This window comes from Salmo salar, chromosome 05 (assembly GCF_965601325.2).
Source record: "Salmo salar chromosome 05, fSalSal1, whole genome shotgun sequence".
Lineage (NCBI taxonomy): Eukaryota > Metazoa > Chordata > Actinopteri > Salmoniformes > Salmonidae > Salmo > Salmo salar.
In genome coordinates, this window is record NC_138295.1 from 69,218,152 (window position 1) to 69,279,099 (window position 60,948).

Genomic DNA, 60,948 nt, shown 5'->3' on the forward strand with positions numbered 1-60,948 from the left:
CCAGAAGCTTCCCACAATAAGTTGGGTGAATTTTGGCCCATTCCTCCTGACAGAGCTGGTGTAACTGAGTCAGGTTTGTAGGCCTCCTTGCTCGCACACACTTTATCAGTTTTGTCCACAATTTTTCTATAGGATTGAGTTCAGGGCTTTGTGATGGCCACTCCAATACCTTGACTTTGTTGTCCTTAAACCATTTTGCCACAACTTTGGAAGTATGCTTGGGGTTATTGTCCATTTGGAAGATCCATTTGCAACCAAGCTTTACCTTCCTGACTGATGTCTTGAGATGTTGCTTCAATACATCCACATAATCTTCCTGCCTCATGATGCCATCTATTTTGTGAAGTGCAACAGTCCCTCTGTTGCACTATGGAGTGGTTGAAAAACACGTTTTAATGACTCCAACCTAAGTGTATGTAAACGTCCGACTTCAACTGTATATATATATTTCCTGAGTTTTCTCATATCTCCTAGATATAGAACAGACACTTCAAAACCTTGTTTCTTATGATAACTTTTTTGACTGTCTTTTTTGCCATTTATAAATGTGTACTCAATGCATTTCTCTGGGCTTTTATATATGTTGTTTTTATACCTAAAGGAGTCCTAAAATTCTAAATCAAATAGCTAAATCATCCAAGGTATGACCAACTTAAAACAATTCCATATGTCAGCTTAGAACCCCTCCCGAACGGCTTAGACTTTCATGGGTTTTAATGAGAAAATATGGTATTTTTTTCCCATTTCCTGCACGGTTTTCATCAGACAGCAGCAATATGACATTTAGTAGACACTTTCAGCCAAAGCGACTTACAGTCATGCGTGCATACATTTCAAGTATGGCTGGTCATAGGAATCTAAGTCACAACCCTGGCAGTGCAAGCGTCATGCTCTACCAACTGAGCTACAGAGGACCACATGTGGCCTACCTTCAGCTATGTTAATTAAAGACATAATACTACACATTCTGGTGCACAGACTCAGTCACTTCTGTATTTTACTTAATGAAAAGAGTGAGTTATTTTGTAATCTCAGATAAGATAAAGTCCTTCCATTTGAGGTTAATCATTTGATAAATACACATTTCAACATCAAGGTAACACAACAATTTTGTTGGAAGAACAATATAAAATATCCCCTCTGACCTCTGCAGTATTTCCCTTTTCATCTCCTATGAGCCATACACAGTAGTAGTACATAGTTCATATCTCAATAATTGATCATAAATCAGTACTGACATCCACATGATAAAGCATCAAACGATATACACTGCTCAAAAAAATAAAGGGAACACTTAAACAACACAATGTAACTCCAAGTCAATCACACTTCTGTGAAATCAAACTGTCCACTTAGGAAGCAACACTGATTGACAATACATTTCACATGCTGTTGTGCAAATGGAATAGACAACAGGTGGAAATTATAGGCAATTAGCAAGACACCCCCAATAAAGGAGTGGTTCTGCAGGTGGGGAACACAGACCACTTCTCAGTTCCTATGCTTCCTGGCTGATGTTTTGGTCACTTTTGAATGCTGGCGGTGCTTTCACTCTAGTGGTAGCATGAGACGGAGTCTACAACCCACACAAGTGGCTCAGGTAGTGCAGCTCATCCAGGATGGCACATCAATGTGAGCTGTGGCAAGAAGGTTTGCTGTGTCTGTCAGCGTAGTGTCCAGAGCATTGAGGCGCTACCAGGAGACAGGCCAGTACATCAGGAGATGTGGAGGAGGTCGTAGGAGGGCAACAACCCAGCAGCAGGACCGCTAACTCCGCCTTTGTGCAAGGAGGAGTAGGAGGAGCACTGCCAGAGCCCTGCAAAATGACCTCCAGCAGGCCACAAATGTGCATGTGTCTGCTCAAACGGTCAGAAACAGACTCCATGAGGGTGGTATGAGGGCCCGATGTCCACAGGTGGGGATTGTGCTTACAGCCCAACACCGTGCAGGACGTTTCGCATTTGCCAGAGAACACCAAGATTGGCCACACACACTACTGAGCCTCATTTTGACTTGTTTTAAGGACATTACATCAAAGTTGGATCAGCCTGTAGTGTGGTTTTCCACTTTAATTTTGAGTGTGACTCCAAATCCAGACCTCCATGGGTTGATAAATTGGATTTCCATTGATTATTTTTGTGTGATTTTGTTGTCAGCACATTCAACTATGTAAAGAAAAAAGTATTTAATAAGATTATTTCTTTCATTCAGATCTAGGATGTGTTGTTTAAGTGTTCCCTTTATTTTTTTGAGCAGTATATTATATCTACTCGCCTGGCAACGTGAGAGTAATCACCAGCATCACACTGGTTGTTTTCAACAGCCACATCACATCAAACTGCAACACCTCGATACAAAATACCACAGGCTTCTTTTGAGAACTTAATTATTTAACTTAACAGCAAAGTCAATCATCAAACACGGTCTAACTGTGTTACTGTTTGCACTCAAAGCAAGTGCAACAGTCTCTGTCTCTAAAGAGTTGTCTCACAACTTGGATAGAGCTCTACATCATCCCACGGGGGACCAGTACGGAAAAAAACAAAATAAAAATGTATGAAATGTATGCATTCACTACTGTAAGTCGCTCTGGATAAGAGCGTCTGCTAAATTACTAAATTGTAAATGTAAATGTAAGTAATTGTATTTAAATCCTCACTAAAAGGATGCATTGAACATCACTATGCTTCCACGTCTTGATAAAAATGATGATCTGAATTAACATTGCATCAATTAAAGGAAACATATGCAACTCAAGAGAGAAAAAGCACCACTCACCCTTCTACAGAGCACATCCAGAGAGAATAAGACTGATCAGCAAGGCCATGCAAGTAAATACCATGAACAGTTGTGATAATAACCGTGTCTAAAGCAGAAAATGTAGAAGTTGGGTAGGACTTTCTTTTTCCTTCCTGTTATCACACAATTTTGATATAATAATGTATTTAAGGGGGTTAAAGATATTAACATAGCAAGGGAAGTTAACCTCTGTATCAGAGCGTATTAAATGTGTGATTTAGAGTCATACAGTTGAATATGGCCCTCAACTGCCAAAATGTTTTTAAATAAAAAGGTGCTAACAATGCAAAGAAACATTCTTTCAAAGTCAACAGCATCCCAACAGAACACATTAGTGAGTAACACATGATCGGCATCTCTATCTTAGTTTCAGCACTAGTGGCAGAAACTTTGGGGTCTTTGGTCACCATCTCGAAGGACTGACCGACACTGAGGTGTTCTTGGGAGTCTAAAAGTGAAGGAAAAAAAGTGCAAATGCTGTGCCATGTTTTTTAGGTATGTCTACTATGTCTAGCAGGTAATACAAAACAAATAAACCTAAAACATGAACATAATAGTGGGTAAGTACTTTAATCTTCTGTGGATTTACGGACAGAATCATTTTAGGGCCAACAATGGTCTACAGGAGTAAACCAATCTCAGAAGAAGGGTGTAATTATTCAGTGCATAATGTCTAGATAGACATGATACTCAAAGCAGTATTTCTCATTGACCTAATGCCACACAGAACACCCACCACTAATCTGGTTGTCTGTTTCAAATCAAATCAAATGTAATATGTCACATACACGTGTTTAGCAGATGTTATTGCGGGTGTAGCGAAATGCTTATGTTTCTAGCTCCAACAGTGCAGTAATATCTAACAAGTAATATCTAACAATACACACAATCTAAAGTAAAGGAATGGAATTAAGAATATATAAATATTTGGACGAGCAATGTACAGTAGAATTGGACAGAATACAGTATATACATATGAGATGAGTAATGCAAAATATGTAAACATTATTACAGTGACTAGTGTTCCAAGTATTAAAGTGGCCAGTGGTTTCAAGTCTATGCATATAGGGCAGCAGCCTCTAATGTGCTAGTAATGGCTATTTAACAGTCTGATGGCCTTGAGATAGCTGTTTTTCAGTCTCTCGGTCCCAGCTTTGATGCACCTGTACTGACCTCGCCTTCTGGATGATAGCCGGGTGAACAGGCAGTGGCTTGGGTGGTTGTTGTCCTTGATGATCATTTTGGCCTTCCTGTGACATTGGGTGCTGTTGGTGCCCTGGAGGGCAGGTAGTTTGCCCCCGATGATGCATTGGGCAGACCGCATAACCCTCTGGAGAGCCCTGCGGTTGTGGGAGGTGCAGTTGCCGTACCAGGCGGTGATACAGCCCGACAGGATGCTCTCAATTGTGCATCTGTAAATGTTTGTGAGTGTTTTAGGTGACAAGCCAAAATTCTTCAGCCTCCTGAGGTTGAAGAGGCACTGTTAAAAGACTTCATCACCACACTGTCTGTGTGGGTGGACCATTTCAGTTTGTCAGTGATGTGTACACCGAGGAACTTGAAGCTTTCCACCTTCTCCACTGCGGTCCTGTCGATGTGGATAGGGGAGTGCTCCCTCTGCTGTTTCCTCAAGTCCGACGATCACCTCCTTTGTTTGGTTGACGATGAGTGAGAGGTTATTTTCCTGGCACCGCACTCCTAAGGCCCTCACCTCCTCCCTGTAGGCTGTATCGTTATTGTTGGTAATCAGGCCCACTACTGTTGTGTCATCTGCAAACTTGATGATAGAGTTGGAGGCTGGCGTGGCCACACAGTCATGGGTGAACAGGGAGTACAGGAGGGGGTTGAGCACTTATCCATGTGGGGCTTCAGTGTTGAGGATCAGCAAAGTGGAGGTGTTGTTTCCTACCTTCATCACCTGGCTGAAGGTGTTATTCACCTACCTTCCTTCACAAAACACAATCCTGAAATGTCATCCCCAATGTTAGTGGTGCAAGTAGATATAGTGCTGTCAGAGCATTCCATTAATTTTTACATGTTTCAATGTGCATTTCCCTCTCATTATACTGTACCAATTATCTCTGTTTCATTCTAAAATGGTGCTGAAATTCCCATAAGAAACCAACATGCAAAACACATTGTCAAGCTACAGTAGGTCTGTAGGCACTGTATGTGATGCATACATATGTGTTATAATGCACACAGTGCACTTACATTCACACAAAACTGACAACAACCTATTGCACAAAAAGCTATCAACTTTCAAAATTAATGACCCACCTTTTATTTTACTTTGTGTGCAATATAATACAATTAAATATGTTCTACTCAAACTGCAGAATTAACCATGCAACAGGAAATTGTGAATTTCTGACTACTGTACTTCTGACTTCAATCTGGATAGGTATTCAAATGACACATTTTTTGTATTTAACAATTATTTTTCCTCCAAAACTAAACTTTACTTGGGGTTGAATATTTTATTTAGAGTCATACAGTTGAATTTGAATGATGTGTATGTGGTATAGCGAATAAATTAATTGTTAACATATGGAATTGTTTTAAGATGGTCATACCATGGATCATTTAGCTATTTGATTTTGAATTGAAGGACCCCTTTAGGTATCCCCAAAAATGATTTGATAAAACATTTACTTTGGCCTTTACAACTATAGCCCATAGAAACACATTGAATAACACACCGAATAACACATTCATAAATGGCAAAAAAATAAGGAAAATGGTTTTGAAGTGTCTGTCCAATATCTGGGAGATATAAGAAGTTTTTTGGACACATATTTAACCCTTTATTTTTGCTGGCACAAAACTAACTCCATACTTCCACTAGTATTTATGGGTTGCCTTCAGACGAGACCTATGACACTTGTGGGGGTCATAGAGCAAAACGGAAAACGTGTTCGTGAGCGTAATAGTTTGTTGGCCAAATAGTTTGGATGCTACAGACGTTTTCGTGAGAAGAACAATTTCGGGATGTTTCATGTTCTGACAAACACCGCTGTAGCTCAGCCTGATATCTGTAGTTTAAATTGACGGATTTCGATTTTTTCATTATGCTACTTAGATTGACTCACGGATGCGTCAATAGACTCTTAAAGATTTTAAAGTAGTCAACATTTTAGTACTTGGTCCAATATTACTAGCACGCAATGATTACATCAAGCTTGTGACTCTACACATTTGTTGGATGCATTTGCTGTTTGTTTTGGTTGTGTTTCAGATTATTTTGTGCCGCAATAGATAGTAATGGTAAATAATGTATTGTGTCATTTTGGAGTCACTTTTATTGTAAATAAGAATAAAATATCTTTCTAAACAATTCAACATTAATGTGGATGCTACCATGATTATGGATAGTCCTGAATGAATTGTGAATAATGATGAGTGAGAAAGTTACAGATGCACAAATATCATACCCCCAAGTCATGCAAACCTCAGCATTTTTAGGGGGGTATGATATTTGTGCGTAAGTAACTTTCTCACTCTGTCACGGTTGTTGTAGGAATGAGCGGACCAAATTGCAGCACGTGTGTCGTTCCACATTTTATTTATACTGTGAAACTATGCAATACATAAATAAAATTGAATGACAAAAAGAACTGACGCAGAGGTGAACCATGCACTACTCAAAACTAATCTCCCACAAACCCAGGTGGAAAAAAACCCCCTACTTAAGTATGATCTCTAATTAGAGACAACGAGGACCAGCTGCCTCTAATTGGAGATCATCCCAAACAAAACCAACATAGAAATACAAAACTAGAACATGAACATAGAAAAACAAAACATAGAAAAACACCCCCTGTCACGCCCTGACCTACTCTACCATAGAAAATAACATCTTACTATGGTCAGGACGTGACACACTCATCATTAATCATGATTCATTCAGAACTATCTGTAATCATGGTATGTCATTTTATATATATATAATTTGAATGTAATTTGAAATATAGTATGTGACACAAAAATGAATGAAAAGTATTAGATTGGATACTAAAAGATTTACATAAAAAAGTTTGATTAATTATGTTTTTTTAAATACGTATTAAATGTCTTTATTTTATTTTATTTAAAACATACAATACGATGTTATACAAAACAAGAAAGTAAAATGCCTCCCTCAGCCCAATTATGGGTGGAAGTGTGGATGTTATTGCTATGTTTTGGTAAATGTTAGGTTATGACTATTGAAAGTCCATTTGAAAGGTTGGTTTTTGACCAAACAATTGTCTGTTCATAGAAATGCTAGTCCTATTCCTCCACCCTAGCCTCCTGTGTTGCTGAGGAAGAAATGGTCTGCCAGTTGACATACACTGTGTCAGAAGGTGGGTATAGCTGGTGCATGAAGTCAGGCGCAGGAGAGCAGAATGAGTGAGCAACATACTTTACTCAAAATAAAGGCACAATGTAACAATACACTTGACCAACAATAAACGGTAATCAATTACGCACGGGTGAAAACAGCACCCGTCGAAAACCAGCCATAACGTACCAAATGGATTCTGTGCAAGAAATAAGGCTACTGGCTACCTGACAGGCTCGCTTTCCCGCTGAACTCTTCCTCTTTCTTCTCGAACCCGCAGGATATAAAACAATATAGAGGTAAGATAGATATCAATTTTGAGACATGACATATAGTATCTTCATATTTCAGTGTACACTTTTCATATTAATTCAAAATTCCTTTTCCTTTTAGAATATTTCTCACAAAAACAATCGTATCTTTTTGAAATGTCAACGATGCACAGTGTATACCAAGCTTTTATTTTCAAATTACATTTAATTTAACTCCTGTCATGGTAATTTGGCTTTTTGCAACCAGCGGAAACAACTTTGAATACGGCGACAACAAAATGTAAAATCCTCAAAAGTCGTGAGGAGAAATCTGCACCACAATGACAACAGAGCTTGGTGCTTATTATCAGATGTATTAGGTTATGAAATCTGACTTTTATAATGTTAATGATATGTTATAGAAAAACCTCACTGAATGATTTACAACAACAATAATCATATTTGTCTTGGTAAAATGAATTTTATAACATAAGGAAGTGAAATTTCATCACCAAAGTGCATTGTCACCCACTCTTGGGGAGGATGGCTCATAATAATGGCAGCAATAGAGTCAATGGAATGGTATCAAACACCAAACATGACAGTATGAGTGTATAGAATTATATCAGTGCCCAGGCCAAATACACTACAAAAAAGAAAAAAAAAGAGCTATTCTTAAAGTAAGTCAATGCTGCCAATACTCACACTGAACATGAGGTTAGTTACTGTATATATACACACACTTTCTCAGCGGCCAGTCTATTAGGTACACCCATCTAGTACCGGATCGGATCCACATTTGCATCCAGAACAGCCTGAATTCTTCTGGGAATGGAAATGTTGCTCAATTGGTATCAAGGGACCTAACGTGTGCCAGGAAAACATTTCCCACACCATTAAACCACCGCTCCCGGCCTGTACCGTTGACACCAGGCAGGATGGAGCCATGGACTAATGCTGCTTGCACCAAATCCTGACTTTGCCATCAGCATGACCCATCCGTGGAAAGGACAATCGATTTAGGAGTTATGAGGTGCGGTTCTGCACACCACTGTTGTACTGCGCCGTTATTTGCCTGTTTGTGGCCCGCCCGTTAGATTGCACAATTGCCATTCTCCTTCAACCTCTCTCATCAATGAGGTGTTTTCACCCACAGGACTGCCACTGACTGGATGTGTTTTGTTTGTCGCAACATTTTCGGTAAACCCTAGACACTGTCGTGTGTGAAAAACCCAGGAGGCCGCTTGTTTCTGAGATACTGGAACCGGCGCGCTTGACAGTGACGATCACCTCAAAGTCACTTATGCCACTCGTTTTGCCCATTATAATGTTCAGTAACTTAATGCCTCGATGCCTGTCTGTCTGCTTTATATAGCAAGCCACGGCCACATGACTCACTATCTGTAGGAGCGAATCATTTTCATGAACAGGGTGGTGTACCTAATGAACTGACCTCTGAGTTTATCTTAAATAGGACAAATCTGAGGGGGCACGTGCCTCTGTGCCCCCAATGGGCATGACGCCTCTACCTGTTATCTGTCTGGTATGTCTTAATGCTTACAAATCTATTGTCTACTTTCAGATAATTCCAGTGAAGTAGCAGTGTCCCTCAGTCCTTCTGGTGATGTAGATGGCAGCTCAGGGATGTTATCCTGCTGTAGTACTGCCCACCCTCCAGCGGAGAGCTACACCTGGTACCATACTGGAGGATACACGGCTGGTGATAAGGGACAGATGATGACCATCACCAAAATCAGCTCAACAGACAGTGGAAACTACTACTGTGAAGCCCTGACCACCAATAGACCACTCCACTCCTCAGCGTTGTCTATTAATGTCCAGTGTAAGTACTTTAAAATCACAATCACAGACACAATGAATGAATCAGTAACACTGTTTGTCATGAGTTTTTTTGGGATCCTCTCTGACAGGTTAGTAAGTACCATTTCTCATTGTTACCCAAATATAGGAAACCATAGTGTAGCTTTTTTTGTACCTTTCTCTGCCTTCAGATGCTCTAAAGAACATATCAGTGTTAGTCAATCCTTTTGGGGAGGTAGTGATGAGCAGCTCTGTGACTCTGTCCTGCCGCAGTGATGCCAACCCTGCAGTAGAGCAGAGGACACACCTTCACTGAGAGGGACAGGGCAGAGTTACAGCACCACTAACATGAGGACAGTGGGCAATACTGCTGTGTAGCGGTGAACAAGCATGGACCACAGAGCTCTACTGTTACCATGACCGTGGGGAAAGGTAGGTGCAAGGGGATGCATTGAAAATATACAGTATTTTTCCTGTTCTTTTCCTGTTCTGAAACAAATGACAGTATGTACACCAGTGTGTAGCTATCCCTGGCCTATAGAGCTCACAGTAGTTTCTTCTCTGCAGTAAATGGCCAGTCCTCCATACTGTGGAGGTTGGTGCTGACAGTGGGGACCCCATTCTGTCACGTCCTGACCAGTAAAAGGGGTTATTTGTCATTGTAGTTTGGTCAGGGCGTGGCAGGGGGTGTTTGTTTTGTGTGGTTCGGTGTTTTTGGTTTATGTTCTATATTTTCTATTTCTATGTGTATATCTAGTTTTCTATTTCTATGTTGGGTTTTTGGCAATGACCTCCAATTAGAGGCAGCTGGTTGTCGTTGTCTCTAATTGGAGGCCATATTTAGTTGGGTTTGTTTTCACTTGTGTTTTGGTGGGTGGTTATTTTCCTGTATAGCCTGTGTTGCCTTACGGAACTGTTTTCGTCATTTGTTTATTTTGTTTAAGTGTTTTCTTTAAAATAAATTAAGAAGATGAGCACTTTACCCGCTGTGCCTTGGTCCAATCCTTACGACGCCTATGACACATTCACTCTGATCATCATTATAACAGTGGCTTGTATTAGGAGGTGAGTGAAAAAGTTACAATACGTTTAAGCGTTAAAATTAAAGTGATGTAATCTGTAATCTCTTTTTTGTTTTCAAGTGGCGCAGCGGTCTAAAGCACTGCATTGCAGTGCTAGAGATGTCACTACAGACACCCTGGTTCGAATCCAGGCTGTATCACAACTGGCTGTGTTTGGGAGTCCCATAGGACGGCTCACAATTGGCCCAGTGTCGTACGGGTTTGGCCCGATGTAGGCCGTCATTGTAAATAAGAATTTGTTCATAACTGACTTGCCTAGTTAAATAAAGGTTAAATGTAAAATATGTATTGATTTGTGCTCTATATAATTCTACAACTCCTGAGTTTACTTTTCATTTGATATCTACAGTCTAACTTTATATTGTCTAAACTGTATTGTAGTCTTCCATCTGATACGTTTAGTGGAGTAATAGCAGAAATCGTGATCAACCAAACAGAATCTGCAGTAGAAAATAAAGTCAATATACCTAGTTTATTAAACGATAAGATCTGGCACATAACTCCCCTATAGGAAAACTCTCCCCGCATCAATTCAACAAGGTTAGTCTTACAGAGACCACAATCCAGCAGTCATTACCATAATAACACATCAAGGAAGACCGTAACAAATAGATTACACTTACATTAGCATGAACTGAGAAGGAACTCATTTAACTCTGCTGGGAGATATTGTGCCCAGTTTACTGCCACAAAGTGGCACTGTTGTGTAGCTGTATCCAGCCCTAAATCGAATTTCTTTTACAAACATGTACAGTAATATCTGTAGCATGTACTCTGAAGCTTTGCCCATTACATATTATACACAGGTTCTTCAAGTTGGGGTTGAGTGGCAAAATAAAGTCAAAAGGTTGCAAGTTATTTCCTTTTTCTCATCTCCTCCATTAGTGAATACAAACTGAATTACTGAGACTCAGCCAAGTCAAAAAGGAGGTCATAAAAGTACATATTTAATAAAACAAACTAACTAAACAACCAAAAATACAAGTTCTGGTGCAGTCGAGGGAAGATCTAACAAAACTTAAATTCAAGATAAATCAACAATATTTTCTCAAACTTTGTCAGACAGTTACAAACTAAACCAGCTACATGGCCACTTCCCTCTTACCAGCACCTTGCCCTGGGCGGTCACAACTCAAACAAAAAAGGAAACAGTCAGCCAATGAAATTTCAGGATTGATCATTCAATTAGCAAGATAGAAGCATGCACAAGCGATGGAAGCTCACCGTCACACCCGAGACACATACATTACAAGTACAGTACAAGACATATAGACTTATTACCATAACTACCTATTAATTGCATACTTTACATATCTTAACATGTGTTCCAATGCTGCTTCGTTTATTCAACATCATGAAATTATATGTTCAGGCTTCAGGTTTGGCAATAGTGGAGTAGATAACAGAATGGTCCACCTCTAACCTTTCTTCTGATCTGCACATGCAAATAGAGTTGTTACATGAGTATATTCAAATATTTCAAATAAACAGACTTTCAGAAATAGGTTACATTGAAAAGGACTAAATGGATAGTGAGTTCACTCTTACCTGGCAGAAGGACTGGGGAGTGGGAACTGGATGCTGGCATACTGTAGGTTGTCTGTCATGTTGACCTGTCTGGGTTTCATTGTGGAGTATACAACATCATCCTCATGGAGTCCTGAGAGTTGGGCCTTGTCGATGGAGCTGTGGAACTGCTGGAAGTCAAAAGTAGCGTAATGAGGGTCAGGAGGGTTCTGCAGAGCTGGTGGCTTGACCACAGAGTACAGAGAACTGTCTTGGTGGTGGGTGTGAGAGGGAGGCAGTTGAACGTTGGCATAGAGGGCATTTTCCTGTTCCTATGTTCTAGTTTACTGTGTGGCTGGATCGTTACTGGTTCTTCTACTGGATAAGACTGGGTTTTGATCGTCCAGAAAGATGGAATCAGTCAAAAACAAAAGAAAATGTTTGATATATTGACTTCTCACTGTAGCTTCATCCATTGGTTAAACTAAGTAACATGTTACCGGGGAAGAATGGAAGCTTGCGCTTGAACGTTGTTCAAATACCCTGAACCTCCAGATAACATTGTTGCACTGATATGCTATTGGTATGGTGAATTAGAGTGTATGTGTTCCACTGACCTTTTTGTCCACAGCAGTCTTTTGACATAATTTGATTGGGCTTTTCCTGTTAAGGAAAACAAACTTCTTTGGGGGCACAAATAGGTACCACAAGGCCATCATACTCTGCATTATGATATTGAACTGAGTACACAATGTTTCTAGACTTACCACATCCATAAGAACACAAAAAGTATGATCACCATGAAAACTGTGGCCGCGGAACTGATGTAAACTGGCATTTGGACAGTATTTGTATCTGAAAATGACACAGGATACATGAACGCAAAACATTAAAGTCAAGGGAATTCCCACTTGAAATATATCGGTTCAGGACAACAGGAGATTTCACTAGACAGGAGAACATAACATTTGCTTCCATACTGACCCTGCAGGATCAGAGACAGAACAGTACAGTTATGATCCCCTTCTCTGTTCCTGGCCTCACAGAAGTACTGTTCACTGTCAGAGGAGGTTAGAGAGGTCAATCTCAAAACCTTTCCTGACCCTGTCTGTGGGGTGTCTGCTCCATCCTTCTTAAACCAAGTGTAGTTCTCCACTGCTGGGTTGGCATGACTGCTGCAAGTCAGGTTCACAGAGCTTCCCTCTACCACTGGACCAGAGGGACTTATTGACACCAAGGTGTTCCTTGGTGCATTTCAAGCAAGGAGAAATATTCAAAAGTTGATATCTGCTTTTGTTTGTTTTGTCACCTTAACACTCTATCAGAAATTAGGCAGGAGGGGAATCTCCCTCTTGCTCTTCAGTACAGGTAAAGGAATGTCCCTTTGTCTACAGAAGACTTTTGCCGCCAAAACTATAACGTCCAATATTGGAACAATATTTCTACGTTAGGAATGTTAAGAATGGTCAGTGGGGATCTAAAGAATAATCATGTCACATTGTTTATTACTTTGTGATGTCATTAAGAATGGTATGAAGAAAATACTGTAACTCGGAAAGTGTTGTCATGTCTCTGACTATGATTAAATTATATGAAATGCTATTTTATCAAATCAATTACCTAACGTTTAATCGATTACGTGAATGAATTAAACCATGCCACAATTAAACCATTAATAACCTGGGGCACCACGGAAGCATTAATTTACAGTGGGGCAAAAAAGTATATAGTCAGCCACCAATTGTGCAAGTTCTCCCACTTAAAAAGATGAGAGAGGCCTGTAATTTTCATCATAGGTACACTTCAACTATGACAGACAAAATGAGAAAAAAAATCCAGAAAATGACATTGTAGGATTTTTAATGAATTTATTTGCAAATTATTTTGGAAAATAAGTATTTGGTCAATAACAAAAGTTTATCTCAATACTTTGTTATATACCCTTTGTTGGCAATGACACAGGTCAAACGTTTTCTGTAAGTCTTCACAAGGTTTTCAAACACTGTTGCTGGTATTTTGGCCCATTCCTCCATGCAGATCTCCTCTAGAGCAGTGATGTTTTCGGGCTGTTGCTGGGCAACACTTTCAACTCCCTCCAAAGATTTTCTATGGGGTTGAGATCTGGAGACTGGCTAGGCCACTCCAGGACCTTGAAATGCTTCTTATGAAGCCACTCCTTCGTTGCCCGGGCGGTGTGTTTGGGATCATTGTCATGCTGAAAGACCCAGCCACGTTTCATCTTCAATGCCCTTGCTGATGGAAGGAGGTTTTCACTCAAAATCTCACGATACATGGCCCCATTCATTCTTTCCTTTACACGGATCAGTCGTCCTGGTCCCTTTGCAGAAAAACAGCCCCAAAGCATGATGTTTCCACCCCCATGCTTCACAGTAGGTATGGTGTTCTTTGGATGCAACTCAGCATTCTTTGTCTTCCAAACACGACGAGTTGAGTTTTTACCAAAAAGTTATACACTGCTCAAAAAAATAAAGGGAACACTAAAATAACACATCCTAGATCTGAATGAATGAAATAATCGTATTAAATTATTTTTTCTTTACATAGTTGAATGTGCTGACAACAAAATCACACAAAAATAATCAATGGAAATCCAATTTATCAACCCATGGAGGTCTGGATTTGGAGTCACACTCAAAATTAAAGTGGAAAACCACACTACAGGCTGATCCAACTTTAATGTAATGTCCTTAAAACAAGTCAAAATGAGACTCAGAAGTGTGTGTGGCCTCCACGTGCCTGTATGACCTCCCTACAATGCCTGGGCATGCTCCTGATAAGGTGGCGGATGGTCTCCTGAGGGATCTCCTCCCAGACCTGGACTAAAGCATCCGCCAACTCCTGGACAGTCTGTGGTGCAACGTGGCGTTGGTGGATGGAGTGAGACATGATGTCCCAGATGTGCTCAATTGGATTCAGGTCTGGGGAACGGGCGGGCCAGTCCATAGCATCAATGCCTTCCTCTTGCAGGAACTGCTGACACACTCCAGCCACACGAGGTCTAGCATTGTCTTGCATTAGGAGGAACCCAGGGCCAACCGCACCAGCATATGGTCTCACAAGGGGTCTGAGGATCTCATCTCGGTACCTAATGGCAGTCAGGCTACCTCTGGCGAGCACATGGAGGGCTGTGCGTCCCCCCAAAGAAATGCCACCCCACACCATGACTGACCCACCACCAAACCGGTCATGCTGGAGGATGTTGCAGGCAGCAGAACGTTCTCCACGGCGTCTCCAGACTCTGTCACGTCTGTCACATGTGCTCAGTGTGAACCTGCTTTCATCTGTGAAGAGCACAGGGCGCCAGTGGCGAATTTGCCAATCTTGGTGTTCTCTGGCAAATGCCAAACGTCCTGCACGGTGTTGGGCTGTAAGCACAACCCCCACCTGTGGACGTCAGGCCCTCATACCACCCTCATGGAGTCTGTTTCTAACCGTTTGAGCAGACACATGCACATTTGTGGCCTGCTGGAGGTCATTTTGCAGGGCTCTGGCAGTGCTCTTCCTTGCACAAAGGCGGAGGTAGCGGTCCTGCTGCCGGGTTGTTGCCCTCCTACGGCCTCCTCCACGTCTCCTGATGTACTGGCCTGTCTCCTGGTAGCGCCTCCATGCTCTGGACACTACGCTGACAGACACAGCAAACCTTCTTGCCACAGCTCGCATTGATGTGCCATCCTGGATGAGCTGCACTCCCTGAGCCACTTGTGTGGGTTGTAGACTCCGTCTCATGCTACCACTAGAGTGAAAGCACCGCCAGCATTCAAAAGTGACCAAAACATCAGCCAGGAAGCATAGGAACTGAGAAGTGGTCTGTGGTTACCACCTGCAGAACCACTCCTTTATTGGGGGTGTCTTGCTAATTGCCTATAATTTCCACCTGTTGTCTATTCCATTTGCACAACAGCATGTGAAATTTATTGTCAATCAGTGTTGCTTCCTAAGTGGACAGTTTGATTTCACAGAAGTGTGATTGACTTGGAGTTACATTGTGTTGTTTAAGTGTTCCCTTTATTTTTTTGAGCAGTATATTTTGGTTTCTTCTGACTATATGACATTCTCCCAATCCTCTTCTGGATCATCCAAATGCTCTCTAGCAAACTTCAGACGGGCCTGGACATGTACTGGCTTAAGCAGGGGGACACGTCTGGCACTGCAGGATTTGAGTCCCTGGCGGCGTAGTGTGTTACTGATGGTAGGCTTTGTTACTTTGGTCCCAGCTCTCTGCAGGTCATTCACTAGGTCCCCCCGTGTGGTTCTGGGATTTTTGCTCACCGTTCTTGTGATCATTTTGACCCCACGGGGTGAGATCTTGCGTGGAGCCCCAGATCGAGGGAGATTATCAGTGGTCTTGTATGTCTTCCATTTCCTAATAATTGCTTCCACAGTTGATTTCTTCAAACCAAGCTGCTTACCTATTGCAGATTCAGTCTTCCCAGCCTGGTGCAGGTCTACAATTTTGTTTCTGGTGTCCTTTGACAGCTCTTTGGTCTTGGCCATAGTGGAGTTTGGAGTGTGACTGTTTGAGGTTGTGGACAGGTGTCTTTTATACTGATAACAAGTTCCAACAGGTGCCATTAATACAGGTAACGAGTGTAGGACAGAGGAGCCTCTTAAAGAAGAAGTTACAGGTCTGTGAGAGCCAGAAATCTTGCTTGTTTGTAGGTGACCAAATACTTATTTTCCACCATAATTTGCTAATAAATTCATTAAAAATCCTACAATGTGATTTTCTGGATTTTTTTTCTTCTCATTTTGTCTGTCATAGTTGACGTGTACCTAGGATGAAAATTACAGGCCTCTCTCATCTTTTTATGTGGGAGAACTTGCACAATTGGTGGCTGACTAAATACTTTTTTGCCCCACTGTATATAGAGTAGTTATCTCCCGAATCCACTCTCTTAAAGATCTGAAGTGTCATGCCCTGGCCATAGAGAGGGTTTTGTTCTCTATTTTGGTTAGGCCAGGGTGTGACTAGAGTGGGCATTCTATGTGCTTTTTTCTATGTTTTGTGTATTTCTTTGTTGTTGCCGGGTATGGTTCTCAATCAGGGACAGCTGTCTATCGTTGTCTCTGATTGGGAACCATTCTTAGGTAGCCTTTTCCCACAGGGTTTTTGTGGGTAGTTAATTTCTGTTTAGTGTTTTGCACCTTACGGAACTGTTTTGGTTCTTCTCTTTGTTATTTTTCTTTTAGTGTTCAGTGTATTAAATAAAGCATGAACACTTACCATGCTGCGTTTTGGTCCGATGATTCCTCCTCTTCAGACGACGAAGATTGTTACATGAAGATCTTTTACATCAATAGCAGTCAATTATTAATCGTCACCTCGATCGGTCTCATTCTTATTGTCGTAAGTACTTGGTTATTTTCACGAACCCTAGCTAATAAGTTCAATCAGCAATACACAAATTGGCTTAATTATTTATTTACTAAATACCTAAATAATCACACAGAATTACATATATATATACACAGGATAGATCACACATCGATTACTAATCATGTCATGAAAAGCCCTAGTGGACTAACCCGATATGACGGCTGGTTACACAAAGGAAGGGGGTTGGGTTTGAATGAAAGAGCGGGAAGACTGAGGGACAAAGGAACTGGGTCTCTATCGGACCTTGAGAAGCTATGCTACCGTAAATAAGAATCTTATGCATTCTAATAACCGCCCATTCGGAAAAGGAAAATGCAAGATATATATTTACTCTGAGCTGCACTTCAATAGATGGGTCGAAGACCGAAGACCGGTTTGCCCAGCAGAGACTGCCATTGTCATTTGAAGAATCTTTCTGGTCGTAGTATTGTAGAGCGGATACGTTAAAGTACCCTGTCGTTCTTAGGAGATTGTCTGTCCTTTCCTAGGCCACGTACGGTTACAGCTGCAGCTGTAGGATGCATCCTTCTTCTTTAGTGAATAATAGTTCAAAGTCCATACCAAGTTACCATAATCAGCTCGTGCTGTATTCTGGCTGGTCTAGTCGAAATTCACCATTCCATCGTGACCTCCACATTGAAATTCGCCTTTGTAAATGTTAGGAGAGCAGTCCTAACATTTCTGGAACTAATTGTTAATTTAGTTAGGTTGTAGTTGAAATTAGCCCTTTTAAATGTACGGACACCGGTCCTCACGTCATGGATATGAGGTTGACTTCCGTCAACGGGCTTTTGTACTGGGGGAGAGAAGGGCGTGTTTCATAGTTCTCAACCAATGTCTGTTCATTTGGGTGTGGCCACTGATTGGGCCTACATTTTACTATGAAACAATTCTCTTTTTTTAGGAGGATAAAATTACATGTAATCTTTTCACAAATAGCTTCATATTTAAACATTTAAATGCACAACAACTCCATATGAATCTTATAACTAGATTGTGTAGACTTTCCAAGACACAATTTATGTTGTCCTATCAGCAGATATATTGTCCCAGACACCAACTGATCTGACATCCTATTCTTAAAGTAACAACGGACACTTTCAACTGGTTGAGAAAGGGAAATATTTTTCCATTCCCCAACTTTTTGATTTTACCATACCTATGTTAACAAAGGGCTTTCCAAGAGTCCATTCTGTAGAGTGGAGAAAAAAAGGGAGAAAGGTATTTATGGGGGGGTCATACACCTCAACCAACAGGGCAACATCATGACAGTGTAGACATTCTATCTGTCAAGTTTACATCCATATGTTGTATAAAATATATGATTAAGAATGATAGTATTTTTGTTAAGATATGAATGTCACGCCCTGAGTGAGGTCAGAGGATCGTGCCATCAGAGTGCATAAAAAGCCTTGGTAACGAAACCTTCCTTCATACCAGAAGACGTGAGACAGTGGTCCACATGTTGCAATGGTTGGAAACTCTCAACACTAGATGAGAAGATGACCTCAGCTACCAGATCAAAACATTGCCGGGTTGCTACTGGCGTGTAAAGTGGTCGGGAGCTGAACACCGAATAATTCCTTTAGACCAGAAAATTTGTAGCTGTGGCTACACGGCTGAAAATGGTTAGAGCTTTAAATCTCCACACGAGGTGGAGAAGATAAACACTAGAAGTCGCTCTGGATAAGAGCGTCTGCTAAATGACTAAAATGTAAAAATGTAAAAATGTAAAAATGTAGACCTTAACATTGCCAGTCTGCAGCTGGGCATGTAAAAGTGGTCCTATAACTTTGACTAAAGACATAAGGTGGGAAGGAGAAAATCCCATCTCAGACAATCACCAAGTATCTGTTATATTGGAACCCTCGACTACAAGACCAAGACAACTAAGAAGAAGGACATTGTGACCTCTGGTGGACAATCAGGGCCTTACACGGAAGCAGGACACTACAAATTCCCCATTGAAGGATTTATTGGTTTCAACAGAGAGACGACGAACAAAGCCATCTACGTGCAAATACATTCATGATCTCTTACCCAAATGGGTGGTGGTTCTTGTGCAGAGTAAATTATTACTTTGAGGGTAGTTTCCAAATTATTCAACGATAAGTTTGACTCTCTTTTTCTCTTCCTCTCCCTATCTACCCCTCCCTCTTGTGGTAACCAATCAATCATGCTGTTGTTAGTCCGCTAGGGACTTTTTCTCATGTGTTAAGTGTTTATGTTATTCTGTGTAATTATTTAGTTAACTAGTAAATAAATAATTTAACACATTTTTTGTAGTGCTGAGTTATAAGTAAACCTGGGGTTCTTACGGATCCAAGGAGTATGCGATGTTCAGAATAAGACTGATATGAGGTGATGATTAAGTGACTGTTATCGATAAATAACTTATATCTTTTAGAGTTTAAATCGGGAGATGGTAACTCTATAAACAACTTATTACGTGGTGCCCTAAATTCATAATGAGTTAATTGTTACATTATTAATTGAATCGGGTAACAATTAAACATAGTAAGGTTGATTCTATAAATAATAGTCATCACATTAACCCATAATTTTATACAGTTCGTTAAAAAGGGGTGGTTCTGTCAGGCTGACATACTTTCTGACCTTACTCAAGGGGGCGGTTAACTTAAGGATCCGACCCTATTTTAACATTTTCGCCTAAAATGACATAACCAAATCTAACAAGATTTGCAAGGATATGCATATTCTTGGTATCATATGAAATGAAACACTTTGAAGTCTCTTGAAATGTGAAAGGAATGTAGGAGAATATAACACATAATAGATCTAGTAAAAGATAATACAAAGAAAAAACAACCGTTCTTTTGTATTTTTTGTACCATCATCTTTGATATGCAAGAGAAAGGCCATAATGTATTATTCCAGTCCAGGTGCAATTTAGATTTTGGCCACTAGATGGCAGCAGTGTATGTGCAAAGTTTTAGACTGATCTAATGAACCATAACATTTCTGTTCATAATGTTGTATCAAGACTTTCCAAATGTTAATAACTTTTCATGTTCAAAACTCTCCTCTAACAATAGCATGGTATTCTTTCACTGTAATAGCTACTGTAAATTGGACAGTGCAGGTAGATTAACAATAACTTAAGCTTTCTGCCAATATCAGATATGTCTATGTCCATGGAAATGTTCTTGTTACTTGCAACCTCATGCTAATCGCATTAGCCTACATTAGCTTAACCGTCTTGTGGACGGGACACCGATCCCGAATAAGTTTTTAATTGAAATGCATTCCAGGTGATTACCTCATGAAGCTGGTTGAGAGAATGCCAAGAGTGTGCAAAGCTGTCATCAAGGCAAAGGGTGGCTATTTGAAGAATCTCAAATATAACATTTATTTTGATTTGTTTAACTTCTTTGGGATAGGTGGCAGTATTTTCACGGCCGGATAAAAAACGTACCAAATTTAATCTGGTTACTACTCCTGCTCAGAAACGAGAATATGCATATAATTAGTAGATTTGGATAGAGTACACTGTAAAGTTTCTAAAACTGTTTGAATGGTGTCTGTGAGTATAACAGAACTCATATGGCAGGCCAAAACCTGAGAAGATTCCATACAGGAAGTGCCCTGTCTGACAATTTGTTGTCCTTCTGTTGCATCTCTATCGAAAATACAGCATCTGTGCTGTAACGTGACATTTTCTAAGGCTTCCATTGGCTCTCTAAAGCTGCCAGAAAGTGGAATGGGGTGTCTGCTGTCTCTGGGCAAAGAACAGCAGCAGAATTTGTAAGTGGTCAGGCTGGGGACAGTGAGACTGTGATGCGCGTGCACGAGACTACTCCATTTTTTTCTTTCAGCCTTTGAATGAATACAACGTTGCCCGGTTGGAATATTATTGCTATTTTACGAGAAAAACGCATAAACATTTATTTTAAACAGCGTTTGACATGCCTCTAAGTACGGTAAAGGAATATTTTGAATTTTTTTGTCACGAAATGCGCTCGCGCGTCACCCTTCAGATAGTGACCTGAACGCACGAACAAAATGGAGCTATTTGAATATAACTATGTATTATTTGGAACCAAAACAACATTTGTTGTTGAAGTAGAAGTCCTGGGAGTGCATTCTGACGAAGAACAGCAAAGGTAATCAAATTTTTCTAATAGTAATTCTGAGTTTAGTGAGCCCCAAACTTGGTGGGTGTCAAAATAGCTAGCCGTGATGGCTGAGCTACGTACTCAGAATATTGCAAAATGTGCTTTCACCGAAAAGCTATTTTAAAATCTGACACATAAAGGAGTTCTGTATCTATAATTCTTAAAATGATTATTATGTATTTTGTGAACGTTTATCATGAGTAATTTAGTAAATTCACCTGAAGTTTTCGGTGGGTATGCTAGTTCTGAACATCACATGCTAATGTACAAAGCAGTTTTTCTATATAAATATGAACTTGATTGAACAAAACATGCATGTATTGTATAACATAATGTCCTAGGAGTGTCATCTGATGAAGATCATCAAAGGTTAGTGCTGCATTTAGCTGTGGTTTGGGTTTATTTGACATATATGCTTGCTTGGAAAATGGCTGTGTGATTATTTGTGTCTATGTACTCTCCTAACATAATCTAATGTTTTGCTTTCGCTGTAAAGCCTTTTTGAAATCGGACAATGTGGTTAGATTAACGAGAGTCTAATCTTTAAAATAGTGTAAAATAGTTGATTGTTTGAGAAAATTGAATTGTGGTATTTTAGTTGGTTTTGTATTTCGCGCCGTGCGATGCCATTGGCTGTTGGCTAGGGGTTCTGCAGGCGGAACGGGGTTCCGCTAGCGGAACGTCTGTTCTCAACAGGTTAACACTTTTTTGGTTACTACATGATTCCATATGTGTTATTTCATAGTGTTGATGTCTTCACTATTATTTTACAATGTAGAATTTACTAAATTACTCACGATAAACGTTCACAAAAAACATAACAATTATTTTAAGAATTATAGATACAGAACTCCTTTATGCAATCGCTATGTCCGATTTTAAAATAGCTTTTCGGTGAAAGCGCATTTTGCAATATTCTGAGTAGATAGCCCAGCCATCACGGGCTAGCTATTTAGACACCCACCAAGTTTAGCCCTCACCAAAGTCAGATTTACTATAAGAAAAATTGGATTACCTTTGCTGTTCTTCGTCAGAATGCACTCCCAGGACTTCTACTTCAATAACAAATGTTGGTTTGGTTCAAAATAATCCATATTTATGTTCAAATATCCTCTTTTTTGTTAGTGCGTTCAAGACACTATCCGAAGGGTGACGAAGGGTGACGCGCCCGACGCGTTTCGTGACAAAACATTTCTAAATATTCCATTACCGTACTTCGAAGCATGTCAACCGCTGTTTAAAATCAATTTTTATGCGATTTTTCTAGTAAAAAAGCGATAATATTCCGACCGGGAAACCCTGTTTACGTTCAAAGACAGAGAAAATAAAAACATGGTGTCGCCTCGTGCACGCGCCTCAGTCTCATTGTCCTCTGATCGACCACTATCCAAATGCGCTAATGTTTTTCAGCCAGGGGCTCCAAAGACATCATTCACCGGTTTGCCGCCTTCTGAGAGCCTATGGGAGCCGTAGGAAGTGTCACGTTACAGCAGAGATCCTCAGTTTTCAATAAAGCGAGTGTAGAAGCCCAAGAAATGGTCAGACAGGCCACTTCCTGTAAGGAATCTTCTCAGATTTTTGCCTGCCATATGAGTTCTGTTATACTCACAGACACCATTCAAACAGTTTTAAAAACTTTCGGGTGTTTTCTATCCAAAGCCAATAATTATATGCATATTCTAGTTTCTGGGCAGTAGTAATAACCAGATTAAATCGGGTACGTTTTTTTATCCGGACGTGCAAATACTGCCCCCTATCCCCAACAGGTTAATGATGAGCTTGAAGGGTACTATTGTGTTGAAGGCTGAGCTCTAGTCAATGAACAGCATTTTGACGTAGGTATTCCTCTTGTCCAGATGTGATAGGGCAGTGTACAGTGCGATGGCGATTGCATCGCCTGTGGATCTATTGGGGCGGTAAGCAAATTGAAGTGGGTCTAGGGTGACAGGTAAGGTGATTTGATCCTTAACTAGCCTCTCAAAGCACTTCATGATGACAGAAGTGAGTGCTACGGGGCGATAGTCATTTCGTTCAGTTACCTTTGCTTTCTTGGGTACCAGAACAATGGTGGACATCTTGTTATCAGAAGAAACTGTGTAACCTTGCATTTATAGCGCCTAAGAAATTCATTGCCATTAATTGTTACTTTGGTTATCGTCCCACAATGGATGGAAGAAATGTCAAGTTATGTATCACTAGACTACTTAACTTATTATTACAAGATTACAGGTATACTGTGAAACTTTCATAAGGTTTGAATGACTTATATGGAATACTGTACAACAAAAGGAGTCAGTATTGAAAACATGTACCATGTCAGGGGAGATACCTACTGTATTTAGGCAATCCCTAGCTGCTGTGCTCTCAGTCCTGCCCCTGGGTGGTCTGTGGTACTGTTGGTTGTCACTCTGGCCTTTGCATAACACACCTGAAACAAATAACGAATGTTTCTCTAAGATCCTAAAGCTGAATGGGGTGTGTTGGGTTGAGGCGCTGCAGGGCTGTGGACTCCTAGGGGCAGGATGGGGTGGCCCAGCGATACACTGATCAAAAATATAAATGCAGATGTAAAGTGTTGGTCCCATGTTTCATGAGCTGAAATAAAAGATCCCAGAAATGTTCCATATGCACAAAAAGCGTATTTCTCTTAAATGTTGTGCACAAATGTGACTCGTTTTAGGAAACTAGGCATATGTCGTGCGTCACTACTTCACAGGAGAGCCATTTGAACATGAATGTTTCTGCTTTCTGGAACATGTGAAGTTTAATGTGCCTTAATACACTTGTATGCCATCTGTAAATAAGAATACAATTGTTAAATTATGAGCCAAGTTGGTTTAGCCACAGAAAAAGTCAGCAACCTTCCAGGTAGCCATGATTGGCTGAGATAATGAGTGGGCTGGACATGCCGAAAGATGAGTTCAGATTGGCCTTCCATGCAGGACACTTCTGTCTATTTGAGCTGGTCAATATGAGTAGGTAATTCTGTCTAACAGGGCTTTAAAAATATATATATTGCATAGTAGAACTGCAGAAGTGTTGCTCTCCACTTTCTGGAGGACCGGGTTTTGAAATCAGTGGAATTAAAGCATGATAGATAAGGAGATGGAGAAAACACCTGTCTCTGGATTACACCTTCAAACTAAGGGAAACCATGGCATCCATGACAGAGAGGGAGAAGCATCCATCCACGTATACGGGTAAGATAGTCTAGCTAGCTACATTTTCAGATATTACCCATTTCCAATTTTGTCAGAAAGTCATTTTCCTTTCAAGTTAAAGTGTATTGTTAGCTAGCTAGCTAACGTTAGCTGACTGGCTCCCTAGCTAACAGTACGTGTATGATCTGTGTAGTTAAATGATTCGTATCTCAGAGCCATTTGCTTTGCTAGTTATAGCCTAATTTTAGCTAGCTAACATTGAACCTGGTTGGTTAGCTACATACAGATTCATGCAGGGTAGTAATGTCATGAGTTTGGATTATGTTTTTTTGTTTACCTGTCTAGCTACACATCTTAACAAAAGACCGTCACTATGCAAGTAACCATTTCAATCAATCAAGTCAAAAAGGTTACAGTCTTACGGAGACCACAATCCAGCAGCCATTACCAAAATAATACACATAGGAAGACCATAAAAATGGGACACTTAAATATTTTATTCATTTATTTATTTATTTTACTAGGCAATGAAATGATTGATGAAATAAGGTGACTGATTAGTAAGGAACTCCTCACCTGGTTGTCTAGGTCTTAATTGAAAGGATAAACCAAAACCAGCAGACACTAGGCCCTCCTGTCAGAATTATAGTATGCTCAGATTCCATGTCTGTATTGAATAGTTTATTATCTTGCAAATCTAATACGATTGACCTACGATTGAAGGCATTCATTGCCTGACCTGAGAGAGAGGGTTTGTTTCTCTATGTGGTTAGGTCAGGGTGTGGGGTGGGCATTCTATGTTTTGTATTTCTTTGTGTTGGGCCGAGTATGGTTCCTAACCAGAGGCAGCTGTCTATCGTTGTCTCTGATTAGGAACCATACTTAGGCAGCCTGTTTTTCCTTTGGGTTTTGTGGGTAGTTGCTTTCTGTTTAGTTGTAAGTACCTGACAGAACTGTCGGCTGTCATTTTTGTTTATTTGTAAAGTGTTCATTTTTGCATTAAACTACAAGATGAACATATTCCACGCTGCACCTTGGTCTACTCATTTTGACGCCTGTGACATTCATGTTATTATGGAGTATTGAAAGACTGGGTGTAGTAGTGAGATTATGCTGGGTGCCAGCCCATTGGGGTGTGGAAGGGATTGAAATTATAGACCAGATAGCCAAATGAGTTTAAAAACGAGATATAATTGATATTAATGTTCCACTATGTAGAGGTGAGGCCGAATATAAGATAAGAGCCAATTTGATAGATGTGTGTCTGAAGAGATGCGTCTGATGTCTCTGAGATGTCTCTGATCCAAGGGACGGCATTTATATGCCTTCCAAAGAAAGGTCGTTGGACCAAGATTCAAAGGTCAGATTAGGAAGGAAGAGTTGGTGTTTGCTCGATTGCGCCTATGACATTGTACATCGAACTAGTCATTACATCTGGTTGGCAAGCATGTGAATGGTTGGTGTCTGAAGTGTATGGTCAATGAAACGCTGGAGCATGTGTTGTTATATTGTTGTAAGTATGATGAAGAGAGGGAAAGATTGAAGTGTAGGGTCATTGAGGGCGGACGGGATGAGGGGGTTTGGAAGTGATTTTGGGAGTGGGGGACAGTATTAGAAGTTAGCAGGGCTCTTTTTTATTTTCCCAGAAGTACTGAGTTAGGTAGGAGGATTTCGAAATGTGGAGCTAATGTTGTAAACCGTGATCGACCACACACTCCAGCATAGTAGGTGGCAACATGCACCTTTAACCTATGTTTGCGGACCACCATTGTATCCTAGAAGAAGAAGAAGAACTAGGCCCTCCATGGAATGCTCCTGCTTTACTGTCTTGATTCAAACTGTAGTGCTGAATATCACCGTTACAGCGTGATTTAAATTTAAAGGCAATGTTTCCGCGTTCATGGAGACTGCATTTATTGCAAACACTGCATACAGTATGTCGGCACAATCGAAAATTGCCTTTCAATTTTAAGCGCTCTATACCGCTGAACTTTGGTGATACGGATGGAATCCACCCCTACATCTAATTTTCTTCACAAAATGTACAGTAATATCTGTAGCACTTCAGTTGTATGTACACCTCATTCTGGCTCTCTACCTTTAAATAAGTAATTTTACTGTACTAGGCCTACTGTAATTTACTTCCCTTATGATGACGAGTTGTTGAACAATGAATGACTAAAAGTGAAAGGACAACCAGAAGTAAGTTTTCTTACTTGTAAATATACACTGTATTTCAATTAAATAAAAATTATACAACATCATAGTTTACCATAACAAATCCATGTAATAATCAACATACTGTATGTATAACATAACCATGACATATGTCACAATTAGAGGTCGACCGATTATGATTTTTCAACGCCGATACCGATACCGATTATTGGAGGGCCAAAAAAGTCGGTGCCGATTAATCGGCCGATTTTTGAAATGTATTTGTAATAATGACAATTACAACAATACTGAATGAACACTTATTTTAACTTAATATAATACATCAATAAAATCAATTTATCCTCAAATAAATAATGAAACATGTTCAATTTGGTTTAAATAATGCAAAAGCAAAGTGTTGGAGAAGAAAGTAAAAGTGCAATATGTGCCATGTAAGAAAGCTAACGTTTAAGTGCCTTGCTCAGAACATGGGAACATATGAAAGCTGGTGGTTCCTTTTAACATGAGTCTTCAATATTCCCAGGTAAGATGTTTTAGGTTGTAGTTATTATAGGAATTATAGGATTATTTCTCTCTATACGATTTGTATTTCATATACCTTTGACTATTGGATGTTCTTATAGGCACTTTAGTATTGCCAATGTAACAGTATAGCTTCCGTCCCTCTCCTCGCTCCTACCTGGGCTTGAACCAGGAACACATCAACAACAGCCACCCTCGAACCAGCGTTACCCATGCAGAACAAGGGGAACAACTACTCCAAGTCTCAGAACGAGTAACGTTTGAAACGCTATTAGCGCACACCCGCTAACTAGCTAGCCATTTCACATCGGTTACACCAGCCTAATCTTGGGAGTTGATAGGCTTGAAGTCATAAACAGCGCAATGAAGAGCTGCTGGCAAAACGCACGAAAGTGCTGTTTGAATGAATGTGTATGAGCCTCCTGGTGCCTACCACCGCTCAGTCAGACTGCTCTATCAAATCATAGACTTAATTATAATATAGTAATACAGAAATACGAGCCTTAGGTCATTAATATGGTCGAATACGGAAACTATCATCTCGAAAACAAAACGTTTTTTCTTTCAGTGAAATACAGAACCGTTCCGTATTTCATCTAACGGGTGGCATCCCTAAGTCTAAATATTCCTGTTACATTGCACAACCTTCAATGTTATGTCATAATTACGTAGAATTCTGGCAAATTAGTTCGCAACGAGCCAGGCGGCCCAAACTGTTGCATATACCCTGACTCTGCGTGCAATGAACGCTAGAGATGTGACACAATTTCATGTTAGCAGGCAATAGTAACTAAATATGCAGGTTTAAAAATATATACTTGTGCATTGATTTTAAAGAAAGGCATTGATGTTTATGGTTAGGTACATTGGTGCAACGACAGTGCTTTTTTCAGAAATGCGCTTGTTAAATCATCACCCGTTTGTCGAAGTAGGCTGTGATTTGATGAGAAATTAACAGGCACCGCATCGATTATGTGCAACACAGGACACGTTAGATAAACTAGTAATATCATCAACTAGTGATTATGTTAAGATTGATCGTTTTTTATAAGATAAGTTTAATGCTAGCTAGCAACTTACTTTGGCTTCTTGCTGCCCTCGCGTAACAGGTAGTCAGCCTGCCATGCAGGCTCCTCGTGGAGTGCAATGTAAGGCAGGTGGTTAGAGCGTTCCCGAATCCCCCTGAACAAAGCAGTTAACCCCCATTCCTAGCCCGTCATCGAAAATAAGAATGTGTTCTTAATCTGACTTGCCTAGTTAAATAAAGGTGTAAAAATAATAATAAATAATAATAAAAAATAAAACAAATAATTTAAATAAATCGGCGGCCAAAAATACCGATTACTGATTGTTATGAAAACTTGAAATCGTCCCTAATTAATCGGCCATTCCGATTAATCGGTCGACCTCTAGTCACAATGCCATACCACGCCAGCCCAGGTTGAGCTCTGCCAATCACATATTATACACAAGTTCTTCAAGTTTGGGTTGAGTGGCAAAATAAAGAAGTCAACAACAGGTTGCAAGTTAACTTGTTTATGAGTTAAACTGAATTACTAAGACTCTTTCTCAGCCTGGTCAAAAGGAGGTCATAACAGTACATAATTAATAAAACAAACAAACTAAACAAACAAAAATACAGCACCTTCCCCTGGCCGGTTGCACCTCAAACAAAAAAAGAAACAGTCAGCCAATAAAGTTTCAGGATCCATCATTCAATTATCAAAATAGAAGCATGCACAAGCAATGGAAGCTCACCGTCACACCCAAGACACATACATTACAAGTACAGTACAAGACATATAGACTTATTACCATAACTACCTATTAATTGCATACTTTACATATCTTAACATGTGTTCCAATGCTGCTTCGTTTATTCAACATCATGAAATTATATGTTCAGGCTTCAGGTTTGGCAATAGTGGAGTAGATAACAGAATGGTCCACCTCTAACCTTTCTTCTGATCTGCACATGCAAATAGAGTTGTTACATGAGTATATTCATATATTTCAAATAAACAGACTTTCAGAAATAGGTTACATTGAAAAGGACTAAATGGATAGTGAGTTCACTCTTACCTGGCAGAAGGACTGGGGAGTGGGAACTGGATGCTGGCATACTGTAGGTTGTCTGTCATGTTGACCTGTCTGGGTTTCATTGTGGAGTATACAACATCATCCTCATGGAGTCCTGAGAGTTGGGCCTTGTCGATGGAGCTGTGGAACTGCTGGAAGTCAAAAGTAGCGTAATGAGGGTCAGGAGGGTTCTGCAGAGCTGGTGGCTTGACCACAGAGTACAGAGAACTGTCTTGGTGGTGGGTGTGAGAGGGAGGCAGTTGAACGTTGGCATAGAGGGCATTTTCCTGTTCCTCCGTTCTAGTTTCCTGTGTGGCTGGATCGTTACTGGTTCTTCTACTGGATAAGACTGTGTTTTGATCGTCCTGAAAGATGGAATCAGTCAAAAACAATACAAAATGTGTGATATATTGACATCCTTCATCTATTGGTTAAACTAAATATCTTGTTACTGGGGAAGAATGGAAGCTTGTGCTTTAACGGTGTTCAAAACCCATGAATACTTACTGCGTTCAAACCTTCACATAACACTGTTGCACTGACATGCTGTGTTCCACTCACCTCTTTGTCCACAGCAGTCTTTTGACATAATTTGATTGGGCTTTTCCTGTCAAGGAAAACAAACTTCTTTGGGGGCACAAATAGGTACCACAAGGCCATCATACTCTGAATTATGATATTGAACTGAGTACACAATGTTTCTAGACTTACCACATCCATAAGAACAGAACAAGTATGATCACCATGAAAACTGTGGCCGCGGAACTGATGTAAACTGGCATTTGGAAAGTCTTTGTAGCTGAAAATGACACGGTACAATACATGAAAAAATATACTCATTTAGAACATATTGATTCAGGAGAACAGGACATTTCCCTCTACACTCACCTTGATTGGCACCCTGTATGGTCAGAGACACCACAGTAGAGTTGTGAGCCCCTTCTCTGTTCCTGGCCTCACAGAAGTACTGTCCACTGTCAGAGGAGGGTAGAGAGGTCAATGCCAACACCTCTCCTGACCCTGTCTGTGAGGTGTCTGTTCCATCCTTCTTAAACCAGGTGTAGTTCTCCACTGCTGGGTTGGCATGACTGCTGCAGGTCAGGTTCACAGAGCTTCCCTCTAACAGTGGGACAGAGAAACTGACTGATACCAAGGTGTTCCTTGGGGGATCTAAAGTAAAAAAAAATAAAAAATTAATGTAACTTTTGATATCTGCTCCATATTTAGTAACGATTAATCCAAACACAAACAGTCCTGGCCAACAGGGTTGGTGTCAAGTTCATCTAGATTCATGCCAGGTGAGACTGAGATTGCATTGCTTTCCTATGGATACATTCCATGTCCAATTCAACTGAAAGGAATATAATTGCGATTTACCCCAACTCTGCAGACCTGTTATGCTTACATTGTAGTGAAAAACTGTTGCAATATCTTGGATATTATACTCCAAGATACTGCAACAACACAGTTTTAAAAACCTGCTTCCCTATAAAGAAAGCAAACACAACTTTCCACATAAAACTGACAGACTCACATAGCATGTACAGTTAACTTACACAGAACATCAAGCAACAGGAGTGATGAGTTGAGGGCTCCATGTTTGTTCTGTGCCTCACAGTAATACCTCCCTGAGTTAGCAGGAGAGACCTTCTCAAGTATCAACTGAGTCCCTGACTGGACAGGGCTTCTCCCATTGACTCTGTACCAGGTGTAGCTCACTGCTGGGTTAGCATGGCTGCTACAGGTCAGATTCACAAAGATGCCCTCTACCACTGGACCAGAGGGACTGACTGACACAGATGTGTCCTCAGGAGGGTCTGAAAGTGAACAACAAGCTCAAGTACATTAGTTGAAGAGTGGTCCTGTTCTTTAAAATAGCCTACTGACCACACAAAGTAACTAATGTTGGCCTACAGTTATCCAGTTCATTAGTGTTGAAAGTCAATTAAGCCGTGAATACTCACACTGAACGTTGAGTGAAGTTACATTAGACTTGACAACACTGACTTCATTTTGTGCCTGGCAGTAGTACCCTCCACTGTCTGTGAGACTGATGCTACGAATAGTGTGACTCTGCGATGGTGTCAGAGTTGCAAGGGGCTGTCCACTCTCCTTATACAGGGTGTAGGCCAACACAGGGGGGTTTGCACTGCAGCTGCAGGTGAGAGTGACTGAGTTACCCTTAACAACATCTCCAGATGGATTGACTGACAATGTGACATTCTTTGGAGCATCTGTAGGAGAGGGAGTAAGGTTACAAGTGTTTATATGATGTTGAACATATTTCTCTGTATAGAACCACACTACTACAGTACCTTTCACCACACATTTGGTTGTCTGTGCACTTCACAAAACCAAAAGACTGAACTTTCATCCCAATTAGTGGTTCCAGTAAATATAATGGGTCAGAATATATTTATTAATGTTCTCAGAACAGTTTTGCATTTCGTTAGTAGCCATCATTGTGTTATTTGCTCTCACTATACCCTACCAACATGAAGATCATCCTCAAACTGCTCAACTTCCTCTTCAAGTAATCACAATGCAAATACACAGCCACGGTCAGGAAATAGACATTGCCTTGTGTTACGACAAATTTGTTATCAAGCACATTTATATTCACACCAAAAGATCAAGGGATGTTGTATGTGAAAACACTATGCTATCTACAGTTGAAGACAGAAGTTTACATGCACTTAGGTTGGAGTCATTAAAACTCGTTTTTCAACAACTCCATACATTTCTTGTTAAACCTTTCTAGGGTCGGGGGCAGTATCCTGAATTTCCGCCTGTCTGACGAGCCCAAAGTAAACTGCCTGATACTCAGGCCCAGAAGCTAAGATATGCATATAATTGGTAGAATTGGATAAAAAACACTCCATAATGTCTATTATAACAGAACTGATATGGCAGGCGAAAACCCGAGGACAATCCATCCGGAATTTTTTGTTGTTGTTGAGCTCCCATCAACTTCAAATGTGAAGCTATTGAAAACTATGACTTCCACCTCCCAGATTGCAGTTCCTATGGCTTCCACGATATGTCAACAGTCTTTATACTTGGTTTCAGGCTTGTTTTTTGAAAAACCAATGAGTAATAGTTGTTTATCCATGGGGAGAGGTAAGGCAAAAGTAGTCTATTTGTGCGCTTGAACGAGGGCGCGCTCTTCGTTATTTTCCTTTCCTATTGAACATACTATTTCGGTATGAAATATTACCATTTATTTAGATATTAGACTACCTGAGGATTAATTAGAAATTTTGTTTGACTTGTTTGGACAAACTTTACCAGTAACTTTTGGGACTTCTTTGTCTGCATGTTGAACGGGTGGATCACTGAACACAATGACGCCAACTAAACAGACATTTGGGATATAAAGAAGGACTTTATCGAACAAAACGACCATTCATTGTGTAGCTGGGACCCTTGGAATTGCAAAAAGAGGAATATCTTCAAAGGTAAGTGATTTATTTTATTGCTATTTATGATTTTGTGATGCCTGTGTTGATTTCCAAGATTCTAAGCTAAAGAATCATGTATGACACTTGTATTTTCATGAATGTTTAAAATTACGATTTTGTATTTTGAATTTGGCGCACTCCGATTTCACCGGATGTTGTCAAAATTGATCCCACTAGCGGGATCAGCGCGCTAAGAGGTTTTAACAAACTATAGTTTTGGCAAGTCGGTTAGGACATCTACTTTGTGCATGACACAAGTCATTTTTCCATCAATTGTTTACAGCCAGATTATTTCATTTATAATTCACTGTATCACAATTCAAGTGGGTCAGAAGTTTAGATACACTCAGTTGACTGTGCCTTTAAACAGATGTCATGGCTTTAGAAGCTTCCGATAGGCTAATTGACATAATTTGAGTCAATTGGAGGTGTAACTGTGGATGTATTTCAAGGCCTACCTTCAAACTCAGTGCCTCTTTGCTTGACATCATGGGAAAATCAAAAGAAATCAGCCAAGACCTCAGAAAAAAGATTGTAGACCTCCACAAGTCTGGTTCATCCTTAGGAGCAATTTCCAAACGCCTGTGCAAACAATAGTATGCAAATATTAACACCACGGGACCACGCAGCCATCATACCGCTCAGGAAAGAGACGCGTTCTGTCGCCTAGAGATGAACGTACTTTGGTGCGGAAAGTGCAAATCAATCCCAGAACAAGAGCAAAGGACCCTGTGAAGATGCTGCAGGAAACAGGCACAAAAGTATCTATATCCACAGTAAAACGAGTCCTATATCGACATAACCTGAAAGGCCGCTCAGCAAGGAAGAATCCACTGCTCCAAAACCGCCATAAAAAAGCCAGACTACGGTTTGCAACTGCACATGGGAACAAAAATCATACTTTTTGGAGAAATGCCCTCTGGTCTAATGAAACAAAAACAGCACTGTTTGGCCATAATGACCATCATTATGTTTGGGGGAAAAAGGGGGAAGCTTGCCAGCCGAAGAATACCATCCCAACCGTGAAGCACGGGGGTGGCAGCATCATGTTGTGGTGGTGCTTTGCTGCAGGAGGGACTGGTGCACTTCACAAAATAGATGGCATCATGAGGACGGAAAATTATGTGGATATATTGAAGCAACATCTCAAGACATCAGTCAGGAAGTTAAAGCTTGGTTGCAAATGGGTCTTCCAAATGAACAATGACCCCAAGCATACTTCCAAAGTTGTGGCAAAATGGCTTAAGGACAACAATGTCAAGGTATTGGAGTGGCCATCACAAAGCCCTGATCTCAATCCCATAGAAAATTTGTGGGCAGAACTGAAAAAGCGTGTGAGAGCAAGGAGGCCTACAAACCTGACTCAGTTACACCAGCTCTGTCAGGAGGAAAGGGCCAAAATCCACCCAACTTATTGTGGGAAGCTTGTGGAAGGCTACCCGAAACATTTGACCCAAGTTAAACAATTTAAAGGCAATGCTACCAAATACTAATTGAGTGTATGTAAACTTCTTACCCATTGGGAATGTGGTGAAAGAAATAAAAGCTGAAATAAATCATTCTCTCTGCTATTATTCTGACATTTCACATTCTTCATATAAAGTGGTGTCACGACTTCTGCCGAAGTCGATGCCCCTCCTTGTTCGGGTGGTGCTCTGCGATCGACGTCACCGGTCTTCTAGCCACCATTGATCAGTTTTTCAATTTCCATTGGTTTTGTCTGGTCTCCTTACACACCTGTTTCTTTCCCAGTAATTACATGTTGTGTATTTAACCCTCTGTTTCCCCTCATATCCTTGTTGGTGATTGTTTGTTATGTTATGTACGTGTTGTTTATGTATCGGTGTGCGACGGGTTATTGTTTACCCGGATTATTTTCTGCGTTGGTTTTGTAGTTAGTTTTTTAATAAATACTCCATTTTTTTAACCACTTTGGTTTCTCCTGCGCCTGACTTCCCTGCCACCTACATACATGGATTATGACAAGTGGTGATCCTAACTGACCTAAGACAGGGAATTTTTACTAGTATTAAATGTCAGGAATTGTGAAAAACTGAGTTTAAATGTATTTGGTTAAGGTGTATGTAAACTTCCGACTTCAACTCTACATACCTCTTTCAAAATTCATCCTATTATTTTATCAGAAGAAAACCTTGTCTTTTAGCTTTCTTAGGAATATAATGCAATTAAATGAACACCATTCAGAGGCAGCGCATCCTTGGTGCAGAGGTTTGAATGTACAGTGCATTCGGAAAGTATTCAGACCCCTTGAGGTTTTCCACATGTTGTTATGTTACAGCCTTATTCTAAAATGCATACAAGGATATAATGTGCTCATGTTAATTAGATCAGGTATTAACTCACATTGGACATCAAGAGACACTGGCGCAGAGGAGAGAAGATCTTGACCTTGATCAGCACATCGGTATCTACCAGAATCATCACTATTTGCCTGAAACTCTGTTTTTGATACTGATTGTCCATCCCTGAACCAGACAATAGTGGGATGGTTACTCAGTGTACAGGTTGTGCTACATTTTAGTGTCACCTTCTCTCCCTCTCTCACAGTGGCAGGGTTTACTTCAGCTGTCAGCCCTTGTAGAGAGGAGAAAAACAATCATCACTGAAAATGTTTTGTAGAGTCATGAGAGTGGGCTTTACTTCTGGTATGAAAATTACCTGTCAGAGTTAGTGAAACTGATGTACTGCTCCATGCATTCAGTTGGCCATTATTATTAACTGTCTTAAATCTGAAGAGATAGGAATTTTCATCACTACTATTTAGGTTATTAATTCTCAAGGTGCAGTTGTGTTTTTTATTTCCAAGGTATTCTACATGTCCTCCGTATTGATCAAAGACATTTGTGTCATCTTTTTGAGTCGTGAACTTCCAGAAGGTATTTGTTATAATCTGGTTTGAGGGGTAGTCATAACTGCATCCAAACACCACTGATGACCCTTTTAAGGCACATGGAGCTGTATCGTTGAAAGTCACACCCCAATTACCCCCACAAACACCTATAAAAAACAACAACAAAACAAAAAAAGAGTTAATGTTATCACATTGATCTACAACACTGATAGATACAGTGCCAATTTGCTATTTAAAGGTATAGGAAAATATAGCATTCCTGTGTGTGGCCTACCTTCAGATATTTGAATCAGTCACTTCTGTATTTTGTTCATTAGAAGAGTGAGTTGCTCTGTAATCTCAGATAAGATTTTCCTTCCCTTTGAGGTTTATAATTTGACACGGTTGGGTAAGTTACTTTCTAAATAGAATCCGGTACAGTTACTAGTTACCTGTCCCAAAATGTTATCAGTGACATAACCTTTGGATTACCCAAACTCAGTAACATAATCTGACTACTTTTGAATTACTTTCCCCTTAAAAGGCATTAGCAGTGGCAAAAATAATCCTTCAAGCGAATTTGGTGTATCACCATAGTGGTCCCTGACTTGTTGTCAGACTCGTTCAGGTGGAACAAACTTAAACTTGTGCGTTATTTCAATGCTGAATTGAATGTCATTAGAAAACAGAAAGGTGTCACAATGTTGTTTTTTCCGCAAAAATCCTTTATGAATTTAAAAGTAATCATTTATTTATTATTTATTTTTCAGATTACATGTAACTGATTAAATGTGATCATTGTCCTGTTAAATGTAATCAGTTACACCCCAACCCTGTCATTTGAGAAATATACAGTACCAGTCAAAAGTTTGGACACACCTACTCATTCAAGGGTTTCTCTTTATTTGTACTATTTTCTATATTGTAGAATAATAGTGATGACATCAAAACTATGAAAAAACACATATGGAATCCTGTAGTAACCCAAAAAGTTGTAAAATAAATATATTATATATTCTTCAAAGTAGCCACCCTTTGCACACTCTTGGCATTCCATCAACAAGCTTTATGAGGAATGCAGTCCTGAAGGAGTTCCCACATGCTGAGCATTTGTTGGCTGCTTTTCCTTCACTCTGCGGTCCAACTCATCCCAAACCATCTCAATTGGGTTGAGGTTTGGTGATTGTGGCAGCCAGGTCATCTGATGCAGCACTCCGTCTCTCTCCTTGGTCAAATAGCCCTTACACAGCCTGTTTTAGTCATTGTCCTGTTGAAAAACAAATGATAGGCCGACTAAGAGCGAACCAGATGGGATGGCGTATCGCTGCAGAATGCTGTGTTAGCCCTGCTGGTTAAGTGTGCCTTGAATTCTAAATAAATCACTGACAGTGTCACCAGCAAAGCCCCCCACCCCACCTCCTCCTCCATGCTTCACAATGGAAACCACACATGAAGAGATTATTCGTTCACCTACTCTGCGTCTCACAAAGACACGGGGGTTGGAACCAAAATGTTCAAATTTGGACTCATCAGACAAAAGGACAGATTTCCACCGGTCTGATGTCCATTGCTCGTGTTTCTTGGCCCAAGCAAGTCTCTTCTTATTATTGGTTTCCTTAAGTAGTGATTTCTTTGCAGCAATTTGACCATGAAGGCCTGATTCACGTAGTCTCCTCTGAACAGTTGATGTTGAGATGTGTCTGTTACTTGACCTCTGTGAAGCATTTATTCGGGCCTCAATCCGAGGTGCAGCTAACTCTAATGAACTTATCCTCTGCAGCAGAGGTAACTCTGGGTCTTCCTTTCCTGTGGCAGTCCTCATGAGAGCCAATTTTGTCATAGTGCTTGATGACTTTTGCAACTGCACTTGAAGAAACTTCCAAAGTTCTTGAAATGTTCCATATTGACTATTTAATTTTTGTCCGTAATGATGGACTGTCATTTCTCTTTGCTTATTTGATTTGTTCTCGCCATAATATGGACTTGATATTTTACCAAATAGGGATATTTTCTGTATACACCCTACGTTGTCACAACACAACTGATTGAATCAAACGCATTAAGAAGGAAAGAAATTCTACAAATGAACCTTTAACAAGGCACACCTGTTCATTAAAATGCATTCCAGGTGACTACTTCATGAAGCTGTTTGAGAGAATGCCAAGAGTGTGCAAAGCTGTCATCAAGGCAAAGGGTGGCTACTTTGAAGAATCTCAAATATAAAATATATTTTGATTTGTTTAACACTTTTTTGGTTACTACATGATTCCTTATGTGTTATAGTAAAAATAAAGAAAAACCCTTGAATGAGTAGGTGTGTCCAAACTTTTGACTGGTACTGTACATTTCACTATCAAGGTAACACAATAATGAAAATATAACATATTCCCTCTGCAGTACTTCCCTGTTCCTCTACTATGAGCAATACACAGAAGTAGTACAAATTTCATATCTCAATTATTAATCATAAGTCAGTGCTGACATCCACATTATGATAGAGCATCAAAGCAAAAATATGGTTACCTGGCGACGTGAGAGTAATCACCATTATCACACTGGTTGTTTCAAAGAGCCACATTGCAGCAACTGCAACACTTCAATAAAAAACACCACAGGGTTCTATTGAGGAGGGAATTGCTTAACTTAATAGCAAAGTCAATCATGAAACAAGCTCCAACAGCGTTTTCACTTAAAGCAGGTGTAATATTTATCTGTCTCGGAAGAGTTTTCTCACAACTCTACATCATGTAGTTATTCTGTCTTTAAATTCTCACTAAACAGATAGATTGAACATCACTATGCACCAATGTTGAACCAATTAAAGGAAAGAAACAATGAAACTCTACAGAGACAAACAACACTACTCACCCTCCTGCAGAATGCATCCAGAGAGACTGACCTGCAAATAACCATGCAAATAAATACCATGGAGAGATGTCATAGTACCATGTCACAACCACAATGCAGAAGTTGGGCTGAGAATGTCTTGTCTGGGGAGCCTTTTGGTGCTATTTCCCTTCCTGTTACCATACACTTGATATATTATATTGTATTTAAGGGGGGTACAGTAACATGTTTTATTTATTTAATTTAACCTTTCTTTAGGCAAGTCAGTTAACAATAGTCTAACCCAAACTGCTTAACTTCCCCTAAAAGTAACCACAATGCAAACACACAGTCACGCTCAGCAAATAGACACTGCCCTGTGTCATGGCAAATTCAAATTTGTTTTCAAGCACATTGACATTTACTACAAACCGACAAGGGCTGTTATATGTGAGAACACTATGTTATCTACATACTTCTTTCAAAATCCTACTATCTTTACAGAAAATAATAACAGACCTTTTATTGACCTTTCTTTGGAATATAATGCTTTTAAGTTAACACATTTCAGAAGCAACACATCCTTGGTGCTGAGTTTTGAACCTAGATAGCTGCTCCAATATGAGTCAAATAATATGATGCGCTCATGTTAATTAGATCAGGTATTAACTCACATTGGAAGTCAAGAGACACTGGAGCAGAGGAGAGAAGATCTTGACCTTGAACAGCACATTGGTATCTATCAGAATCCTCAATGTTGGCCAGGAACTCTGTGTTGTGTACTGAGTGTCCATCCCTGAACCAGACAATAGTGGGATGGTCACTCAGTGTACATGTTGTGTCACATCTTAGTGTCACCTTCTCTCCCTCTCTCACAGTGGAGGGGTTTACTTCAGCTGTCAGCCCTTGTAGAGAGGAGAAAGAAAAACAGTCATCAATAAAAATAAAAAAGTAGTGTTATGAGAGTGGGCTTTACTTCTGGTATGAAAATGACCTGTCAGAGTCAGTCAAACTGATGTTGTACGGCTCCATGCAGTCGTCTTTTTTTTCATTAACCGTCTCAAATCTGAAGTAGCATTGTGTTGCATCACTACTAATTAGGTTATTCATTCTCAAGGTGCAGTTGTGCTTTCTATTTCCAAGGTATTCTACACACCCTCTGTATTCCTGGGCCAGACAAAGATAGTTGTCCCACTTTTGACTCCAGAACTTCAAGAAGGTATTTGTAATAGTCTGGTCTGAGGGTAGGCGTAAGTGCATCCAAACACCCCTGATGACCCTCTTAAGGCACATAGAGCTATGGTGTTGTATTGTTGAATGTCATCTTCCAATTACTCCCACAAACAACAAAACAAAAAACAGTTATCACACTTGTCTTCACCACTCATACGTACAGTACCCATTTGCCATTTAAATGTAAGAAAATATAATATAGCATTGCTATGTGTGCCCTCCCTTCAGATATGTTAATTTGAAAGATAATACTCTACACATGCTGGTGCACAAACAGGCTATCAGTCACTGTCATGACTTCCACAAAGTTGGTGCCTCTCCTTGTTCGGGTGGCTTTCCGCGGTCGACGTCACCGGCTTTCTAGCTACCACCGATCTACGTTTCTTTTTCCATTTCTTTTGTCTTGATTGTACACACCTGGTTCCCATTATGTTATAATTTATTCCCTATTTAACCCTCTGGTTCCCACATGGTTTTGTGCGTGTTTGTTCTTTGTTTAGTGTTCTAGACTTCTGTGCGCTGGTGTGTTTTTCCCTGCGTGGAAATTATTGTTGTTTCTTTTCGAGTAAAGTACATCTTTTACTCAGTTCTGTGTCCTGCGCCTGACTCCGTCCTACCACTGCACACTGACACCTGACAGTCACTTCTGTATTTTTGTTGATGTAAAGAGTGTGTTACTCTGTAATCTCAGATAATATGACTTTCCTTTGAGGTTAATCATTTAATAAATTTCACCATCAAGGTAACACAACAATAACATTAGACCAATATCAAATCAGTTCCTTGTTTATCTCTAATGAGCCATATACATTCTATATCATTAATTTATTCATAACGGAATACTGGCATCCACAGAAAGAGTATCAAACAAATATTTATTCTATTCACCTGGAAACTTGAGAGTAATCACACTGGTTGTTTCTAAGGGCCACATCGCATCAAACTGCAACACCAACAACTGCAACACCACAGGTTGAGGGAATTATACAGCATTAGACAGTAACAAAGCCAATCATCAAACAGACTGGAGAAAACCTTGCACCATCCCTACGGTGAAGCATGATGGTGGCAGCATCAACATTGTTTTAATTTAAATATGGTGTAACTGTCTCTGTCAATCAGGGTTGGGGTCAATTCCATTTCAATTCAAGAAGTACACTGAAATTCCAATTCCAATTATCTTCAAGGCTTTTCAATGAGGAAAATGTGGAGTATAGTGGAATTAAAATGAAATTGAGCCCAACCCTGCTGTCAATAAGACAGCACAACTGGGATACACCTTTATATCATCTAGCCATTCAGTTTTTTATCCTCACCCAACATGAAATAAACTGAACTATGCTTCAATTTCTTAATAGAAATCTTATTCTACATTAACATTGGTAAACATACAAATCAACTGCATGAAAGGAAACACATGACACTTTACAGAGAGAAACAGGATCACTCACCTATCTGCAGAGCATGTCCACAGAATGAGACTGGTCAGCAAATGACCATGCAAATACCATGGACTAATGTGATAATAATTTCACAAGCAGAATACAGAAGTTGAGACTGAAGGTTGACAGGGAAGGTCATCTAACTTTTCTATGTAAGCAGGGAATAGATTTAGTGATTTAGAGACATTCAGTATGTTGAAGAGATAATAATAATAATGCGTTGGGTGCTTGTCTTTGTCCTATTTCACACACATACAAGTGTGTATTATACACTTGTGAATTAAAAATGTGTTTTTTGCATATCCCATCTCCCTCTGAGACACCATGGGTAATACTGTACACATTCTGGTGCAGACTCAGTTGACCATATCATGGCCTCTTCTGTATTATTCAATAGATGAATGAGTTACTCTGTAATCTCAGATGAGATACAGCCCTATTCTTTGAGGTTAATCATTTCAGAAATAATTTCACCATCAGGATAACACAGCAATGACATTAGAACAATATAAAATATCCCCTCTGACCTCTGCATTATTTCCGTGTTCATCTGTTATGAGTAGTAGTACACAGTTCGTATGTTAATAATTTACCAATAACTCAGTACTGACATCCACAACATGATACAGCGGAATAAACAGGGTAAGTGTCAACCTGATAAATATTTCTTTAATACATCTACTAATTTTTTCTTCATTTAAATGCTTTTATTTGACAACAAGCTATTTCAACAAGCAATTTGGGACATACCAACCATACCCTAAACATCAGATATGATCAGTAACACATTTACACATATTCTCCATAAGACTAGCATGAGGGATGATGTATACCAAACTTCATTTGTAAAGTATGTTACATTTTAATGATATCTTATGGAGGAGATAGAGAGAACCTAGAGAGAAAATGCCCAAAATTACTTCCTTCTGAAGGTGAAAAGGTTGAATTTTTAGGATGATTCTGCTATCGGAATATTTAATAATCTGGCCACTACTAGTAAAATGTTAAATGCTAATAAATTAGTTATAATGCCACTTATAATGCCAAATGAATTACAGGTACCTACTTGAACTATTCCTAGTAAATTAAACTTTGTAGTAAATTAGATAAAACATAAATTGGCTTAGAGTGAGCAGTCCTGCTGAGATGCAGTTCAGGGGTAGATGGTAGAGATCCTTCTGGCGATGTCACTCAACTGATAAACTGAGCAAAGGACACTACAGTTCTCATCTGGGAGATATGCGGAAAAAAATAGGAAGTTAATGGAGGTGTGTCACTGAATTCACATTTAGAATATGTTTGTCTCTATGGTCAAACTTGAACTTATTGCAAATTATTTAATTAGATTGTGAGGTGTATATAACTCTCTGTTCATATATTAGCTGAGATAAATTAGTGACATCAAAAGATGTCCTAATTTACCTGCACCACTACTGGTGTGGTCTGGCCAGGACTGTGTAAACAACATTGGCAATATCTTTTGGCTCTTTATCACCATCCAGTGGTATATTTGTAACTTGAATCTGGTCCAGACTGGGAAAGAAAAGAGGGAGGGACAGGTAATGTCACTGGTCTGTATGTCAGAAAGAGGAAGAGAGAAGGATAAGACAGAGAGGATAAGCATGAGGAGGAAGTGAGAAGGTAGGAGGAGAAATAAGAAGAGGGAGGAGAAAGTATACAAGGGAGAGGAGAGGAGGAGAATGGTGAGTAGAAAGGAGAGAGAGGGGGAAAGAAGAAGAGAAGAGAGGAAAATCAAGGGGAGAGGGTAGGAGGAGAAAGAGGATGAGTATGATGAGGAAGTGAGAGATGGAGGATGGTTGGTTACCTGGGGATCCTGGAGTAATGCATGGTGATATAGTTGAGGATGCTGTCTGCCTCTGTGCAGGGTGGAGCATCCTTCAGGGGTACGATGGAGGGATGGGCACTCTCATACACCTCTGACTCCTCCTATCAAACACAGAGAAAATAGGGGGATTCCTATGAGAGGACTGAAGAAGGGTTGATGTCACTTCAATAGAGAGAACCCAAACCTGGGTTTAAAATGGGGCCGAATGATGGGGTTGTAACTCCCCCTGATGTATTTACATGGTAGGTGCAGTGTAATTAAAGTGTAGGTACATATTGTTACCTTTGATCTTTCAAAAGAAGATGGGAATCTAATCATGAGGTATTCTAATGGCATGACCTGATTATTACAAGTGGACGACCATGGTGTCTCCATCTAGTGGTGCAGAGTGGGAGTTGTTGTTTAACGTCCCGGGATGTCGGACATCTTGCCAGTCCTCAGCTGAAGGGTCTGCTGGACTGACTCGTAGAACAGGCTGTCAGCTCTCACCGATGGCCTCTGTTATTCCATACCAACGACAAGTCTTTGTTAATAATTGTTCTATATATTATTTCATCACATGATGGTTAGGCTATATTGATGTCAATGCTTGGAAGAGGAAGAGTCAAGTACCCTCTTGTTTTCCTCTGGATATTACTAGTCTACTCTGTGCATGTTTTTGCTGTGAAGAAGGCAGATAGATACAACATATTGATTCCCACAATCAAATGAAGTGTCTAGTAACACTGATTCTGGTCAATGTTCCTGAGGTCCCCTGCCTTCCATAGACCATCATAGTGTCGAAAGGTGTAGTGCGTCACCTGATCATGATGGCCACAGTGAGAGTGATGAGACCAGCAGACACGCCCACAGCTGAGGCCAGGGCGATAACCTTCAGTCTGCCTGCCAATCAGAGAGCAACAACTGGTTCAGTCTGAGTAAATCTGACAGTAGTCACCATCACAGAAGGGAGAATGGGGATGTTTGGGGTAATGACAGTGAGAGTGAAGGAGAGGAAAGAGGGACAGAAAGATTGACAGACATAGACAGGAAGACAGACAGAGTAAAATATCCAGCTTTTGTCAGCTCCATTAATCAATTATCAAATCTCTAGACTTCTGTTATCTGATATCAAAGTTCAGCTCTTCTTCCCCTTTTACAGTTATTGAAAGTTATCCATATATGACTCACAGGTCAGAGATTCGAAAGCAGAAAGACTCTGGGATTGTGAGTGGGCAGACTGAGGGGCATACAGTGACACATTTAGATAGGGTATCTTGCCAAACATGTCTGTGAGACAGACATTACATTTACAGTAGTGATTAAATAAGAAACACACAGACAGAAGCCATCTGGGTCACTGAGTTTAGACTCCCCACCTCCTACTCTACCCTCCCTCCCTCCATCCTGCCCAGTCCACTGACCTCTGACCCTGACAGTGAGGACAGGCGAGCTATGGACGCCGATGCGGTTGCGTGCCTTGCAGTAGTACTGACCGCTCTCCCCGGGGCTGACCTCAGCGAAGGTGTAGCTAGGGCCCGATCGCGTTACCCAGGCGTCAGCCGCATTGATCCTGAACTACATGTAGTTAGTTGTCCACCGCCGGGTTGGCCTGGCTGCTGCAGGTCAGAGTCAGAGGACGGCCCGCATCGATCACACTGGAGGGCTGAGCAAATACAGACGTGTTCTTAGGGGCATCTGGGAGAGAGAAGAGAAGAGGAGAGGTGGGGGGGGGCATGCAGAGAGAGAGGGATAGGGGAGAGAATAAAAAAAGATGGTGGCATGGAGGGGGCACAGACAGGGAGTGAAAGAGAGAAAGGATAATAGGATAGACAGACAGGCAGCCAAGGGCAGAGAGAGGAGTGAGAGAGAGAGGAGAAGGAGGGAAGGGGGGAGTAGACCAACAGGGAGCCAAGGTGAAGGTGATGGAGGAGAGAGAGGGAGGGAGACTTTTGAGAGATGACAAAACAGAGAGGGCATGAGAGGGAGAGAGGAGAATGCGAGGAGGGGGAGAGAGTGAGGGAGAGAGATAGAGGAGGGAGATAGAGGGGAGGTACTGACAGAGACAGAGATAGATTGATTTGTTCCTCCACAGGGCAGAAAGGAGGGTAGGTGTCATTTTGCAGACAGAGGAACCTGAGCAGCACACTGGATCCACACACATTCCTGCTCACCTTAATAACACACTCCCGAGGTTGGACATGCACTGAGTGGACAAAACATGACATTGACTGACCAGGTGAATACAGGTGAATCCTATGATCACTTATTGATGTCACCTGTTAAATCCACTTCAATCAGTGTAGATGAAGGGGAGGAGACAGGTTAAAGAAGGATTTTTAAGGCTTGAGACAATTGATACATGGATTGTGTATGTGTGCCACTCAGAGGGTGAATGGTCAAGAGAAAATATTTAAGTGCCTTTGAACCGGGTATGGTAGAGTGCCAGGCGCACCGGTTTGAGTGTGTCAAGAACTGCAGTGCTGCTGGGTTTTTCACACTCAACAGTTTCCCGTGTGTATCAAGCATGGTCCACCACCCAAAGGACATCCAGACAACTTGACACAACTGTGGGAAGCACTGGAGTCAACATAGGCTAGCATCCATATGGAACGGTTTTGACACCTTGTAGAGTCCATGGCCTGACAAATTGAGGCTGTTCTGAGGGAAGGTGTTCCTAATGTTTTGTACACTCAGTGTTCACTATATCTCTCTCTTGGAATAGAAGAGCTTGCAAAATGACCACGGTATTTTCATCAATTTACAGTGTGCGGTCAGGAACCATTATCATATTTCCTCTGACAGTTTCATTAACATTATCAGCTACTGCTCTTTTGTCCCTCCCCCCTCACATGCGGAGACCTCACCTGGCTTAACTGGTGCCTCCAGAGACACTACCGCTCTCATCGTCACTCAATGCCTAGGTTTACCTCCACTGTACATTATGCCCTGAATCAATTCCACCATGCCCAGAAATCTGCTCCTTTTATTCTCTGTTCCCAACGCACAAGACGACCTGTTCTTATAGTCTTTAGCAGTACCTTTGTCATACTCCTCCTCTTTTCCTCTGGTGATGTAGAGGTTAACCTAGGCCCTGTAGCCCCCAGCACCACACCTATTCCCAGGCCCCAGGCACTCTCATTTGTAGACTTCTGTAACCGTAAAAGACTTGGTTTCATGCATGTTGACATCAGAAGCCTCCTCCCTAAGTTTGTTTTATTCACTGCTTTAGCACACTCCGCCAATCCTGATGTCCTAGCCATGTCTGAATCCTGGCTTAAAACCTGTTGTGGATAGGGGGCAGTATTTTCACGGCCGGATGAAAAAAACGTGCCCGATTTAATCTGGTTACTACTCTTGCCCAGAAACGAGAATATGCATGTTATTAGTAGATTTGGATAGAAACCACTCTGAAGTTTCTAAAACTGTTTGAATGGTGTCTGTGAGTATAACAGAACTCATATGGCAGGCAAAAACCTGAGAAGATTCCAAGCAGGAAGTGGCCTGTCTGAGAATTTGTAGTTCTTCTTTTGGTTCCCAATCTAAACTACAGTATCTGTGAGGTTATGTGGCACTTTCTAAGGCTTCCATTGGCTCTCTAAAGCCTTCAGAAAGTGGATTGAGGCGTCTCCTGTCTCTGGGCAGAGTATGGTAGCTCAGTTTGTCAGTGGTCTGCCTGGTGACAAAGAGATTGGATATGCGCGGTCCCGCGAACATGCTGTTTTTTCTTTCCTCTTTGAATGAATACACTGTTGTCCGGTTGGAATATTATCGCTATTTTCCGAGAAAAATACCATAAAAATGGATTTTAAACAGCGTTTGACATGCTTTTAAGTACGGTAAAGGAACATTTTGATTATTTTTGTCTCGAAATGCGCTCGCGCCTTACCCTTTGGATAGTGACCTGAACGCACGAACAAAACGAAGGTATTTGGACATAGCTATGGATTATTTGGAACAAAAACAACATTTCTTGTGGAAGTAGCAGTCCTGGGAGTGCATTCTGACGAAAATCAGCAAAGGTAATACCATTTTTCTAATAGTAATTCTGAGTTTAGTGAGCCCCGAACTTGGCGGGTGTCAAAATAGCTAGCCGTGATGGCTGAGCTATGTACTCAGAATATTGCAAAATGTGCTTTCGTCGAAAAGCTATTTTAAAATCTGACATAGCGATTGCATAAAGGAGTTCTGTATCTATAATTCTTAAAATAATTGTTATGTATTTTGTCAACGTTTATGATGAGTAATTTAGTAAATTCACCGGAAGTTTTGGGTGGGAATGCATGTTCTGAACATCACATGCCAATGTAAAAAGCTGTTTTTGGATATAAATATGAACTTGATTGAACAAAACATGCATGTATTGTATAACATAATGTCCTATGAGTGTCATCTGATGAAGATCATCAAAGGTTAGTGCTTCATTTAGCTGTGTTTTGGGTTTTTGTGACATATATGCTAGCTTGGAAAATGGCTGTGTGATTGTTTTTGGCTATGTACTCTCCTAACATAATCTAATGTTTTGCTTTCGCTATAAAGCCTTTTTGAAATCGGACAATGTGGTTAGATTAACGAGAGTCTTGTCTTTAAAATGGTGTAAAATAGTCGTATGTTTGAAAAATGTAAATTATAGCATTTTTGAGGTTTTTGTATTTAACACCACGCTCTACCATTGGATATTGGTGAGGCGTTCCGCTAGTGGAACGTCTGTCCTCAACAGGTTGGCCACCAAAAATTCTGAAATTTCAATCCCCAACTACAACATTTTCCGACAAGATAGAACTGCCAAAGGGGGCGGAGTTGCAATCTACTGCAGAGATAGCCTGCAGAGTTCTGTCATACTATCCAGGTCTGTGCCCAAACAATTTGAGCTTCTACTTTTAAAAATCCACCTTTCCAGAAATAAGTCTCTCACCGTGTTATAGACCCCCCTCAGCTCCCAGCTGTGCCCTGGACACCATATGTGAATTGATTGCCCCCCATCTATCTTCAGAGTTTGTACTGTTAGGTGATCTAAACTGGGATATGCTTAACACCCCGAGCTTCCTACAATTTAAGCTAGACGCCCTCAATCTCACACAAATTATCAAGGAACCTACCAGGTACAACCCTAAATCCATAACCATGGGCACCCTCATAGATATCATCCAGACCAACTTGCCCTCAAAATACACCTATGCTGTCTTCAACCAGGATCTCAGCGTTCACTGCCTCATTGCCTGTGTCCGTAATAGGTCCGCGGTCAAACGACCACCCCTCATCCCTGTCAAACGCTCCCTAAAACACTTCAGCGAGCAGGCCTTTCTAATCAACCTGGCCCAGGTATCCTGGAAGGATATTGACCTTATCCCGTCAGTAGAGGATGCCTGGTTGCTCTTTAAAAGTGCTTTCCTAACCATCTTAAATAAGCATGCTCTATTCAAGAAATGTAGAACTAAGAACAGATATAGCCCTTGGATCACCCTAGACTTGAATGCCCTTGACCAGCACAAAAACATCCTGTGGCTTACTGCATTAGCATCGAAAAGCCCCCGTGATATACAACTTTTCAGGGAAGTCAGGAACCAATGCATACAGTCATTTAGGAAATCAAAGGCTAGCTTTTTCAAACAGAAATTTGCCTCCTGTAGCACTACCTCCAAAACGTTTTGGGACACTGTAACATCCATGGAGAATAAGAGCACCTCCTCCCAGCTTCCAACTGCACTGAGGCTAGGAAACACTGTCACCACCAATAAATCTATGATAATCGACCATTTCAATAAGCATTTTTCTACGGCTGGCCATGCTTTCCACCTGGCTACCACTACCCCGGCCAATAGCTCTGCACCCCCTGCAGAAACTTGCCCAAGTCCCCCCCGCTTCTCCTTCACCCAAATCCATACAGCTGATGTTCTGAAAGAGCTGCAAAATCTGGATCCCTACACAGCAGCTGGGCTAGACAATCTGGACCCTCTCTTCCTAAAATTATCCCCCGAAATTGCTGCAACCCCTATTACAAGCCTGTTCAACCTCTTTTATATCGTCTGAGATCCCGAAAGATTGGAAAGCTGCCGCGGTCATCCCCCTCTTCCAAGGGGGAGACACTCTAGACCCAAACTCTTATAGACCTATATCCATCCTGCCCTGCCTTTCTAAAATCTTCGAAAGCCAAGTTAACAAACAGATCACCGACCATTCTCGAATCCCACCGTACCTTTGCCACTATGCAATTTGGTTTCCGAGCTGGTCATGGGTGCACCCCAGCCACACTCAAGGTCTTAAACGATATCATAACCGCCATCGATAAAAGACAGTACTGAGCAGCCGTCTTCATCGACCTGGCCAAGGCTTTCGACTCTGTCAATCACCGCATTCTTATCGGCAGACTCATTAGCCATGGTTTCTCAAATGACTGCCTCGCCTGGTTCACCAACTACTTCTCAGATAGAGTTCAGTGTGTCAAATCGGAGGGCCTGTTGTCCGGACCTCTGGCAGTCTCTATGGGGGTGCCTCAGGGTTCACTTCTCAGGCCGACTCTTTTCTCTGTATATATCAATGATGTCGCTCTTGCTGCTTGTGACTTTCTGATCCACCTCTACGCAGACGACACCATTCTATATACATCTTGCCTTCTTTGGACAATGTGTTAACAAACCTCCAAACGAGCTTCAATGCCATACAACACTCCTTCCAATGCCTCCAACTGCTTTGAAATGCTAGTAAAACTAAATGCATGCTCTTCAACTGATTGCTGCCCGCACCCGCCCGACTAGCATCACTACTCTGGATGGTTCTGACTTAGAATATGTGGACAACTACAAATACCTAAGTGTCTGGTTAGACTGTAAACTCTCCTTCCAGACTCCCTTTAAGCATCTCCAATCCTTAATTAAATCTAGAATCGGCTTCCTATTTCACAACAAAGCCTCCTTCACTCATGCTGCCAAACATACCCTCGTAAAACTGACTATTCTACTGATCCTTGACTTTGGCGATGTCATTTACAAAATAGCCTCCAACACTCTACTCAGCAAATTGGATGTAGTCTATCTCGGTGCCATCCGTTTTGTCACCAAAGCCCCATACACTACCCACCACTGCGACCTGTATGCTCTCGTTGGCTGGCCCTTGCTACATATTCGCTGCCAAACCCACTGGCTCCAGGTCATCTATAAATCTTTACTAGGTAAAGCCCCTCCTTATCTCAGCTCACTGGTCACCATAGCAACACCCACCCGTAGGACGCACTCCAGCAGGTATATTTCACTGGTCATATCCAAAGCCATCACCTGCTTTGGCCGCCTTTCCTTCCAGTTCTCTGCTGCCAATGACTGGAACGAAATGCTAAAATCACTAAAGCTGGAGACTTATATCTCCCTCTCTAACTTTAAGCATCAGCTGTCAGAGCAGCTTCACAATCACTGTACCTGTAAATAGCGCACCCAACTACCTCATCCCCATATTATTATTTATATTTTTTGTTCTTTTGCACCCCAGTGTCTCTACTTGCACATCATCATCTGCACATCTATCACTCCAGTGTTAATGCTAAATTGTAATTATTTTGCCTCTATGGCCTATTTACTGCCTTACCTACCTAATCTTACAACATTTGCACACACTGTACATAGACTTTCTATTGTGTTATTGACTGTACGTTTGTTTATCCCATGTGTAACTCTGTGTTGTTTTTGTCACACTGCTTTGCTTTATCTTGGCCAGATCGCAGTTGTAAATGATAACTTGTTCTTAACTGGCCTTCCTGGTTAAATAAATGTGAAATAAAATATAAAAAATAAACAGTGTTATATCTGCTCAGTCCAGACAACAATTCTGAACAGTGGACAGCCAGCCATTATATGAACATTACTTAGTTCTTAGGGATAGTGTCCCGTGCGGCTCAGTTGGTAGAGCATGGTGTTTGCAACGCCAGGGTTGTGGGTTTGATTCCCATGGGTGACCAGTACGGAGAAAAAATGTATGAAATGAGTCATTGGTAGCATTGCCTTTAAATTGTTTAACTTGGGTCAAACGTCTCGGGTAGCATTCCACAATAAGTTGGATGAATTTTGGCCCATTCCTCCTGACAGAGCTGGTGTAACTGAGTCAGGTTTGTAGGCCTCTTTGCTCGCACACACTTTTTCAGTTCTGCCCACAAATTTTCTATAGGATTGAGGTCAGGGCTTTGTGATGGCCACTCCAATATCTTTACTTTGTGGTCCTTAAGCCATTTTGCCACAACTTTGGAAGTATGCTTGGGGTCATTGTCCATTTGGAAGACCCATTTGTGACCAAGCTTTAACTTCCTAACTGATGTCTTGAGATGTTGCTTCAATATATCCACATAATTTTCCTGCCTCATGATGCCATCTATTTTGTGAAGTGCACCAGTCCCTCCTGCAGCAAAGCACCCTCAAAACATGATGCTGCCACCCCCATGCTTCACGGTTGGAATGGTGTTCTTCGGCTTGCAAGCCTCCCCGTTTTTCCTAATAACATAACGATGGTCATTATGGCCAAACAGTTCTATTTTTGTTTCATCAGACCAGAGAACAATTCTCCAAAAAGTACGATCTTTGTCCCCATGTGCAGTTGCAAACCGTAGTCTGGCTTTTTTATGGCGATTTTGGAGAAGTGGCTTCTTCCTTGCTTATGCGGCATTTCAGGTTACGTCGATATAGGACTCGTTTTACTGTGGATATTGATACTTTTGTACCTGTTTCCTCCAGCATCTTCACAAAGGCCTTTGCTGTTGTTCTGGAATTGATTTGCACTTTTCGCACCAAAGTACGTTCATCTCTAGGAGACAGAATGCGTCTCCTTCCTGAGCGGTATGACGGCTGCGTGGTCCCATGGCGTTTATACTTGCGTACTATTGTTTGTACAGATGAACATGGTACCTTCAGGCATTTGGAAAATGCTCCCAAGGATGAACCAGACGTTTGGACGTCTACAATTGTTTTTCTGAGGTCTTGGCTGATTTCTTTTGATTTTCCCATGATGTCAAGCAAAGAAGCACTTAATTTGAAGGTCGGCCTTGAAATACATCCACAGGTACACCTCCAATTGACTCTAATGATGTCAATTACCCTGTCAGAAGCTTCTAAAGCCATGACATACTTTTCTGGAATTTTCCAAGCTGTTTAAATTACACTGTCAACTTAGTGTATGTAAACGTCTGACCCACTGGAGTTGTGATACAGTGAATTATAAGTGAAATAAACTGTCTATAAACAATTGTTGGAAGAATTACTTGTGTCGTGCACAAAGTAAATGTCCTAACCGACTTGCCAAAACTATAGTTTGTTAACAAGAAATTTGTGGAGTGGCTGAAAAACAAGTTTTAATGACTCCAACCTAAGTATATGTAAACTTCCATCTTCAACTGTATAATGCAATGGGACTGAGAGTCATGATCAAAGGCCAATGTTAGTCACCAAATGTAATAATAATAATAATGTAAAGACATTTATAGACACCAACAGCCAGGCCCTTACATGTGATGTTGACCAGGACAGGTTTGGACCTCTCTGTACCAAGTGGGTTGCGTTTCACACAAAAGTACTCGATCTGTGTGGGACACCCTCTTCAGGTGGAGCTGGGGTCTGAAGCTGTCTGGAATGCTGCCACTCTCCCTGTCCTTGAACCAGGCATAGCTCTCCACTATCGCTGCAGGTCATAGTCACAGAGATCCCCTCCACTACCACACCCATGGGACTCACCTCAATCACTGTGGAACGAGGAGTATCTAGGGGGAGGGAGAGTTGGGGAGAGCGAAGGGGGAGAGAGAGAGAGGGGAAGAGAATGGAAAGAAGAAAAGGAAATAGGAAGTTGGAGAGGAGAGGAAGAGGAAGAGGAGAGAGAGAGGGATAGAAAGTAAATACTAACTGAACCCTATAAGGTTACAAAAATTCAAATGTCAAATTATAAATCAGTAGTTACTGAGTAACATAAACACTACTCACGTCCCAGAGCCACGCCCAGCGACGGAGACTGGACATTCTGTGGGGAGATTGGGCGACAAGTGTAGGTACCAGCGTGCTGCCTGTCAAAGTTGTAGATGGTCAGCCACTTCTCAGGTGGCTGACCATCTACGTCGTCCCTGTGGGTGGTCTGTCTCAAACCTGAAGTGGTACTGTCCAGCATCGCCAAGCTTCACATTGGTGATCTGGATCCCACAGCTTTTATGGCTGCCTGTATACTTTGTCCTTCCTCTGTAAGACATGCTGACCAAGCTGGAGTCAGAGTGGTGGGCAAACTCCCTCCAGCCAGAGACCCTGAACCACATCACCCTCCTGACAGTGTGTCCTTATGGGTAGTCATACCAACAGGGGAGAGTGACAGTGGCCCCAGCCCAGACACAGATCTCTCTCCGGGTGAAGGACACGGTCCACTTGCTACCCCCAGAGCCTGGAAGAAACCACAAACAATACTGATGAAGCCAAAAATGTGTGCAGGGTGTCCTCATGTGCTGCCTGCTGCTGACTGCCTGTCTCACAGATCAATACCATATAAATAACCTGTGTGCAATGTAAGGACACCTGGGTAACTTTAGAAATATAAGCACAGAACAGAGTGATTTTAGAACATAGGCTATATGCTACTGAAATGCCATTTAATAAAATGCCAGTAACATAGATGCAATAAGTTGTGTTATGCAGTTACCTGGTAAAGTGGTGAGGATGACTCTCAATGCAAACGCAACTGTTAACATGTCTCAGCACAAGCCCTACAAAGTCAAATTCAACCAGAGAGTGAAAATGTATACGAGTGAACAGAAGGCTTGAGAGCAACGATCAGCATCAACATCATCATGACTAATAGATCACCGAAGACCCACCTCGCCAGGTGCCCTTGTCCTCTTCTCACAGAGCAGCCAGGCAAGTCAGTCGGCACGCCGGGCAATCGGTGTCTTTTATTATGAAGACGCAGGTCGCGGAATTTGTTTTTGAGGCTGACCCAACCTAGGAAAGATAGAAGACAAGGCGGGAGTCTTGAGTCTCTGACCATCACCTCTAACCCTGTCGAATCATGCTCCTGCCCAGCTCTCCTCAACAACCCGCCTTTGCTCTCACTATGCAACCTGGACTCAGGGGTAGACGTAACAAAGTAAATGAAAATTTGGAAATTCAAATTAGTAAATTAGGTTTGGTATGGTATGTATTGATTTGTGGTTGTCCATCATCCATTTCTTATGATATGTTACGAATTACAATTGGTATCATATGTTACAAATTGCTTTTTTGTACAATATGCTACGAATTTGCAATACTTATGTTACGAATTCCTATTTGGTGTAGATAAAGTTAGCTAGGTGGCTAACATAAGCCAGGCTAAGGGTTAGGGTTAAGGGTTAAGGTTAGGGATGTAGTGCTGCCAGAGTGCAAAGGAGAGGTGCTCCCTCACTTTTTTTTGCAATTTGAGAATACTTGGAGCTGGTAAAAATATTTCTGGAAAATGTGTTCTGATAAATTCTAAGTGAACTTGATTTAATTCCTGATAAAATTCCATTACAAACCAAATAAATATGTACAGTACCAGTCAAACGTTTGGACACAACTACTCATTCAAGTGTTTTTCTTTATTTTAACCATTTTCTACATTGTAGAATAATAGTGAAGACATCAAAACTATGAAATGACATATATAGAATCATGTAGTAACCAAAAACAATGTTAAACAAATACAAATATATTTGATATTTGAGATTCTTCAAAGTAGCCACCCTTTGCCTTGATGACAGCTATGCAAACTCTTGGCATTCTCTCAACCAGCTTCATGAGGTAGTCACCTGGAAATCATTTCAATTAACAGGTGTGCCTGCAGAAGATAACCCTATTTGGTAACAGACCAAGTCCATATTATGGCAAGAACAGGTCAAAAAAGCGAAGAGAAACGAAAGTCCATCATTACTCTAAGACATGAAGGTCAGCCAATATGGAACATTTCAAGAACTTTGAAAGTTTCTTCAAGTACACTTGCAAAAACCATCAAGCGTTATGATGAAACTGTGTCTCATGAGGACCGCCATAGGAAAGGAAGACCCAAAGTTACCTCTGTTGCAGAGGATAAGTTCATTAGAGTTAACTGCACCTCAGATTGAAGCCCGAATAAATGCTTCACAGAGGTCAAGTAACAGACACATCACAACATCAACTGTTCAGAAGAGACTGAGTGAATCAGGCCTTTATGGTCGAATTTCTGCAAAGAAACCCTTACTAAAGGACACCAATAATAAGAAGAGACTTGCTTGGGCCAGAAACACGAGCAATGGACATCAGAACAGGTAGAAATCTGTCCTTTAGTCTGATGAGTTCAAATTTGAGATTTTTGGTTCCAAACGCTGTGTCTTTGTGAGACGCAGAGCAGGTGAACAGATGATCTCCTCATGTGTGGTTCCTATTGTGACGCATGGAGGAAGAGGTGTGATGGTGTGGGGGTGCTTTGCTGGTGACACTGTCAGTGATTTATTTAGAATTCAAGGCACACTTAACCAGCATGGCTACCACAGCATTCTGCAGCGATACGCCATCCCATCTGGTTTACGCATAGTGGGACTATCATTTGTTTTTCAACAGGACAATGACCCAAGACACACCTTCAGGCTATGTAAGGGCTATTTGACGAAGGAGAGTAATGGAGTGCTGCATCAGATGACCTGGCCTCCACAATCACCCGACCTCATCCCAACTGAGATGGTTGTGAAGGAAAAGTGAAGGAAAAGCAGCCAACAAGTGCTCAGCATATGTGGGAACGCCTTCAAGACTGTTGGAAAAGCATTCTCCATGAAGCTGGTTGAGAGAATGCCAAGAGGGTGCAAAGCTGTCAACAAGGCAAAGGGTGGCTTCTTTGAAGAATCAAAAATTGTAAATATATTTTTTGGTTAGTACATGATTCCATATGTGTTATTTCAGAATGTAGAAAATAGTAAAAATAAATAAAAACCCTTGAATGAGTAGACGTGTCCAAACTTTTGACTGGTACTATTTAACAGCTTAGTGGTAGGTAAATGGTGGTTTCTTCCATGTCTTCTCTGTGGCGTAGTCAAGAATTATGACCAACAGTAGGCTACGTGTGTGCACTGCAGAGGCCTGTCGGATGCTTGAGCACTTTGGCCAATCAGAATATTGAAAAAAGTGTGTCTGCCTCGATGTTCATGAAACTCAACGGACCCCCTCTTGCTCAGTCGAACCCAGAACAATATGTGACCACTACGTATTTGTGTTTACATTAGGCTATAGCCTACAAATAGCTATAACACATAGTCACAGGCCTATTAGGCTACAGGCCTACTGAAGGATTATTGTTGTTTGTTCCTGAACTGGCCAAAACGCTGAGCTTTCCTTCAGCTATCCTCCAGCACCACAAGTTGGTTAAACCCTCTTTAACATAATTGTGCGATCCTGCGCTGTCCTTTCAACACCACGAAGGGTGCTCCAATCGCTTAAAATGACATCTCATCAAGATCTGTTGCCTACGCCTAATGGTCATACTCATCACTTAATATTATTATTATTACAAATAAAAGATTATTACTCCTCAAAATGGTGCTCGTTTAGTAGTTAGATCAATGCTGAATCAATGTCTAGCAAGATCCCTTGCATTTTACATAACAGAAGAGAATATAATACTATAGCATGGTAGGCCTATAATGTCACTGTTACACTTAAAGCACCTCCTCATCTCTAATGAGATATTAGGATGGTTAGCTGAAGCTGAATAGTCCCAAAAAAATTATCATGTGTCAAAACTCAACAGAGTTTGTCACTAGGCAGGATATATACTTTGATTGAAACAAAATACAAGAAAGGCTAATAGTTTGTTAGCACCATCTGCTCTAATTCACTTAGAAACAGTAATTCAAGAAGATATAAATGCATACTCCCATGAAACTGTTGTTTGATTGGCATGAAGAAGCAGTTTTGACTTTTCACCAGTAAAACATGAAGAATTATCATTCACGATTGACAGTGATGATGGCCTATTTTGAAATTAGGTAGCCTATGCCTGTTTGATGGTATTAAAAATAGAAAATGTTCGTGAAACAAAATGTGTGGACATAGCCAGATGTTGCAATTGGAGGATGCATTTTAAACATATTAAATTGGCTACATCTGTCAGTACAAACTTTGATTGAGGAAAAAACGTTATTTTTGCGCTCCCTCACCTAACAAAATAGCACTACACCACTGGTTAAGATTAGGGTTATTATTTAGGTTAAAGGGTTAAGGTTAGGGGAAGGGTTAGCTAACATGTTAAATAGTTGCAAAGTAGATAAAAGGTAGTAAGTAGTCGCAACGTTGCTAATTAGCTGAAATGCTAAAGTTGTCTGTGGTTTGCGTTATACTTTTGTAACCATACCAAACTTAACATACTAATTTCAGTGTCCCAGATTTTTGTTTACTATGTGGTGTCTAGTCTATGAGACCAGCCTGGTCTATTAATCTATTTGCAGACTTGTTTACGCTGCTGTGCGTTTTGTTGCCGATCTTACTTTGCTACCTGACGGTTTTTACTTTTTCATTACCGTATATTTTTACTTTTTCCCTCACTCAACTTTTTTCATTCAACTTTTTCACCCCGGAGGTTTTATCTGGACATGGTTCGTCAGGACTTCAAACAGCCGAAGTTAAGTAACATTAACATGATGCCTTCTAATTGCAGTCGTTGTACTTATAATATACAGGAGAACGATCGCCTTACGGCAAGGATAGCTGTGCTGCAAGCCCAGCTTCAGACGCAATCGTTAGGCAAGGGCAATTTCAGTGTAGGAAAGGATGAAACAGCGTCTGTGCCACCAGTAAGTACAGATAGTAACGTTAGTATAAACTCCCTCGCACGGTCCCCGCAGCCGGACAACTTTCTCATGGCTTCTGGAGGGAAACGCTGTAGGAATGCTCAACCGGTGTCGCTTATTCAGCCGACAGAAACTTTCAACCGGTTCTCCCCATTAAGCGAGTCGGAGGCCGAGACTTCTCTGGTCTCTGCTCCTCCCGTTGTGGGGTCTGAGACGCCGACGGCTCCCAACATTAGCTCTGACAAATTGAAAACCCTAGTCATTGGCGACTCCATTACCCGCAGTATTAGACTTAAAACTAATCATCCAGCGATCATACACTGTTTACCAGGGGGCAGGGCTACCGACGTTAAGGCTAATCTAAAGACGGTGCTGGCTAAAGCTAAAACTGGCGAGTGTATAGAGATATTGTTATCCACGTCGGCACCAACAATGTTAGGATGAAACAGTCAGAGGTCACCAAGCGCAACATAGCTTCAGCGTGTAAATCAGCTAGAAAAATGTGTCGGCATCGATTAATTGTCTCTGGCCCCCTCCCAGTTAGGGGGAGTGATGAGCTCTACAGCAGAGTCTCACAACTCAATCGCTGGTTGAAAACTGTTTTCTGCCCCTCCCAAAAGATAGAATTTGTAGATAATTGGCCCTCTTTCTGGGACTCATTCAGCTTTCAGCTCAGCTTTCCCCATTGAGACCGTGTCTGTGCCTCGATCTAGGTTGGGCAAAATTAAAAATGGCGGTGTTCGCTTTAGCAATCTCACTAGTATAAAGACCTCCTCCATTCCTGCCATTATTGAAAGAGATTGTGATACCTCACATCTCAAAATTGGGTTACTTAATGTTAGATCCCTCACTTCCAAGGCAGTTATAGTCAATGAACTAATCACTGATCATAATCTTGATGTGATTGGCCTGACTGAAACATAGCTTAAGCCTGATGAATTTACTATGTTAAATGAGGCCTCACCCCCTGGTTACACTAGTGACCATACCCCCCGTGCATCTGGCAAAGGCGGAGGTGTTGCTAACATTTACGATAGCAAATTTCAATTTACAAAAAAAAAAACAATGACGTTTTCGTCTTTTGAGCTTCTAGTCATGAAATCTATGCAGCCTACTCACTCACTTTTTATAGCTACTGTTTACAGGCCTCCTGGGCCATATGCAGTGTTCCTCACTGAGTTCCCTGAATTCCTATCGGATCTTGTAGTCATAGCAGATAATATTCAAATTTTTGGTAACTTTAACATTCACATGGAAAAGTCCACAGACCCACTCCAAAAGGCTTTCGGAGCCATCATCGACTCAGTGGGTTTTGTCCAACATGTCTCTGGACCTACTCACTGCCACAGTCATACTCTGGACCTATTTTTGTCCCATGGAATAAATGTTGTGGATCTTAATGTTTTTCCTCATAATCCTGGATTATCGGACCACCATTTTATTGCGTTTGCAATCGCAACAAATAATCTGCTCAGACCCCAACCAAGGAGCATTAAAAGTCGTGCTATAAATTCTCAGACAACCCAAAGATTCCTTGATGCCCTTCCAGACTCCCTCTGCCTACCCAAGGACGTCAGAGGACAAAAATCAGTTAACCACCTAACCGAGGAACTCAATTTAACCTTGCGCAATACCCTAGATGCAGTTGCACCCCTAAAAATTAAAAACATCTGTCATAAGAAACTAGCTCCCTGGTATACAGAAAATACACGAGCTCTGAAGCAAGCTTCCAGAAAATTGGAACGGAAATGGCACCACACCAAACTGGAAGTCTTCCGATTAGCTTGGAAAGACAGTACCGTGCAGTATCGAAGAGCCCTCACTGCTGCTCGATCATCCTATTTTTCCAACTTAATTGAGGAAAATAAGAACAATCCGAAATTTCTTTTTGATACTGTCGCAAAGCTAACTAAAAAGCAGCCTTCGCAAATGGAGGATGGCTTTCACTTCAGCAGTAATACATTTATTAACTTCTTTGAGGAAAAGATCATGATCATTAGAAAGCAAATTACGGACTCCTCTTTAAATCTGGGTATTCCTCCAAAGCTCCATTGTCCTGAGTCTACACAACTCTGCCAGGACCTAGGATCAAGGGAGATACTAAAGTGTTTTAGTACTATATCTCTTGACACAATTATGAAAATAATCATGGCCTCCAAACCCTCAAGCTGCATACTGGACCCTATTCCAACTAAACTACTGAAAGAGCTGCTTCCTGTGCTTGGCCCTCCTATGTTGAACATAATAAATGGCTCTCTATCCACCGGATGTGTACCAAGCTCACTAAAAGTGGCAGTAATAAAGCCTCTCTTGAAAAAGCCGAATCTTGACCCAGAAATTATAAAAAACTATCGGCCTATATCGAATCTTCCATTCCTCTCAAAAAAATTTGAAAAAGCTGTTGCACAGCAACTCACTGCCTTCCTGAAGACAAACAATGTATACGAAACGCTTCAGTCTGGTTTTAGACCCCATCATAGCACTGAGACTGCACTTGTGAAGGTGGTAAATGACCTTTTAATGACGTCAGACCGAGGCTCTGCATCTGTCCTCGTGCTCCTAGATCTTAGTGCCGCTTTTGATACCATCGATCACAACATTCTTTTGGAGAGATTGGAAACCCAAATTGGTCTACATAGACAAGTTCTGGCCTGGTTTAGATCTTATCTGTCGGAAAGATATCAGTTTGTCTCTGTGAATGGTTTGTCCTCTGACAAATCAATTGTAAATTTCGGTGTTCCTCAAGGTTCCGTTTTAGGACCACTATTGTTTTCACTATATATTTTACCTCTTGGGGATGTCAATCGAAAACATAATGTTAAATTTCACTGCTATGCGGACGACACACAGCTGTACCTTTCAATGAAACATGGTGAAGCCCCAAAATTGCCCTTGCTAGAAGCCTGGGTTTCAGACATAAAGAAGTGGATGGCTGCAAACTTTCTACTTTTAAACTCGGACAAAACAGAGATGCTTGTTCTAGGTCCCAATAAACAAAGAGATCTTCTGTTGAATCTGACAATTAATCTGGATGGTTGTACAGTCGTCTCAAATAAAACTGTGAAGAACCTCGGCGTTACTCTGGACCCTGATCTCTCTTTTGAAGAACATATCAAGACTGTTTCAAGGACAGCTTTTTTCCATCTACGTAACATTGCAAAAATCAGAAACTTTCTGTCCAAAAATGACGCAGAAAAATTAATCCATGCTTTTGTTACTTCTAGGCTGGACTACTGCAATGCTCTACTTTCCGGCTACCCGGATAAAGCACTAA

General features: G+C 41.0%; 1 protein-coding gene across 1 annotated transcript; it reads right to left on the reverse strand.

Annotated features, from left to right (window-relative positions):
* Window positions 1–28,698: 28,698 nt before the first annotated feature.
* On the reverse strand, window positions 28,699–53,023 carry LOC106605665 (uncharacterized). The gene is made up of 16 exons (XM_082974937.1): window positions 52,843–53,023; window positions 52,414–52,546; window positions 44,320–44,426; window positions 43,717–43,798; window positions 43,199–43,205; window positions 42,896–43,017; window positions 42,493–42,523; window positions 35,398–35,818; window positions 35,083–35,313; window positions 31,222–31,491; window positions 30,814–31,074; window positions 30,146–30,427; window positions 29,969–30,056; window positions 29,819–29,864; window positions 29,261–29,622; window positions 28,699–29,147 (listed from the first exon to the last, which is right to left on the reverse strand). The coding sequence occupies exons 1-16, from the start codon at window positions 53,021–53,023 to the stop codon at window positions 29,081–29,083; spliced, it is 2,691 nt and encodes an 896-aa protein (XP_082831063.1). The 3' UTR covers window positions 28,699–29,080.
* Window positions 53,024–60,948: the final 7,925 nt, after the last annotated feature.

Bases quoted from the DNA above. Each gene is read 5' to 3' on its own strand.
- LOC106605665 (XM_082974937.1), bottom strand. From the start codon at position 53,023: ATGCTGGACAGTACCACTTCAGGTTTGAGACAGACCACCCACAGGGAC. The intron at 52,547-52,842 runs GTGAGTAGTGTT...TATGACCTGCAG, and splicing joins GCTGGGCGTGGCTCTGGGAC to CGATAGTGGAGAGCTATGCC. The intron at 30,428-30,813 runs GTAAGTTAACTG...TTTTTACTTTAG, and splicing joins CCTGTTGCTTGATGTTCTGT to ATCCCCCAAGGAACACCTTG.